The 72,089-nt window shown below is 34.0% G+C and overlaps 2 long non-coding RNA genes and 1 pseudogene across 2 annotated transcripts; 2 read left to right on the top strand and 1 right to left on the bottom strand.

Moving 5' to 3' along the window:
• Positions 1-25,110: 25,110 nt before the first annotated feature.
• On the bottom strand, positions 25,111-57,087 carry LOC126749309 (uncharacterized). Its single transcript, XR_007665003.1, has 4 exons — positions 56,822-57,087; positions 50,551-50,639; positions 40,604-41,866; positions 25,111-26,033 (listed from the first exon to the last, which is right to left on the bottom strand). It is a non-coding gene; the product is annotated as an uncharacterized LOC126749309 (long non-coding RNA).
• Positions 48,094-48,923, top strand: LOC126749307 (uncharacterized; annotated as a pseudogene).
• Positions 57,088-69,281: 12,194 nt separating the features above from the next.
• LOC126749308 (uncharacterized) lies at positions 69,282-70,832 on the top strand. The gene is made up of 2 exons (XR_007665002.1): positions 69,282-69,950; positions 70,017-70,832. It is a non-coding gene; the product is annotated as an uncharacterized LOC126749308 (long non-coding RNA).
• Positions 70,833-72,089: the final 1,257 nt, after the last annotated feature.

The following is a 72,089-nucleotide window of genomic DNA, read 5'->3' as shown; positions in this document are numbered from 1 at the left end:
TTCATTTGAACCACGTTTTCCATTGGTCTCATCCCAAATATAAGAATAACCTGTCTTGTCTTTTGTCGCATAAATAGTAACATTATATGCAGCTAATTTTCTTTTATAAAATAGCGGCTTAGCAAAAGAAAGTGGGCTATACAAAACTGCTTCCAAGTCAAAATTACAAGTAAAATAGGTTGGGTCACTTCTTGATTTCTCAGCATCTTGTTTTTTACGACATTTATGGTGTCTTTTCTTTTTATGTGCAGCTGGTATTCAGGTTCACGTGGAAGTCTGGCATTTGCAGTTTGAAGGAAAAATTCGTAGCACCAACACTGATCTTTTCTTGGGATATAAAAGGCAATCTTCTTTTCTATCAGTCTTTCCTTATATTTAGACTTAGATACTGGTTTAACCTTAAGTCCCTTGCAATATTCCAGATAAATTGTATACATTCTTTCTTTATTTAAATTACTTTCCAAATATTTTTTGGTACTGTCTTTTCTACACCAATGAGCTGGCACAACTGGAAAGGAATTAATGTGGTTATCCATTATTTGAATAGCATTATCAGGAAGTTTGATACCCGGAACATGTTTTCCCCTGTTATCTGGAGATGGAAGGTTTACATCATTGCGAAGAGATTTTTGCAATGAAGTTCGCATCATTTTTTTCAGAAATACCCAATGTAGATAAGAAAAATTGCTTGCAAACTCAAATTTCCACATTAAGGTATAAAAAGCTGTAATTATTTGTGTACTTTCTTCGAGATAATTGAACTCTGCCCGTTGTAGTTGCTTTTCTCTTCACCCTTGAAGTTATAAAATCTCTTTGTCTTGAGAGATTTTTAAGTTCCCAAAAATTATTAAAAATAATTCGTCTTCCGCGTAATTAATTTTTTCGTTACATCTCAATTTACAATTATTGCATACATTTTTTAACGTTCTTGCAGGAACTAAATTTCCTTTAGAATTAACATATTCCATGCCACTGTTTCTTTTGAGTTTTCGGACATTTTGTTTCTATGATGTAGGTTGTTTTCGTTTTTGTCGTTTAATTGGTCCTAAAACCAAAAGTACATTATCATCAACAAACAGGAATAAAAGAGTTACAAAATTATTAAGACCAATTTAACATTTAGTGCCCTTAAGTAATAATTAATAATGCTCGTGCTTTAAGGCAAGCTAATTAAAATTTTTATTTCGTAAAAAAATGCCTTTTAAAGTGACAAAACCTAATAACTATTATAATTAAAAAAAATATATATTTTTTTTTAATATTTTATTAAATTTATAAAAAAATAATAATTATTTACTTGGAAGAGAATTTATTAAGCTCATAAATATAATGAGTCGAGCCAAATCACCCCTTCTAAAAAATTTTTTTGTTTTTCCATATGATGCGTAAATTAGCTTTCCTTCCTCGCATCCATCCAAGAGATTTTTTACGCTCTAAAATTAAGTTAGGATAATCCGAATAAAATTGCTCTTGTCGAAAATACCTTTTTTATGACGATATTTTTCAAAAGATATTTTTAAAAAACTAATCTTTGGCGCTTTTTTAAAATGGTCCTAGCCACGTAAGTATTGGTTTTAGAAGAAAAATGTAAATACAAAACTTTTTGGAAATTTTATTTTTAATAATATGCCATCAAAAGATTTTTCACAAGACCTGTCATTTTTGACATATGACATAAAGTTATATTTTTTAAATGGCAACCATATTATTTTTTATTCTTATTAAATAGAGAATTTTATTTTGATTCTAATGATGTATCACTTGACAACAATTTATCTAATTGTATGAAATATTTTCGAAAATTCCACCATTAATACATTAAAGCAATGTATTAAATCTTTTCTTCAATCGTTTCGAACCTAAGTTTTTTCCATAGACATTTTACACTGTCTCCTTTATAGCTCCATATAAGTTTAGGGGATCTTAGTGGACACGATATGCATATCTACAGGAGCCTTCCTTCCTATCCAATAAAAAAAATCTTAATTATTTGTTTTAATAGTAATAGCCTAGGTAATTTTTAAGAAATTTTTAAAAGTTTTTTTAGTTTGTTGATAATATGTAGTTTAGTTATGCAATCGACTCCTTACACTTCAGAGCCGTGGGTGTATAATTTTATAAATAAACAGTCATCAGTTCAGGTAAAGTTTTATTAACAAAAACTAATTAAAGGTAATCCTTAAAACTATGAGCGTCTCAACTGTAATTCTAACACTAACCTTACGAGTCCCAAGCCATTGTTTTATCTCACTCTCACTTCCTCCAGGCTCCCAGGTTTAACTCCCAAAGAAATAGATGTGCTAAGCCAATAAAGCCAATCTCGAACCAACGACGAGTTTATATTTTAATGACGGCGACCCCTTCTATACTTCCCCCGAGTCTCAAACCAGTTCACAAGCAGGTGAACAACCAAAAACAGTCGGGCCCCTGACGCGAAACCTCTCGCAGTCAGCAGCTTTCTGCCTGTTCCCCTCCCAGCTCGTCGTCTCTCGATCGTATCTGGCTCTCCTTCCCCGAACACTCGCAACATACGGCGCAACCATGTTGCCGCTGTATCCGATAATTAGGGGACATATGTTACATAGCCCCCCTATTGAATTGCGATCCACCCTGAACCAATTCAATACCATCAATATGTCACCAAACTCTTACTCTTAAATTAAAACTTTCTTTACCCGGGTTGTTTGTTACCTAGAGGACTACACGAGAGGATACTGCGATACGCGCACTACGACACATTTTACCTTCTTACTGCACTAATCTAACTTATTCCTTAATCTACTTTATACTAGTTTAACAAGTTAACTTAATATCTAAATTTCTTCAACAATATTGTGGAAGGGCCTTAAATTAAAAACATTTTGAACAGACTTGTCTCCGAATTCATTTTCGACCTCGTAGGAGTTTGGACCCCTGATTCTTATAACTGTATAGGGCCCTTCAAACAACAAGAACATTTTCTTGATACTGCGATTTTCTGCTGAGGAAATAGGGTGAGTACTAACCAAAACACGGTCACCTACCTTAAACGTTATTATATTTTTACCCCTCTCATGTCGAATCTTCCTTTTTCTGCCTTTGTTTTTAGCCGGTTTAGAGCTAACTCTAACTTTTGTTCTCTGCTTTGGGTGATTCTGTCCGCTGAATAATCAAAAAGCTTTAAACATAAATTTTCTTTTTCCCTTCCAAAATGCAAAATATTCGGACTGTACCCGGTACTACCATGAATCACATTATTAAGATATGACTCAATTTGATCTAATACACATGCCCATTTGGTGTGCCTATCATGGCACAACAATCTCAACAACCGACCGATCTCTCTATTTACCCTTTCCGTCTGGTTTCCTTGCGGATAACACACAGACGTATAAGAAACTAGCGCTTTTAACCAGGACTTGCTCGTAAACTGTGTTCCGTTATCCGATAATAAAACCTTAGGTTTACCTATAACTTCAATATAGTTGTTCAAACAACGTAAAATGGTAAACGTAGTTGCTCTTTTTAAAGACTTTAAATAGACATGTTTACTAAAAGCGTCTACAAACGCGAGTAAAAACACGGCCCCTCCTCTAGACACAGGCAGAGGTCCCATCAAATCGACACATACAACCTCATTTATACCTTCGGGCACCACACTATGCATTTCTCCCCTCAAATGTGAGAAAATTTTTGTCTTTTGACATTTCAAACATCCTACCAATATCTTTCTAATTGTAGCTCGCATTCTGGGAAAATAGCAATATTGACTTAAATCAAGGAAACACTTTTCCGCCCCAAAATGACCATTTTCATCATGATGCCATTTTACTAAATTAATAATGTTAGTTTTCGGTATATAGATTTTAAAACCCGGGTTAATTTCAGTACCTTTTCTAAATAGGAAGTTATTATGAACTACATACCACTCTCTATATCTTGGCAATGGATCAGTCTTTCCTAACTCAGAACAGATAAACCTACAGTACTCATCATTTCTTTGAGCATCCAACAGCTTTTTCATATCTACCTGTGCAGATTTTAGTAATTCACTCCTTAGCACCCTAGCCACTTCATACTCCTTAGATTAAAACACCGGATTTTCGCGTAAATCTTTTAGCTGTGCTCTATCTATCGGATTTCTTGACAACAAGTCGGCCAACCTATTTTCTGAGCCCTTACAATATTCAACCTGGATATCATACTCTTGGACATAGAGCATCCAGCGAGTTAAACGGGAATTTACCAGTTTACATGACTTTAAAAATGACAAGGCCTTATGATCACTGATTACGGTCAACGGCCGCCCGAGAACAAACACCCGCCATTTTTTTAGACAATATACTACACCCAACATTTCCTTTTCCGACACTGAATACCTAATCTCTGGACCTCTTAAACTTCTACTACTGATGAAAGCCACAATCCCCTTTTCGCCATCATCACATAGTTGAAACAAACATCCCCCAATCGCAAAATTCGAAGCATCTGTTTGAATAAAGAACATCTTTGCCATATCTGGGTGTTTCAACATCACAACATCTAGAAATGCTCGCTTTACGTTTTCAAAAGCATCTTGGCACTTCAAACACCATTTCCACGAATATCCCTTTTTAAGAAGATTTAAAAGTGGTGTGCATAAATGTTCAAACTTATCGCAAAATCTCCTATCAAAGTTTACAACCCCTAAAAAAGATTTTAGCTGCTTAACATTCACAGGTGTAGGAAACTCCTGAATTGCAGAAATTCTTTCCGGGTCCATTTCTACTCCCGAAGACGAAATAATATGTCCTAAAAATATTACCGATTTTCTAGCAAAACTACACTTTCGAAGCTTAACTGTAACTGTAACGCCAGCGCTTTGAAACTTTTGAAAAATTATCTCTAAATGTTTTAAATGTTCAGCTGCATTCTGGAAATAAACTAACAAATCATCAACGTATGGAATAATAAAACCGTCAACCTCCGATGTTAAAACCCGCTTTATCGCCCTTATAAAACTTCCAACTGAGGTGGAAAAACCAAAAGGCAAAACCTTAAAAATATAGGTCTGACCCTCAAATGAAAATCCTGCATACTTTTGATGGTCCTTTCTTATGGGAACTTGCCAATAAGACGCAGTTAAATCAATGGTACTAAGACACTGGTTGGTTGGAAAATTATAAATTAACTCCGAAGGGTTAGGAGGCATGACATGATCCCTTGCCATCCTCCGATTTAAAAAAGTCGCATCCATGCATACCCTAATAGAATTATCTTTCTTTCTTACAACTGTTAAAGGGCTCACATATTCGGTACGCCTCTCTTCTATTACATCCCAATCCACCATTTCCTTTATTTGCCGTTTTACCTCTCCACGAAAGGCGTGGGGAATGAGGTATGGCTTTATATAAAAAGGTGAGTAGTCATTAAGAATAATTTCATGTTCATAAGTCGTCAACCTTCCTGGTTGATCAGAAAATATTTTTTTGTATTTTAAAAGCAATGAACATAACTCTTTTTTTTCCGGTTCGAGAAACACTTCTGACTTAAAGGCGGTACTATACATATCCTCTTCGGAATATTTGTTGCAATTCTTTAACTTGCTAAAATAAACATACCTCTTCCGATATTTCGCTAACAGTTAAATCAAGACTCTGGCCCTGCTCTGAAAGAAATGGAATTTCGACGACATTCCCATTAAAAGATCCCTGTATCATAGATCCGCCAAAATCTATTTTAATTGCAAAATCTTGCATCCAATCCGACCCCAGTATTAATGTTCTAGTTAAATTTGGAATAACTAGACAAGCATACTCAAATTCTAATTCCCTTATTTTAAATTTAAGAAAAACTTGCTCCCTTACTTTTACATTTTTATTTCCCCAAGCGCCAACTAAAGTAGCGCAACGTGCAGGGATTTTTGGGAGAAGTGAGTTTTCTTGAAGTAAAACTTGTAACAAACTATCTGAAATTCCCGTGACCTGGGAACCCGAATCCACCAAACCAGTTACCACATGTCCCTCAACTTCCAGACCTACTGTGGGTGACGTCACCATTTTCGGAGTATTGCTCTCTTCCTCACTCAACAAATCTTCGGACATGTCCCTGTTAAAAATTGTATTTATTGTACCGGAATGTTCATTTCGATTTTCAGGGGGCCGATTGTCTGATCGATTATTCCTACGAGACTCGGTCCTATCCTGAAAATTATTCGATCGGTATGCTGAATTTCCCGAATTTCTATTAAACCCGACTCTTTCCCCTTGGGAAACCCCGTTATTGGGTTCGTAAGTAGAATCAACCCGCCTTAAATAAATCTCTACCTCATCTATCGTCTTTAAACCCGAATTTAAAATGCCACGCCTTATTTCAGGTGAAAAATGTCCCACAATCATATCAATAATTTCTGTCTCTGTAAAAGATTGGGTTAAATATCCCGCTTCTTTAATAATTTTTAAAAAATAATCTGCCTTCGAACCCTGTTCATAAGCACCGTATTTAATCCTGGCCAACGTTTCCCTCTCTTTTTCCAACCCCCAATAACGTTGTAAAAAGGCACTCTCAAATTCACTAAAATCATTAAACTTTTTTATTTCCACCCAATCCAAGGCAGAACCCCTCACAGCATTAACAGCAAAACACAACTTTTTTTCGTGAGGAACACCGGCTTCTTGAAACAAATTATTTAATTTTTTTATAAAAACAACCGGGTGCAATGAACCACCTGGTGAAAAGAACAAATTTTGCCCCCCTAAATCTTTCCAAACCGAAATATACCCTCTGTTAAAGGAAGATTCGTGACATGTTGAGCCCTGAGAGATATTTAACTGATTCAACTCCTCTGTATTTTGCTTAGGTTCGCCCGAATCTGTTTTTAAACCTAGACTCATATTAGCAAAATTCTGATCCAAGTTTTTACAAATACTACTACTTAAATCTCGTTGAAAATCTTGGAAACAAGCCCTCAAAGCATCCGTAATACCCCTGCTTAAATTCTCTACAACATCAGACAATAATCTAGGGTTATTGCCCTCGGTATCGCCCTCATCCTCAGCTACCCCAGACAAATCTGAACGCGACATCTCTACAATACACTTTTCTATTCTAGGCATGCAAAATTAAACTATTTTTTTTTTTATAGGTATTACAGGTAGACACTTTTAGCAGCGAAAATAACTGTACAAAAAATAAATTGTATGACAACAATAACCTCAAACTGTTTATTTTGGAAAAAAACTGCCCCACGTTGGACGCCAAATGCAATCGACTCCTTACACTTCAGAGCCGCGGGTGTATAATTTTCTAAATAAACAGTCATCAGTTCAGGTAAAGTTTTATTAACGAAAACTAATTAAAGGTAATCCTTAAAACTATGAGCGTCTCAACTGTAATTCTAACACTAACCTTACGAGTCCCAAGCCATTGTTTTATCTCACTCTCACTTCCTCCAGGCTCCCAGGTTTAACTCCCAAAGAAATAGATGTGCTAAGCCAATAAAGCCAATCTCGAACCAACGACGAGTTTATATTTTAATGACGGCGACGCCTTCTATACTTCCCCCGAGTCTCAAACCAGTTCACAAGCACGTGAACAACCAAAAACAGTCGGGCCCCTGACGCGAAACCTCTCGCAGTCAGCAGCTTTCTGCCTGTTCCCCTCAGTTTTTTTCACATAATTTTTGACAGCTGTCAAATTTTGGAAAACTAAAAGTGATTTTAAGTAGTATATTACAAAACTGCAATTCTTTGTCTATTTCATTTTTCTATATATCTCTTATAGTTTCCGAGATCCCTGTACTAAACATCGAAAAAAGCTCACCCTGTATATATCGTACCTTTTCCCCTCTCTAAGGTTTTAATAATTTAGTAAAAACTTTAGTAGGTATATATCTACCTACCTATAGTTGTGAAAGTTATACTTGCTAGATTTAGTATATGTGGGCTGCGGTTCACTTTTATGAAAAGTTTGATTTAAGTTTAAACAAACCACATTTATAAAGACTTACATAAAGCATTTCAATGCAACGACAAGATTTGGTCTTTCTAAACCAAGTTAACCAAAGGACGAGAGTGTGAGAGTGGCTGCCCACAGTGAGTAGGTATATGTAGGTATAGGTGTTCAAATTTCCTTACAATACTACTACAGGACTTGAAAAGGACGGCACAGGACTGCCAGACAGTGCTATGATTAAGCAGATACCATTTTGTAATACAAATTGAAATACAAATGCAATAAATGTTACAAATTTAACCGACCTCTACATTAAAATTGGATAGGTACAAAGATAAGAAAGATGTAAAAAAAGGAAGTATACCTACTAATCTATTCTATAAGTAAAGTTATCAGTTATCACTGAGAAACTAAATAGGTACCAGCTACCTGGCTAAATACTAAAATATCCAGTAAATTCCAAAGTATACAGTAATTAAATGCAAAAAAAAAAAATGGTTCTTACCTAATTACCTACCTACAAACTGCTCCTGGAGTTGGTCCAATAAACCCCACTCCTTAAGTTTATCTTCAACGAATATATCCATCTTTTTCTTATGCAATTTTAACACTTTTAACACTTAACGAAACGAAAAAACTAAATTAGTAAAAAACCAATTAATGCCGGCCGGTTGATTGAAGGACTGAAGAATGAACAGTTGAATACCTGTGGCACTGAGAATTATAGCAATGCTGCCAAATCAAATGTATCTTAAAGTTTACACCGCCAATTGAAAAAGTTACGTTTCCTTTTTCCTTACGCGTGTTATTATCACGATATTATTTAAATAAATAAAATTAGAACTTATGCTGATTGGGCTTATTTTTAAATATCCTATTAAATCATTTTCAATTAACAACTTTAAATGGACTGCAAATTTTGATGCATACCTTTACAACTGTTTAATATTGAATCTGGCAACATTGACGCTAACAACGATCTAGCGGCAGTTCTAGCGGCAGAAGTTCTAGCGGCAAGGGCGTCGGGCGCGTCCTCCTTTATACACAATTGTGTATTATAACTACACAATACATGTTTTAAAATTCTATAATTGTGTAAGGGCTATTAGCAAGAATCTTTTTTATTCTACACAATTGTAAATAAAATCAACACATGCCAGAATAAAAAATTAATTAAAAATTGTAGGAAAAATATACTTGGTTATTAGATTTTTTACCAAACTGCATTGGATTTAAAAAAAAAAAAGTGGAATATTTATACACATTATCTTAATAATTAATATCCACTTATTTATGGTGTATTAATTTAATATGCAATAATTGTATGAAATATACACATTAAAACATATACAAAATGCCTGAGAATTTTTATACAGGACTGTGAGATATTATCTAACGATTGTGTATTAAAATTAAAATTTTTTTTTTACACAACAAAATGTGAAAAAATCCATCGGGATTTTTCTGTGTGTGAATAGTATAAAATTAAAAAATTTAATTAAAGATGTTATTAAAGAATGTCAAAAAATTAATGGATTAATGAATTAAAAGTAATGGCCACTGTTTGCGACCAAGGGTCAACCAATGAAAAGTGGATAAAATTACTTCTTGATGAAACGCGAGAAGATTGTCTTCGAAAAGGCCAAGAAAATACCCATTTTGGGTTTTAAGTAAACGGTGAAGAAGTGATTCCAATATTTGATGTACCTCACCTGTTCAAATGCATAAGGAATAATTTATTAAATAAAAACTTGCATTTTGTCGAAAATGGCAAAACAAAAATTGCAAAATGGGACCACATCAATACATTACTTGGATACAAATAATCCAAATTTGAGATTATGCAGCAAACTCACCGATCGACATGTCATTCCCGATAAAATAAATAGGATGAATGTTAAATGCTGTACTCAAGTATTTAGCATACAGTTGGAGTGCTAATGAAAAGAATCTGCAATCGGGGTATGATAACTATTAAAGAATATGTTAAATATTTTAAAAATATTTGTTTTTGTTTTCAGATATACGTGATAAGAACAATCTGCCACGCGAAGCCGTTAACGTTAAAGTGCGGTCGGCTCAAGCAAAGCCATTAAAAAGAATGATTACGTCCAAATCCAAACATGAAGAATTTTGGCGTCAAGCTTTAGTGGTAATTAATACAATGAAGTTTTTCTGCCTTAAAAACTGCCTTTGTTTCTGTGCCCACTTTAAAAAATGTACGTTTTACAATATCCGCATTTCTTTATTTGAAACAAAAACTATTAGGAATTCATAATTTAAAATTTATTTTATCTGCATCATTCAATCAAGACCCACTTAAAAATTTCTTTAGTTATATTCGCAGTCATGGTGTTAGGAACAGCAACCCTAATGTGTATCACTTCACAACATCCTTTAAAACATTAATAGTTAATAATTTCATGGCTTCACATTCTCCAGCATCAAATTGCCTTAAAGATTCATGTGAAGAAACTTTGGACAATTTAAGGTGTTTTTTGTTGGATGAAGTGGAAGCTGGAATTAAACCTATACATGAGGACACTGTTCATACTGTAATGTCTACTATTCCAAAAGAGGTTCAATTAAATAAACAAACAACGCTTAATGCAAACATAATAGTTTATATAAGTGGATATATTGCAAAACTGGTACTTAAGAGAAAAACTGATTATTGTGATATTTGCAAAAAAACTTACTAACCCGCAATCTTAGAACATTGAAAGGCTAGAATTAGTAAACAACAACTTTGTTTGAGTCCAACATGTGCACAGGGGCAAGAGGGGTGTTTTATTTACAAACATATGTGCCGATTCTCTGTTGTCAAGTCGACACAAATTTCCAACGGAGGAAATTTTTAGCTATATTTTAACAAACATTATAACGTTAATTTAACTTATTTCTGTTATATTTTATAGGAAAATTTAAAATAAAAAGTATAAATACAATTAACCTATTTTAAGAATAAATATAATATCCTTAAGCAAAAAAAAAAACAAAATTATTAACATTCTTATCCCTAAAACTGCTTCTAAAAAATTTGAAGCGACAACACCGGAGCTTAAGCGCCTAAACCATACGCGTTGTGTCATCTGTCAAACGGCTTTTTGTTTATATTCGGGATTCGTGTATTTTCTTTAATTTTTGGTTTAAAAAGGAAAAAAGGCCACGTTTTAGTGTTTTTTTAAATTGCTAGGATGGCAAAAACTTGTGTCGTTTGTGCCGCATCATGATAAAAACGTGATTCAAGCCGATCTTTTGACAAGTAAGTACCGATACTTTCATAACATCACATCATGGGGTAACCATCATCATAAACGTAGAATAGGGGATCTTATAGATATAAACCTAATAAAAATTTGAATGTGAAAGTGTGCGTAAAATACCAACATATTTATATTTTTAAATCTAAATATTTTTTTGAACATATTCATCTATTAATAGGCTATAAAAGATATAAAACTAGAATTTTGTCCCTGGTTTTATTACAGGATTTTATGTTTTTTTTGTTGTTTTGGCAGAAAAAATGCATAATACCTATGTACCTATCTATATATAGTTTGATATCTATGTATAAAGTTAATTTTGTCTTTCTTTAAAATTTGTTCCATAATTTTTTTTTGTTTTACCTTATTGCAACTTACAATAATATATATAGTAATTGGCACCACATATTAATTTATTACTGTAATTTTTTTCTGCTTTTTGATTAAATATCAAATACTTATTATAGATTGCCCAATGATTATGCCCAAAGGGAACAATGGGTTTCATTAATGGAAATCAACACATTTAAAAAGAACATATTTGTTTGTTCAGATCACATCCTTAGAAGTGATATAAGGGAGATGATATTATCAGTAGCCAGACTTTATTAAAAAAATCAGCTCTACCTCAAAGGTTATTTTTTTAAATATATTTTTCTAGTATATTTATAGGTATGAGTATATTTTACCTTAGAATTATTGATAAAGGTTTGCATGCTTTTATTTACTACATTATGTAAGCTAAAAAAACAACCTTTTAAAACTTGTGCTTGGGCTATGTTGTAAAACATACAGCTTCTTCACAAAAAGTATTAGTGTTACTCATATATGATTTATTTATACCTAATACTTATTAAATTAGGTATGTGTGTAAAACTATTTTTTTACTAGGATTTCTGATGCACTGGTTAAAAACACAGCAGCGGATAATTCAGTTAATTTACCAAGTGATTTACCCTTCAAAGCTACAGGGGTAGCTTTCCTGAAGAGTGCAAAAACTTCTTTAGCTTTCAAAATGGTATATAGTACAAACAGTGAAGCTAATATAGACACGTATGGATAATTAAAATAGATTAATATTCTTGATACACCAAATTTTGTATAATTACAGATCTGATCATTCATCATCAACAATAACTGCATCTGAGATTAAGTTACTGTGGGGTCTAGGTCAACAATTACTATTTCCCATCCAATCCGTTTTTGTTTACCTGCTACACATTCCCTGACTCTGCCAAGGAAAAGGTATAAATACACTCAAAATAGACTACTAGTTTTATGCCATGTATCATCCTATTCTATATATCTTATTTAAAAGTGATATGGTATTTTATTGTATTATATTTGTTTAATTAAATGCAATTAATCAAATGTATGACATTACAAAGATTCTCTATAATAACATACATTTTATTGATCAATTGGATTATCATAATACATTTTTTTAATTTTTTCTTTTTAATTTTGGTAATACTATATTTTTATGTATATTATTCTAGGGTAAAATCAAAATGATATCCTGAGGACCTAAGCACTGATGATTCCACCGTTTCAAGAGCTTAATCATTTGTCACCAGATTATGGAAAAAAATAAAGAACAAAAAATTAAAATTCGAAGATTGTATCAAGCAAATTTGCGCCAAAGAAATTGAATTAGATGTCTCAAGTCATTATTAAAATACTTACATGAAATAATAACATGATTTTATGGAAAAGCCCAACATACTACATATTTTATTTGACTTGTAAAAGCACTTGTTTGTATATTACTACTAATAAACTCTCTAATCTAATCTATTGTACATAGTCTTTATTCTTAGCTTTGTTTTTTAGTATAAATTAATATGATATAATATTTGGTATTAGGTATTATATAGGTCAATATTAAATGTCTCAAAACCATTATACAGGCTAAATACTCATAATAAAAATCTTATAACCTACAAAAAACCTGCAACTCCTTCACAATTTGAACATCCTTGTAGTTTTAACTTTTTCCGCTGAAGCAATACTGTCTCTTTGAAAAAGTCAGCAGCATAGAAGTATATATTATGTGATGTAAGTAAGTGATGTAAAACTGAGTTTTGTCCAATATAACAATAACAATAAAATTTTGCAAAATGTTAAAAATTTGTGTCTTAAAACATGATTTATTAAGAAATCTATAATATTATATTAATAAAATATTTAATTTCCATAAAAATGCTGCCTTTCATTAGGACCTTCCTCTAATGAAGTCCATTAAAAAAAACACATAAATAGCTCATAAATGGTAATATTACTTATACTCAAACTCTTTATTTATTAATTAATAAAAATTTATCAGGTAAATATTTGTTGACGACGTCACTGGTAGAGAGTGCTTGTATCTGTGACATAAACAATGCAATCGAGCGGCGTTGCGATGCCATTACCGTTTTCTCGTTTCTTCGTACTTTATTTTCCTTTACTTAACTTATATTGACTTCGATATAGAGTATCTTATCAAATTTATTTTTAAAAAATGCTTGATATTTTATTAAAGGGGAGCAGTAGTATTGTTTTGTGCCTTCGGAAACAACTGAAAATTTTTATGATATTATAAAGTGATTTTTGCCATTTCTCTATAAGCACTTGGCATCATTGCATCAGAGATGTTGCAAGCAAACAAACCTGCCCATAGTTCCACGGCATGCTACTTCTAGCCTTTCAATGTTCTAAGGACTAAAACCAGTTCTTTTATTTTGAATATATGACCAGAAGTACCTTGGATTGCCAGCGAGATTCATTTCCACCTTATTAATGTATTGTTGATAGCACAACTCTCTTAAGTACTCACATTGTTGTCTCAACAATACAAATTCATCATACTCCTGCTGTTGACCACTAATTTTAAACTTTTTGTGAATTTGTTTCTTTCTTATGATCAAACTGCGAAGCTCTGAAGAAAACCAAGATGGAAAAGAAGAACTTTTGTACCTCTTTAGAGGAATAAACCTTTCCATTGAGGAGTAGATCACATTATAGAAAATTGAAACTATGACATCAATAGATGTCTCTCCCAAAAACAATTGATTCCAGTCTATCCCAGCAAGACAATCGTTAATTGCTATGTAATCTCCCTTACCAAAATCATAAAAATATTCCTCATATATCATATCATCAGAATTTTCTGCACAACAAAGGTCGAAACTAATTGCTGTATGGTATAAGCTATTCTTAAAAATTTTGTCTATTGCACGTTTAACACTAATTAAATCTGAGCTACTAAACACGAGATCCAAGGCAACCCCGTTGGTATTTAGAACCCCATTTACCTGGAAAAAGTTATAGAAGCTAAAGCAGTTGGCCAGAGAAAGCACAGACTCTCTGTCACTCTCCAGACAACCACCAACCACCAAACCAAGATCATCATTCTCCCATCTAGCATGTGGTAAATTGTAGTCACCTGCCTAGACAAACAAACTACTTGAATATCTTGGAATATGTATATACTATATACATATTCCACGGATTCACAATGGCTTAAATAGGCTTGAAGCGGAGATGGAGATGGTATATAAATACAACCAACAACAAAGCTTTGATTGTCTATTGTAAAAGTCAAATAGATCTGATAAATATCCACATCAACAAGTGGGATACCAATTCTATGTGTACATAAACTCTTTTTAGCCGCAATCAATACACCACCTCCACGAGCCTTGGTAGTATTCGTACCCATTTGACGATCATATCTATATAAATCATAGTTTGATACACCAATTTCAGCATCTGAATATTCAGATGTTAACCAAGTCTCTGCAATCATAACAATATCATAGCAGCAGCAACTAAGTGCCTGCTGAAAATCTTTTATTTTAGTTCTCATACCACCTGTATTAGCATAATACACGCAAACACCTGAACCAGAAGGGCCATCCCGCACTAAACTATTGTCTGATTCATTTGATTTTGATGAAAATTTATCTTGCGTTTATTATTTAACCAAAATTTTCGCAAGATAACCCCTCTAGGCCAGTTATCCGGCCTTAAAAAATCATCCCTACAATCGCCGTTGATGCTTATCCTAAAAGAAATAGTCTCACCCTTAACTGGCAACAATTCTACTTTAAGGTCCCTAATCTGAGGGCACCGCTTTTTAATGTGCTCTTCAATAAAACCAGGGGTCACTCCCATTTTAACACGTCCCAGATAAAAATATTCCCTATTTACTGAACCTGCGAAATTTTCATCACCTCGAAAGTCCGCTTCTCCTAAAACCAGATTCCGATTACGATTTGTATTTGTACGTTTTCGATTTTGTCCCAAAGTAAATCCCTGTTGCAGATGGTCGTGTAACGTTTAGTTTTCTTAATATTTTATATGTTTTTTAGGAATTTCGAGGGAAATTAAAATCACCTATTTTTCAGTTTTCAGTGTTTATATTGGTCTTGCTGTTCTTTACCATTCTATGTACAGATTAAAAAGGGGGGGAGAGCCCCCTCATGCGCTTTTATAACTCACAATTGCCAACCAAATAAAACTAAATATTCCTATAAAAATAACTATTTACATTAAGCAAGGTTTACATTAGAATTAAAGGCGAACATGTATGAAGTTATAAGTTACAATAAATGGGGGAGGCGCTAGAAAACCTTTTACTTTACAGTCGCCCCCAACATCCGTTGTTCCAGAGTTCCCAGTCCCAGCTGATTCATTGTTTATGTTTACCTTGACATTGTCTGAGTGACGTTTCTCCGTCGTTGCTCTTTTAGGAAACAAAGAAGAAGAGGAAGTTTTAGCGGCATCTACCTGTTTCACTCTATTTTGAACAGCTGATTCAAAGATATTTCTGCTGTTGGATTGTTGTGGAAACGGTAGCGGCGGTGTCACGTTGTCAGGAACTGCCTGGGTATTAAGGTTGTCATTTTTATTCTGCAGCAAGAATCTTACTAGGTCCTTGTTACTATCGATGACATTCTTGGCCCAGTTTTCCAGTTTGTTTTGAAGGCGTTCTTCTATACCTTCCAAAGATTCATTTATAAGGCATTTAGAAGTATTAATCAAGCTATTTGTTAACTGTGTGGACACACCAGAATTACTAGGTTCTCTAGAATTCTCCAAATTGCCTTCAGAAGTAAACTTAGTGAAGTTATCTATGCAATCCTTGCATCATATTAAGACGATTCTAGTTTTAGCGATTGCGCATCTAATCTCTTGTGATGATATCTTACTACAATCCCTACAAGAAACCTTTCCGCAATTGTCACATGCACATCCAAACAAAAGTGTCTTACTTTTGTTTTTAGCACAACACAGATTGGTAGCTTCTAACATCCAGTATTTCTCTTATTTCTTATTTCTGGATCCAAATCACTCAATACGATTCCAAAACATGAGCTCACACCATGTTGTGGTGTGGTGTGGCGTCCGTTTCACGTCAACGTCACCTCATAGTCGTGATTATTCAATCATTTGTGATTATTCGGAAATGCAGGATAATAGCTTTATCGAACCTAATACACAAATTCTAAATTTGACGGTACAATCAGAAGAATTATCGAAGCCTAGCTCATCATATAATAGTCTAGTACTTTTACCTTCTGAAAATGAAAATTTCTCGACTAATGGTTGTTATACTGAGCTTACGCCGGTACCTAATGTTATTATTGAGGATTTAACAGTAATAACAGAAAATCCATTAATAAAAGGTACAAAAGAAATGCTTGTAATATCCTCTGATAAATTAAACTCTAATCAGGAAAATGCATTCAGTGATTCAGGATCTAGTTTTCGACCATCAGGTAATAAAAAAAAGCAAATTTTTTATTAATATTAAAACAAGCTAATTAAATAAACCTTACTTTTAGATATTGACGGGCATTCGGATGCATCCTCAGATGACTTACCATTGGCAAGCCTAATCAACGGTAAACCACCGAATAAGTGTGATCCTTTAAAGCCCGGTGCTAAAAGGGCGAAGAAAGGAGCCGCCGATCCACTTACATGGCAAGTAAACAAAACTAAGCATCAACGCATGAAGGGCGAAAAATACGTAACTTATAAAAAAGAAAAAGATGGTGGCAAGAGCAGAGTTGAACGGAAATCGCGACAGTTGGGAAAAAGATGTGAATCAAAAAAATGTCAAAAATCTAAAATAAAAAGGCAGTGTCATTTAATAGGCGAAGAAGAAAGTTTTTGGGCCCACATGGACTGGAAACAACGTAAAACTTATGTTAATGCAATAGTAACTCAATGTAAAACAAAGCAAAAAACTACTAAAAATAAAACTAGAAGGCAAACAACGTTCTTTTATCACTTGAAAATTGAAGAAAAGTTGCTTCCAGTCTGCAAGAAACTATTCTTGTCTACTTTAGGGCTGGGTGAGTAGAGCGTCATTAACTGGGTAAAAAATAGTAATGCTGGAATACCGAATATTACTGAAAAATATCCCAAGAAAATTAAACTGGCTAATGAGAAAAAACGTGAAGAAATCCGGAACTTCTTTGAAAAACTTCCTAAACTGCCCTCTCATTATTGTGGGGCTTCCACGAGCAAATTATACCTGGAGCCAATTTTTCGATCGTACTCTGAAGTTTACAAGAAAGAGGTTGAAAATCCTAGTGGCAAAGATGTTTTTGTGGCGGAAATGAAGAAACTAAACATTGATATCTTTCAGCCACGAAAAGATCAATGCGATCTTTGTTTTTCACACAATTTGGGTCATGTCGTTGACGATACCTATAATAAACACATAGAAGAAAAAAATAAGACAAGAAAAGAGAAGGAACAAGATAAAGAGGATGCTATTACTCAAAAGTCTGTTACTGTATTTACGGTCGATGTGCAAGCTGTACAGCTTGTGCCACAATTGCAGGCAAGCATGCTTTATTTTAAACAAAAGTTAGCATGTCACATTTTACAATTTATAACGTGGTCACAAAGGATGTAATTTGTTACATCTGGCATGAGGGCCAGGGTGGCATGGAAAGCAACTGTTTTGCTACATGCTTAATTGATTTTTTAGATAATGAATTATACAGGGTGTCTCACGACGAATAGACGCGATCGATATCTCGAAAACTAATCTTTCAAAAATTTTGAAAATTTGGCAACATAGCACAGTCGATGGGGGCCATAGAACTAAAATATTTTGACAGTTGTAACGGTTCCGAAGTAGGTGTCAACTTCGTTACTTTAAATGGAATACCCTGTATATTTTTACATTTTTGGATTCCACGTGAAATTCTAGATATATTTTGTGTATAATGTCCTATACCTAAGTGTAACCGTTTTTGACATATTTTTAATTTCATGTAAAAAATTATGTTTATATAGGGCTTATACATAATTACCGATTACTCCCTGTTAGTAGCCTTTATTTATTGGTTAGTTTTGGTTTTGTTTTAAAGGAAGGACCACTTTAAAAGACTATTTTAATATTTAGCTAAAAAAAAGATACAGGGGGGTCAAAAACTAGCATTAAAAATTAAAATGAAAAAATCATTAAAAGTCAATTTTTTTAAATGGACCCCCTATTATTATTATATTTTCATAAAGATAATTAAAAATAAGGTTAACTTTCTATAAGGTTATCTAGTCCAAAAATGGATACTTTCCGAAATATTGGCAGTTTAAATTTGGTCTAATATTAAAAGCCGTATAGTAACACGGCTCAAGGATTGTTGATTAGCTGGCCATGACGGTTGTCATAGTAACCGCTAGAAGCGACAGTAAGCCAATGGATTATAACAGAAATGTCATTGCTTGTCATTTCATAATTTTTTAAAAACTAATATGCCGGGGCGATTAAATTATACACACGAAGATTATTTAAACTTGTTTATTATCTATGGAGAATGTAACAAAGTTTTATCGAGAACATCTGGTATGTTTTTATTATATATATTTTATTGCAGATAGATTGCAGACAGATTCCCAGAAAAACAGAAACCATGTTGCGCTGTTAGGTGAATAATAGAAAATTTTAAAAATGTTGGCACTGTTAGGGCGAAAGCGCAAAAAAAGAAACCACTTGTTGACAATGAAAATATTGAAATTGCAATTTTGGGATATTTTGCAGCGTATCCTATGACGTCCTTAAGACAAGTAGCTTCACAAACTAGATTCTCCAGAGACACAATACATAGGATTTTGTTGAAACATAACTTCCATCCTTATTTAATATCTTTGGTTCAGCATCTTAGAGAAACAGATTTGCCCAAAAGAATCCAGTTTTGTGAATTTTATTTATCTTAACAATGGTACAAGAAAATCCTCAGTTTTTGGATGACGTAATTTGGACTGATGAGGCAAAATTTTCAAAAAATGGTATTTTTAACAGACATAATTCCCATGTTTGGAGTGATTCAAATCCGCATGCTGTGAGATCACAAAATTATCAAGAAGTCTGGCAATTTAATATTTTTTGTGCTGTCAGAAATGATCGGATCATTAAATTGCAGTTTTACGAAGAAAACTTAAATGGCAAGTCACTTATAAATTTAATGCATATTATGTTCAAATTTTTAATTCTGTGTCAATTTTTACAGGAGAAGGATATTTAAATATTCTAGAGGACTTGGATACAGAACATTTAATGAATTTACCATTGGCAGAACACCGAATTTATTACTTACATTTATTATTTACATTTATTACCAACATGATGGTGCACCACCACACAGAACCCTTCCTGTAATGAGATTCTTAGACGCATCATTTAATGACAAGTGGATTGCCAATAACGGACCTATTTTGTGGCCTCCTCGTTCTCCGGATTTAACTGCCCTAGATTATTTTATTTGGGGAACAATAAAAAATATTGTTTATTCCAATCCATTAACAACGCAGCAGGATTGTATGGAAAGGGTTAGACAAGCATTTGAAAGTTTATCTCCAGAGTCAATTAGAGCGGCAACTCATGACGAGCTAATTCGCAGATGTGAAAAAAGGCATATTAGTTTTTAAAAAATTACAAAATTACAAGCAATGACATTTCTGTTATAATCCATTGTCTTACTGTCGCTTCTAGCGGTTACTATGACAACCGTCATGGCCAAGTAATCAACAATCCTTGAGCCGTGTTACTATACGGCTTTTAATATTAGGCCAAATTTAAACGGCCAATATTTCGGAAACTATCAATTTTTATACTAGATAATCTTATATAAAGTTGACCTTATTTTTATGAAAAAAATATAAAAATAGGGGGTTTCCGTTTTAAAAAATTGACTTAAATAAATAAATAAAGGCTACTAAAAGGGAGTAATCGGTAATTATGTTAGGGCTTATAAACATAGTTTTTCACATGAAATTAAAAATATGTCAAAAACGGTTACACTTAGGTATAGGACATTATACATAAAATATACCTAGAATTTCATGTGCAAGCCAAAAATGTAAAAATATATATGGTGTTCTATTTAAAATAACGAAGTTGACACCTACTTCCGGATATCGATCGCGTCTATTCGTCGTGAGACACCCTGTATAAGGAAGCAAAAAATAAACCTATAATATCTATTCTCTCAACATCTATTCCCCATCCAATTATGTGCAGATTATTGAAGATTCAAGACGACATTCAAAATCAGGACCATACAAAGTAAAATACGTTGATCATACATTTTTATTAAACTTCTCTGATCTAAAATATTTCAACTCGATACGTCCTGGGAAAAGAACTGATGACCCTTGTGTTCCAGATATTAGAGCACTAAGATACACAAAGTCTGATGGCATTCAGTATAAGTTAGACTTTGAAGATAAGTGGATTCCACTTCCTTCACGAAAAATGCTGTTAAATGATAATAAAGCTCACAACAATTTATATAATAATTCCCTGCCAATTTCTCGCGATAAGTATAATAACTTACAAACTCTTAAATCAGTAATTCATAGCGATTACCATTATTTTTATAATCCATTGAGTCACGAATAGTTTTAGTTTTTTTTACGTTATTTAGCAATAACTAAAGTTAGTTTGCTTTGGGCTAGTTTGCTTTAAGTTAAAAAAGTTTATTTTTGTTGTATAATTTTTCTTTGCAAGCAAAGCAAATTATTTTGCTTTTAAGAATATCAATCCCATTATTTAAACAATGTAGAATAATCAACATTCAACCAAATAAAACAATATTTAAAAATTAGTGACACGCATCTCATTTAATCCATCAACATTTATTTTAAAATCCTTGTATCTCAACTTTATTTTAAATTATTTCCATTGTAAAAAAAAATATGCGGGTCTTATCATCTTAAGTACAGGGTGGCCAGATAAGAATGCAAAGTGCTGTATTTTGGAAACTATTCGTCGTAGAGACTTGCGGTAAAAAATTTTATAAATAAAGTGGTAAAAATAATACCGTGGAAAATATTTTTAGATTTCCAAGATGGTCGCCAGGGGGCGTAATCGTCATCTTAAACTTTTTAAGTGATTTTTCACTGAAATCTACCCAGTAAATATACGCTTTTTAAAGCTCAGCTCTACTCAAATAATTTTTGTTTAACACTTTGTGACGTATTTATTAAAATAAAGTGGTGGGGGGTAATTCAATGTTTTTTAAAAAACAGGCTGTAACTCCTAAACGACTGAACGGATTTTAATAAACTTGGGCTCGTTGGAAAAAACATTTATTGCTACATCAAATCCGTCTTATCTGTGATATATTTAGTGCTTAGTAATGCCGCTAGAGCGCGTTTTTTGATCTATTAACAGAAAATTGCAAAATTCTCTAAAAAATTAAATGCGATAATATGACTTTTTTTTCATAAAAATGTAGTGAAATGACAGCTTAATAGGCCAGTGAAAACCACATCTCGATATCTTATTCGTAACCTGAAATATCAAAGAAAGAATATTTAGTTATCATATAATTTTAATAAGACGCTATTACACCGATATTTATTGTTATTTATTTGTCTTTTTTCAAGGTTCAATGATAAAATGTCTTCATTTAATAATTTTTAAATAATTAAAATATTAGTTTGGAGAATGGTGTCCATGTTCTGGGATGTATTTTTATAGGTATTTGCTAGCAAACACAGTAGAAATTAAAGGTCTTATTTCACCAGAAATTCCTTTTATTATGACGACCGGTTTCGCGATTACAATATCATCGCATCATCAGGTCGAGGACTAAAAGTAAAAGACACAATTTACATAGATACTATGCTTATCAAAAATTGGTAAAATGCTGAATAAAATCGAATTTTAAAGCGTACTTACATTGTTAAAAACGAGATTTGTCAAAACAAAACAAAAGCACATATAGAACGGTACAGCTAAAATTAAGCAAGTAAATCTTATCGTAAGATAACAAATAATACACTTAGGTTTAAAACAATAACATCTAAAAAGCACCGTTACAACACAATAGACAAAACGATCTAAAAACTATGATAACCGCCATTCAAACTAATCTGACCAACAGAGTCATCTATATCTAGTTTTCATAATTAAGAAAGAACGTTACAAAGAAATCTATATTTTATATCCTATAACCGAATGGGTACTAGATAGCGGTACCCACAGTAACTTTAAAATATTTTAAAACTGTTAAACAGATGTCTCTACCAGTTTATATTAAGAAAACAACGGGGTTTTTATTAAAATAAATTAACCGGAAAGGGAGGGAAGAGTTATTCAAATAAAATATTAATTAAATTAGTTTCAGGAATGTTAATCTGAATATTAAGAGATTTATCATATTCTTTTTTGAGAGATCTTTTAATCTCGAGTAATTCAAGATTATTTAGATTTATGTTGTCCTGAACTCTATTTAAGATCTTGTAATTATCTAGTAGATTCGATGGGTGACCGGTCTCCATAATATGCTAAGCATTAAGCATTTTGTTTTGTTTTGACAAATCTCGTTTTTAACAATGTAAGTACGCTTTAAAATTCGATTTTATTCAGCATTTTACCAATTTTTGATAAGCATAGTATCTATGTAAATTGTGTCTTTTACTTTTAGTCCTCGACCTGATGATGCGATGATATTGTAATCGCGAAACCGGTCGTCATAATAAAAGGAATTTCTGGTGAAATAAGACCTTTAATTTCTACTGTGTTTGCTAGCAAATACCTATAATAATAATTAAAATATTCTTTGTTCAAAACATTTAAAAAAAAAACGCGTAGGGGCATAATAATCAATGCATATAAAATGCAAGTGCAAGGTAGGCAGAATATTGAAGAGGAGACCATGAAGGAAAAAAGAAATGCCTAAAATTAACTTGTCCATAAATATTAAAATTAGGCAGTCCAATTTGTGTTCGTTGCACACATAAGTAAAGCGTTAAAACTATTAAAATGCCTTTTACTAATGATGAAGCTGTCGATATGATTGCGGTATATTTTGAATGTCTTCAAAATGCGGCATTGGCTCAAAGGGTATACAGAGCTCAATATCCAAATCGGCGTTTACGCGATGCGGGAATTTTTCCGCGTTTAGTGTGAAATTTGCGTAATACTGGCAGCTTTCGACCTCAGTTGCGAAGACACTCGGCTGGAACAAGGGAAGACAATATTATTAATGTCTTAGCATACGTGGAATTCAATCCCCACGTTAGTATCAGAGCCATGTCTCATTCACTCTATTCTAAACATTTTAAAGGATCACAACTAAATTTTTATGTCACAAAAAATACTACTTTACATATTTCGCAATGTGTTTTTTCAAATTTTTAGACTGCGCCCATATCATATGGTTTTACATCAAGCCTTGAATCATGGAGACTCTGACCGACGGTTAGATTAGTGTCATTGGATGTTGGGCAGCATTAGGGAAAGTAAAGAATTTTTGATGAGGTCACTTTTAGGAGTGATGGAAACATTAATTTACATAATATGCATTATTGGTGTGACAACAATCCTGACTGGTTGCGGAAGTCCAACATCAAGGCCATTGGAGTCTCAATGTGTGGTGTGACATTCTGGACGAAACTAGGTCCCTATTTCTTTGATCAACCACTAAATGGTGCCGTATTTCTTGATTTTCTGGTGAACCATTTGCCTCTTTTATTAGAAGATATACCCCTGCAATTACGACATAATATGTTTTTGCAACTAGACGGTTGTCCAGCACATTTATCAAGAAATGTGCAATAACATGTAGATTTAAGATTTCAACAAAGGTGGATTGGCCGAGAAAGTCTATTTCCTTTCCAGACCTCACCTGTTTGGAATTATACCTACGGGGTCGGTTGAAAGATATTGTTTACGAAATTCAACCAACAACTAGAGACGACATGAAAATAGGAATATAAGAAGCCATTTACAGCCTGTCAAGAGCGGAAATTTAAGCTGCTGTAATGTGCACGCATAAGCGGCTCCAACAATGCATTAAGTTTGATGAAAGACACTTCGAGCATTTAAGGAGGCATTACTTTTATTTCAAAATCAGTCATTTTTGTTATTATGCCCATACGCGTTTTTTTAAAAACTTTTTGAACAAAGAATATTTAAAAATTATTAAATTAAAACATTTTATCATTGAACCTTGAAAAAAGACAAATAAATAACAATAAATATCGGTGTAATAGCGTCTTATTAAAATTATACAATAACTAGATATTCTTTTTTCGATATTTCAGGCTACGAATAAGATATCGAGATACGGTTTTCACTGGCCTATTAAGCTGTCATTTCACTACATTTTTATGAAAAAAAGTCATATTATGGCATTTAATTTTTTAGAGAATTTGGCAATTTTCTGTTAATAGATCAAAAAACGCGCTCTAGCGACATTACTAAGCACTAGATGTATCACAGATAAGACGAATTTGATGTAGCAATAAATGTTTTTTTTTTAACGAGACCAAGTTTGTTAAAATGCGTTCAGTCGTTTAGGAGTTACAGCTGTTTATTTTAAAAAACATTGAATCACCCCCCACCACTTTATTTTAATAGATACGTCACAAAGTGTTAAACAAAAATTATTTGAGTAGAGCTGAGCTTTAAAAAGCATATATTTTCCTAGCATTTACTGGGTAGATTTCAGTGAAAAATCACTTAAAAAGTTTAAGATGGCGGTTACGCCCCCTGGCGACCATCTTGGAAATCTGAAAATATTTTCCACGATATTCTTTTGGCCACTTTAGCAATAAAGTTTTTTACCGCAAGTCTCTACGACGAATAATTTCCAAAATACAGCACTTTGCATTCTTATCTGGCCACCCTGTACATTTCGCAAGTAACATTAAACTAATTGGCAAAATTTTAAATCAAACAAAAAATCGGTAAACATGTGATAAGTTTTTTCATTTTCTGAAAATTATGGTTTTTTGAGATACAAGGTTTTAACATCTGGACGACGATATTTCGAATTCAAATATTAGTTTTGTTCTGTAGTGAATTTCAAATACAAATTTTGTATTGTTCAGACCTACTGTAAGACCCTAACTATTTGATAGTTAAAACTGGTATTCATAGCATCACTGTATGTTATTAAAAAAAAATTGAGTTTACTTTCATAAATTTTCATTTTTATTCCTTCTGTATAATAAAAACTGCTAGGTTCTAGGAGGAATTCAGGTTAAGTAAGAGTATTGGCGCGACTTTTAAAATTGAATAGACGTTTAAATAAATATTTCTACTAGTCTTAAGTTATAGTGTTCAGTGTGTACGTGTAAAATAAATCGGTTAACTATTTTTGTGCATCGAGTGTTTTAATTTATACTATATTGGTAAAAACGCTACAATTTGAAAACATACCTGACCTCACTACAACAGATTTTTAAAGTTGCAAAATCAAGGTCTGAGGGTTTTTCTGCAGTTTCTGCTGCCACAGGGTAGTAATTTGAGGCCGTTGCTCTTTTTAATTCCTATTGGTAGCCATCCAAGGGTGGTAAAACACTGGGAAAGTCTCCTTTTTGTTGATGACTTAATAAGATCTAGAAGTTGCAAGAAGATATAAACTTTGTAGACAACTGCTTTAAGCAAAATCGATATAAAATTTACTTATTTCATAAATAATAAACCATTAATTAACAAAACAGGAGTAAAGGATCGTGAAGTTGTTTTTCAAAGTAATATAAAATTCAATAGTCATTTTGAGAATATTACTAATAAAGTCTATTGTGCAGTTGGTATTATAAGGAATACAAGAAATTTCACATATATTAATGCTACAATAACTGTATATAATGCACTAGTAAGATGTGATACAACAGAAAAAATTCAGAAAAAAATATTAAGTGATCTTTATGTTAACATAGATAATGTTTACTTGTACATAGTATCATATTATTATGAAAATGTAAATACGTTAATTATTCTCCTAGTTTTTGTACAATTTTATTAGTATTCTGTAGTTAAAGTTGATTCGTAGGGCTTCTTTAGGGTTCTACTTACGTTTGGTTTATTATTTTCATCTATAGTGTTTAGTTTTTAAGTAGTTCATCTTGTTCGAGAGCCCCATTTTGGCCCCAATTTAGGTTATTTAGGTTATATTATTGTAAATCCCTGTAGTTCTAATTTTCTAGAATTTGTATACTTGCTTGCTTTGACTGTCAGTATTCTCCCAAAATTATTGGTCTCTTTGGGCAAAAACAATGAAGATAATTCTAAATATTTCGAAACTGTTCCATCGGGTTTTAAAAAGGACGCGCTTCGTGACAATTCATTCAGTTTTAATTGTTTAGTCAGTTTTTACCTTGGAAACAATTAAACGACAGTCAAGGCGAGTTAGGTTAGATTAGGTGCTTTTGACGTTGACAATAAAAGTGTGTTCCCGAATTTGTTACGATATAAAACCATGCTAAAGAACTTTATTCAAACTTAAGAAATAAGGAGAAGAAACTAAATTTTTCAGAGTCAAATAGAGGCCTACCAGATAAGAACCGTCATCTTATACATACATCTGCTTGTCAAAGACCCACTTGCTGTAACTGCACTAAAAAAATCCAATAAAACTGATAATTTGAATATTTGGAAATATGTTTCTTTATATTCACTTATAAATAAAAAATAATTGTAGCTTGAGGTGCTACATCTATAAATGCTTATTCTGCTCGACATGTTAGATAAAAATATGTATAAGTAAAATCTGTACTGTTGTGACGAATTCATGATGAGTTACCTATGTTGTTGGGTATTACGTCAGTAATACAGTAAAAATTAATTTATTAATTAAAATTGCAAGATCAAACGAACTTACCTGAAGTGAAGTTCGATCTTGATTTTATGAAGCGTATTTCCCTCATAAATCACAATAAACGTAGTACTTGAACCTGATATATTGGTGAAAGCACCATATTCAAAGAAATCTGTAAAAAAAAAAATTTTCCCACCATACCGCGCCGCGCGCAGCCATCCTTGGCGTCCATTTTCATTTACTTAGAAGCAATTTTTTATAACAAATATTTTGGGTAGGGTATAATACATAAACGAATTAACATTTTTCCACTATTAGAGAGAAATGGGAGGAAAAGTGATTTACTTCGGGAAATACGCTTCATAAAATCAAGATCGAACTTCACTTCAGGCAAGTTCGTTTGATCTTGTAACTTTATTTCAGCGTATTTCCCTCATAAATCACAATAAACGTAGAGTTTTAAAGTATGTGTTAATATTTGTTGTAAAATACCTTTTAGAGCACAAATTTATAACCGAAATAACACTCATTGAATAAGAACATGTTTTTTAATATTGCCAAAAGAATAAATCTATAATGTAATATATATCTAATATAATTACACTTAACAAAATCTTATAAATTATATATTTTTATATGTATATTCCTTTACACTAACCAATCTAAGAAGTATTGTCCTTTCTTACTAGAGGCTTATTGTAATACCTAGAGAATGTGGTAGACTGGGTGCTATGAGCCGTAAAAATATCCGTATTGACCCCGCTAATTTTTAAAACAGCTTTTATCCAACGACTTAAGGTCTGCGGGGATGCCGCTCCAAAAGGTTTTTTAAAACAGATGAACAGTCTTTTATTTGATGCCCTTATAACGCTAGTTTTCTCTAGGTAGCTTGATAAGGTTAAATACGGACATCTTTTCGGGTCATCATGTCTGTCAACCCTTAACAGAGGCTGTAATTTGTTTTTTCCCGACGTCTTTATCCTATCGGGAATTTTAATTTGAAAACCATTTTCACTTCTTTTAATATTTCGAACATCAATCAGAGATAATGTTTGTACTCTATGCGCAGTAGCAAGGGCTAATAAAGTTATTGTCTTATAGGTTAAATCTCTTAAGTAGAGGTCATTATTTGGGTAAAGAGTTGCTAAATATGAAAAGACAATTTCTGGATCCCATGTTTCATCATACTTTGGTCTAGAGGGTCTTAAGTTCTGAATACCCTTAAAAAATCTTTTAATTATTACATCATTAACAATACTGGGATTCAAAATAATACTTATAGCTGCTCTGAAAGTATTTAAGGTTCCAAAGCTTTTCCCTTGATTAAAATTTTCCGTAAAAAAATTCAATAGAAAGGGAACTGAACATGTTGTAAATGGTACCTGCTTCCCTTTACAAAATTCCCACCATACCTTCAGCGCCACGTTGATTCAGTGACTGAAGCTCTCATCACAGTCAGAGCGTCGGAAGGAATGTCCTTAATTATGAAGGCTTGTTCGACAGTACTCCTGCTGCCAGGGAAAGCGTCTTCCACAGGGGATGAGAATCTCTAGAAGGCGAAAAAAGAAGTTCTTTTGCTGGCGGAATAATCAGTAGTTCCGAAACTAATAAACTCTTAAATTCAGGATACCATGCCTGGCTGGGCCAATAAGGAACTACTACTATTCCCTTGGCTTTATCTGCCTTAATCTTATTTAAAACTCTAGGAATTAATGAAAAGGGAGGAAAAGCATAAAAATAATATGTCTCTCAAGAAAGAGTAAAAGCATTAACTAAAAAGGCATCGGGATCTCTGAACCAGGAAATAAATTTGTTGCATTTTTTATTAATCCTACTGGCAAACAAATCTATCTCGGGTACCCCTAATTTAGATATAACATCATCAAATATTTCTTGGGAGAGCTCCCATTCTGTATTTTCTTTTTGGTTCCGAGATGCAAAATCTGCCTCAAAATTTTCCCGAGAGCTTATGTATGAGGCATATATAAAAATTTTTCTACTCTCACACCACTGCCATATCCTACGAGTAATTTTGTTTAAACTAGGATATAGAACCCCTCCCATTCGATTAATGTAAGATATCGCAGTGGTGTTATCAATCCTCAGTAAAATCTCACAATTATGGGATTCTGAGGCAAAACAACTAAGGCCCATAAAAGCTGCTGATAATTCAAATTTATGCTCATATCGCTCTCTACAGAGCTCCAAACTCCCCTTGCTCGATCCTTTCCACATACCGCACCCCATCCAGACATGCTTGCATCTGAATAAATCTCCAAAACAAAATTAAAAGAAGCTAATTTACAAAATGGATATTTTAAACTGTCCTGCCACCACTGAAAATCTGCATACAATTTTTGCGAAACGAGCATATGAGCGTCATAATTATCATTATTTCTTCGCAAGGCAAGAAATTTTTCCCTTTCAAATTCTTTTGTATATAGCCAACTGTATGGGATGGCAGGACAAACGGATACAAGAACCCCACAAAATTTAGCAAAATCCCTTATTGTGCGGTTCTTAATTTTCTGGAACTTATCAAACTAGAAGTTCTAATAATTTTGTCCACAGGTAGGCCCAAGCCTAATCTTTTAGAATCAAAATTGAACCCTAAAAATTTACAAACTGTATGGGGAGCGAGGCAACTTTTTTCAAAATTGATGATAAAACCTAAATCTTGTAAAGTTCTTAATGTTATCTGTATGTTTGCTTTGCATTTTTCTATATCATCTCCAAAGATCAAAAAATCATCTAAATAGTTCACCGACATGTAACCCAGAGACCGAAAATGACTCAAAACAGGTCTTAATAATTTTATGAAGACCCATGGAGCTACACTCAAACCAAAAGGCATACAATTAAACTCGTACAGTTTTGAGTCAAAATAAAATCTTAGGTATTTTTTATACTCGGAGGAAATTGGGATTAAAAAATAAGCCACCTTAAGGTCCAAAGTGGCCATGTAACAATTTTTTGACATCACCCTCACCCTCTCACCCTCTGTTTGGGTACCCTGCTGTCTACCTTCCCCCTCCACTGCCCGTCTCCCCTCTTTGATGGTTGGTAGGGAGACGGGCCCCTGGAGTTTAAAGGACCTGTATACCTGGTCCTCTGCTTGCTTCCTGAAGGGATATTGAACGCTCGTGTCTCCATTAGCCCTTCGCTATTTTTATATAGGGTTCTATTTTTCTTGACAACCTCGGCTAAATTGTTGCCAAACAAAAACTGGTCCACCTCAGAAGCCATTAGGATCTTTTTATAATTTTCTTTTAATTTCTTTTTAAACCCCATATTCAATAGCAAAGCCTTTCTGCTAGTTGATTCACCAAATTGGGCATCAGCCAATAAACGCCCCCCATCGCTCAACCTCTCTACCAAAACGAGTCTGTCTTCATCTGAAATGGTCCTTGGGTCCGGCAACCTCGTGACAGCCTTTCCGATGCCTGAGAGTGCTGCCCCCAACTGGTTTTGAAGATTTCTGAAGATCTGCTTTTCTGGCATCTCTCTTTTCGGCCACTGGATTTATGTTAATCCTAATCTCCGGGTTTAATTTCGGAGCATTCACTGTAAAACAGTTTTTAGGAGGATATTTGGTAATTAAGGTCTGCCTTGTCTCTTTTAACAGCCCTTTCCCAATAATCTTGGACCATGTATCCGCCAAACTTTGATGGATCCTCTCTCTCGAATCGTCCACGGGTTCTTCAAGTCCAAGGAGCGCTACAAATCACTCTCACGAGATGTGATCCTGATTTTCTACATCTGAATGTCCTGAAAACAAATTGAGCGATACTAATCGTTCAAAATTTTACATCTCAAGCCCCCAAATCAAAGAAAAACAGTTTTTCCCTTATTTGGTGAAAGCGCCGCCATTACGAGTTATTTACCATGTGCTATCATAGATGGCGTGATTACACCATGTCCGCCAAATTGAAGAGCTTAACGGTCGGAAGTTCGGACACCTTCCAGTAGGTGGCGCGTACAGCGTATAAACGCCGCAAGTCAATTTCAAAATGGAGGTGGTCCTCCATTTTAAATTTTTAATAAATGAGCAATGGGGCATGGCTTTGACTTGACTTCGGCGTTTGAGAATAAATTTCCAAGTGAAAAATCGGACTTTTGCATTACACAAGAAAGAGAAAATTGTGACGAGACTTACTGTTTTCCTCCACCAAATCCTCCTGTAAAAACCAATCCTCATTTGGCCAATTTATGTAAGAGGGGTGACTGGTGTCTGCCCCAAAGTTCGCTGAGGTTGAGGGGGCCATCCGGCGGTGGTAATGGCGGAGGCGGAGGTGGAGGAATAGAGCCAATAAGCCCTATATGATCGGCGACCTGGTGGTCACTCAATCCTGGGAACCAAGCCTTGGTAGGCTTGGGTTCCACTCGGCGTCTCTTTGTATTTTTCAAAATGCGAAGTTTCGCCTGCAGCGAACGCATTTTCGGCTTCCATATCGGCTTCCTCCTCCGAAGACAACGAAGAAACTATCACTAATAATTCTTTTGGCCATAATTTTCCCCAAAAAAAAACACAAAAACTCGAGAAACTATACTCGCACCAACAACCAGAATCAAGAATGAAAATGAAAATGGACGCCACCGAAGCCCAGGATAGCTGCGCGCGGCGCGGTATGGTGGGGAAAAAAATTTTTTTTACAGATTTCTTTGAATATGGTGCTTTCACCAATATACCAGGTTCAAGTACTACGTTTATTGTGATTTATGAGGGAAATACGCTGAAATAAAATACTATGTCATACACTCAAATATTGGAAAGATGAAAACAACTTAGTTTTGTATTTATAAGATATATATAACTTAAATTTTTGATGAAACCTTTCGTTCAAACCTTTAATTCAATGTAAGTTCAATAAGTCTTAAATACAAAATTTACTTGAGGTATGTTTGATTCTTTTTATATACACAGGAGCTGAGGATTGACCTATTCATCTCTGAGCTTCTTTCTTCTTTTCAATATACTACCTCATTTTATTATAGATATTGAAAACGATGAGAAAACCTTAATTTTAAAAATTTTAAATTTAAAAATTCCTTAGGTTGCTGTTAATACGTGCTTTTTTTATTAAATTTAATTAATTTAGTGATTGTCAGCAGTAGTATTTTTAAGTAATTTTGGGTATACATTTTCTTTAAAAAAATTATACTTAAAAATAAAAAAGTTACAGCCTATGAAGTTGATACTGGAACACCCGGTATAAGTCGAGTTTCCTATAAAGAAAATACATATTAAAATAATTATTATTGAGTCTTAATTTCTTTGAAATGTCTTTTTTGTTCTTGAATGGCTGAAGAGCTTCTATCTTCAAGATTCATTGTATTTAGGTCCAACGTAGGGAGATTCAATATTTTCCTTTTATCATAAAAGTGAAAACTTAAATTTAATTTTGACAGTGATATGTCATTCATTGTTAATTTTGCTCGGTTTATAAGTCCTTGAGATGAATGACTTGATTTGGATAATGGATTCATTGATAGCTTCTATCAAATAAGAACTATGAAGTAAAGACATTGTCTTTGAAAATTGGGCATGACACTGGAGCATTCAATTGGCCTGGAATGGATATCAACCATTTTCCATCCATAATTCTATTAACTTGAAAATCTTGGAGTTCTATGCTATGCTAACAGTTGTAGACAGGTTGTAGCATTATGCAGACAGTATGAGCATTTTTACCTTAAAACATTGAATACACTAGATGACTATAATAAACATTGGCTGCTTTGGATTGAGCGCAACATCTACACAGGGGGCATAGGGATTTTGTTGATAAACATGCTTAGTATTCCATGTTGCCAGTGATTACTCAATTTTAACAGAAGAACATAAAGTGATATAATAAATTATTATAATTAGCAGAAAGTGAGTTGCATCCTTTATTTTAAAGCAAATGAAAATGTCCACACACAGCGGCAACGTCAATTTTGCCCAGAAATATTCTCGCGATAAAGGAATTTGGCAACTGCGCTAGTTGTTTACTTTTGAATGGCGCACCTTTCGTACAGTATTAGTATTAAAAGGATGTTTTGAGTGGTTTTAGTGCGTTTTTTAAATTAATATTAAGACTAAAAACTCCCTTTTTGCTGAAAAATGATAAAGAAGTCTGAAGTGGGTCACATATATTCGAAAAAAAAAAGGAAATTCAAATCGTTCTTTTCACGGGCGAGTTAGGTGTCATCCTTCTAAATTATAATATTATAAAAGACGGCATATTTGTAAAATATCTATTAATGTATTGGATACCAAAATATTAATAAAAATGTGTAATATTAAGTAGTAGTAGTCAGGGTGGGGGAGCTAGAGCTCGGCAAGTAGGCCTGAGCAGTCCCTTTTCGCCAACCCCAGAATCACCCACCCCCACGCCTCCACTCCCAATGCGCGGTCTTCACTGAGTCGGTCCGTCCTTTTAATAAAGGCTTGCACGTTGTCCCAGTCCAGATATTTAATATCTTCCCGCTGGAGTGTCGTTGCTCCGAAAATTTTCCTTCTCAGGCGACTCCAACTATCACAGATACCGAGTATGTGGTATGAATGTGTGGTTTCCTCCCCTGTACCGCAATTTGGACAGAGTGGGCTTTGTCTTATACCAAGAAGGTGTAGACTGTTTAGACTGTTGTGCCCGGTCAGGAATCCCAAGTCTTTGATACTTTGTCGGGTCTTTGTTAGCAGTCGGCTTGCTTTAGAGCCGTCTGGTCTGGTATCATTTCCTTGGCCTGTCTACATCCTTCTGTCCTTCTCCAATTCTTTCTTGTTTTTTTCTAGGCCCAATTATTAAGTGCCTGGGAGATTTGTTTTTACTAAGACCGAGACAAGGTTTGGGGCCTACGAAGGGGTTAACGAAACCTTGTCTTGACAGTTCGTCAGCCCACTCGTTGCCCTCGACACCTTGGTGTCCTGGGACCCACCTCAGTCTCACTTCCTTGTGTGCTGCAAGCCTATCCAATGCGTCACTGCATTCCTGGACTAGCGCTGAGCTGGCCTTGGGTTTCTGAATCGCCTTAAGGGGAGCTTGACTATCGGAGTAGATGCAAATCCTCCTGTTACCTTCCAATGCCTCTCGTTTGTTTGCTACTTCGAGTATAGCACACATCTCTGCTTGGAAAACTGTGGTGTTTTTTTCCCTAGCGGGAAGGATTGCCCTATGTTCGTTTCCATCCTGTACTCTCCGACTGAATTAGTGCTTTTCATCCATGATTCATCTGTGTACCAGGCCTGAAAACCACTTGGCTCTTTAATTTGGTTCGCCGACCATTCTTCCCTTGTCAGGATTTCGACTCCAAACCTTTTCTTTAACTTTAGTTTGTCACGTTCTTTAGTGCATCTGGATGTCACAATTGGTATGTTCTTACACATCCTGAGAGTAATCGTCATATGGCCTTGTCCTAAGTGAACATTTCGCCACCCTCCGCTATCTCTCATCCTCTTATACGTCGCCATGGCCTCCCTCTCAATCCAGACTGGGAGGTCAAGAAGAATATTTAATGGTGCCGCAGGTGTTGTTCTCAAAGCTCCAGTCTTTGCAGTCTGGTCAGCTTTTGGGCGTTGGTAACCTTCTATACGGCTGGCCACCATACCACGGATCCGTACGAGATCCTCGGTCATATGACTGCGGTATAAAGCCACTGGAGAACGTGGGGTTTTAGACCCCATCTTGTACCTATTGTTCGCCGTAATTGCCATATTAGGGCCGTTGCCTTATTTACTGCTTGCTCTACGTGAGTTTTAAACGTGAGCTTGCTGTCTAAAATGACTCCCAAGTATTTAACCTGCTGCCTCAAAGTTAGGCAAGCCTGATACATAATGGGAGGTTTAAAGCCTGTCAAATTCCGCCTCTTAGTAAAGAGAATGAGCTCGGTCTTTTCAGGGTTGACCGACAGCCCTGTCTTCCGACACCACTGTTCCACTATCTTGCACGCGACTTTCATTCGCTCACAGACTGTGTTAACGAATTTACCGGTGACCATCACTAGTCCGTCGACGGCGTATGCCTGTGCATAGAATCCTTCAAGTTATAGCTCCCTGAGGAGACACTGATCTTCCGGTCTTCTAGCGCCGTTTTCACCCACGTGACAAGATGAGCCGGAGTGCCCCTAGTCAGGAGGGCTTGGCAGATAGTGTCTGTTTTTGCCTTATCAAATGCTCCTTCCACGTCAAAGAAAAGAGCAAGTGCTATTTCCTTGTTTACTATGGCTTTTTCAGCTTTGCTCACTACAGAGTGAAGTGCCGTTTCCGTCGACTTCCCTTTCATGTAGGCATGCTGATTCCTATGTAGTGGCGATTCTATTAAAATCTCCTCTGTTATATACCTGTCTCTATAGTCTTTAGTAGAAATGAAGTCAGGCTTATTGCCCTAAAGGACTTTGGTTGACGGTAGTCTTTCTTGCCCGGTTTTTAAATAAAGACCACATTTGCCGCCCTCCATGTTAGTGGAACATACTCCATTACAATGCTGGCCTCAAAAACTCTCTTTAAGTAAGGCGTTGTGGTTTCGAGGCCTACTTGCAACATCATGGCTATGATTCCATCAGGTCCCGCAGCCTTATATGGACTAAACCCACCCACTGCCCAAGCTATGGCTTCATTTGTTACTATGTTTTTGGCGAGGTTCCAGACCGGCTCCGGATCTGGTTCCTCGCCCCAAGGTGCAGCGTTTCCTTCTCCAGGAAAGTGAGTTTTAAGGAGAAGCTTGATGGTCTCTTCTTTGTTTGAGGTCCATAATAGTTCACCTTTCTTCAGGCATCCTATCTCGGTTTTCCTGTCAGAGCCCAGTAGCTTCAGAAGACAATTTATTATCAAGACAATACTGTGTCTGAGAGAAATTCCATCTCTCCACAGAACTTGCGCCAGCAGTCTCTTTTGCATCGTCGGAGTTCGTTTTTGAATTTCCTTCTAGCTGTTAAGTGTAAATCCCAGTTCTCTTGAAATCCCCCCATGAGAGCGCGGTGGTGCGACCTTCTTACGTCTTTTTTGAGACGGTCCAAAATGTCATTCCGCCAGGGCAATCTCTTGTTGCCAACTCTCCTGGGAGGGCATGTGGCCTGGTAAGAACTGATGAGTATACTGTTTAGCCGTACTACCTCTGTATCTAGTTCCTCTCTGGAGGATATGTCTCCACCTAGAGTACCCATGGACTGAACAATAGGGTGGGTCAAAAAAATTTTTTTTTGTTTATTTCCTAATAGCAAAATTATGTTGTATTATCATTTCAAGAGCAACCATTTAAAATATTATTGAAATATTTAAACTCTAAGAGCCCGCGCAAGGCCGCCGCATTATCGTCAAATTTGTAAAATAAGGTAATACCTTGCAAGACACTGCAAGTCTTCCTATATTCTAATTTAAGACGTTTGCTTTACAGTTAATTTATTTTATTCTTTTACAGACCTTTCATGACCTTGAATCTATTTTTAATACGCAATGCATGCTGTTTAGTCACTGCAGCCAATCGCGCCGCGGTCACTATAATGCTACATTTAGTGTGAATTAATCTCTGAACGCGTACGGTCGTGGTTATCTGTTTTGTTTATCAGAGCTTTACTTCGCGCTTACCAATTTTCTTACCAAATAGTATGGAAAGTAAAAGAATAAAGTACAAGTGTCCCATATTTGGAACTATTGGTGAACTAAAAGAAAATGTGTTACCAACTTTCCAAGATGTAATGAAGTCTTACGAATGGACGAGAATACAACTTAAAATTCAACAAGGAAGTAACAAAGAACCGTCTTTTTCTCAAATCGCAGACATAGTGGCTCCAAAAATTAAAGATATTTGGCAAAAATCATCTATTCCTATGGTCTCACACACACGAACTATTCAGATTTTTAAAAACGTATCACGGAAAGTGAAAAAATCACATTAAATCTCTAAAAAGGTTGACAGAAGAAAAGAAAGCCTTGTTTTTGCGCCAAAGTGAAGTTTTGTTTGATATTTGTTCCTGTAAATGTAAGGATCTTCTTCATCTCTGTAAATGCTCGCGTGAGTCGAAGGTACCCAAAGAAGAACACGCATTTTTGCTTGACCAGAGGGGCGAAAGAAAAATGCTTATCGGTGGAGTAGATCTTGTGCGCACTTTAGAACTGAAAAAAAAATTGGAGAGAAAACGTAAGAGTTTAACGCCTTTTAATAAACTCATTTCTAGTTGTGGTCAACCACAAAAAGAAGTGTCTGCCTCTGCTTTTACGGATTTTGAGGAACGTTATGTATCGCCCGTAAAACACAACGTAGAAGATTTGCCATCCACTTCACAAACCTCCAAAAAGGAATCTGTGAAACGTAAACGTTTTCTGACGCTATCGAAAACCGCTGACCGTTATGGTGTTTCTGATAGAGCGGCGGCTGCAATTGCTTCGGCGGTATTACATGACATATCTTCTGATGTAGAGGTAATAGATAAATCTAAATTAAGAAGGGAAAGACAAAAATTACGGGATACGCTTTTGCAAGAACAAACCAATTTGCAGCTTCCCGCGTTGTACTTTGATGGGCGCAAGGACAAAACTTTAAAAGTCATGGTAAAAGCAGGCAAAAAATACAGAAAGGTGGTAGTTGAAGAACACATTTCTGTCCTGAAAGAACCCGGTTCTTTGTATGTAGGTTATACTACACCATTACATGGTACTGCCAGAAGTATTGAAAGGTCTATTAGTGCACTTCTACAATCAAAACGTATTTGTTCTGACGAATTGGTCTACCAATAGCCGGTTGCGATGGGACAGCAACTAATACTGGAAAGAACGCAGGTGTAATTAGACTGTTTGAGAAGAAGCTTCAGCGACCACTACAATGGATAATTTGCATGCTTCACTTAAATGAGTTGCCTCTGAGGCATTTGTTCAACAAGCTGAGATGGTAAAACAACTGGTCCACATTCGTATAATGGTCCTATTGGAAAACAGTTGGAAAAATGTGAAATAAAACCCGTTATTGAGTACGAAATAATACCAAGTCAGCTACCAGTAATTAAAACAGAAGATTTAAGCATGGACCAAAAGTATTTGTACGCGATAACCACAGCCGTAATAACTGGAAACTGCCCCACCGACTTAGCCCATAAATCGCCAGGAAAAAATTCCCATGCTCGCTGGTTGACTACAGCCAATATAGTACAGTCAATCCGTAATTAAAAAAGACCAGAACTTTTAAAAACTATCCAAGTCGCTAATTTTTTGAGGGTCGATTGTATTCCCGAAGAAAAGCTTAAGTCCTCGGAATTGAGAGTCAACCCCCCCCCCCCTTTTTCGAAAACTCAAAAAGTTTTTCAAACCGATTTTGCGGCTAAACAGTGAGTCATGCAGAAAAACTTATTGAACATAAAATGTAGAGCTTTTTGTGCTCTACAATTCATCTCATGGGCCCAAAGCTGTAGAACCAAAATTCAAAAAGTTAGAGGGCGCCAAAGTCACCAAAAATGATTTTTTTCATCTTTTCACTGAGAAACAATTTTTTTTTACCATCGCAAGGATTGCAAAAATGTAGAGGACAAAAATACCTACAAAATGCATGTTTTACTTTTTTTTTTCGATTTACCATTTTTGAGATATAATGCATTTAATAACGAAATGTTTACTTTCGTGTATGTAGCCTGCCTCAGATGTTTGGCGAAAGCTGTGTTTCGTCGCCTAACGTTTGCGCATCATGAAATTAAAGTAGAACCTGAACAAAATTTCCTTTACCCTTCTTGACAAATTGAAAAAAGCCATGCAGATGGCGCCGTAATTTTGGTTCTACAGCTTTGGGCCCATGAGATGAATTGTAGAGCATAAAAAGCTCTACATTTTATGTTCAATAAGTTTTTCTGTATGACTCGCTGTTTAGCTGGAAAATCGAGTTGAAAAACTTTTTGAGTTTCCCAAAAAAAATAGGGGGGGGGGGGATGAGACTCTCAATTCCGAGGACTTAAGCTTTTCTTCGGAAATAGAATCGACCCTCAAAAAATTAGCGACTTGGATAGTTTTAAGAAAGAAAATTACAGATTGACTGTACTAATAGAATATTTAAACTTTATGTTGCTACAATACATCCACCTAGTGGTCTTAAGTCACCTAGCGAAATTTATCGTCAAAGTATATGCCCCTGTATGGTTTCAGATAAAAACACATCCTTCTTGTAAAGATGGGTGCCGCAATTTATGGAAATTGATACAAAATTCTCGATATCTATCAAAAGAGCTAAGAGACGTAATAGATCCAGTCATTCAACGAAATGCATATTTTTTCCATCCAGAGAATTTACTCTTAGCCATGTTAACACATGAGCAAAAGAATATTAGGGAATTAGCTGCCAGAAGAATATTAAAGGCACGAGATTCATTGGCACTAAGAAGGCAACTACGTATATTTGAAGTACCGGCAGTAAATTTTAATGCTTCGTCTTATATTGATGTAATAGACTGGCAAGAAAATAACAACTGTGATCCTCCAATCCTCCGAAGCTTCTCAAATGATGACTTAAAAAAAATTGTTGCATCAAATGGTGACGAAGATTTAATTTTCATTAGACTACCATGTCACACACAAGCGGTAAAGCGGACGGTCAAATTAGTGACAGAAGCATCAATGTCTCTGTGTGACAAGAAGTCAAGGGTAGGCCTGATTCATGCTAAACTCTCATCTAGGAAAACAATGCCCAAATTTGAAAGTAAGCAAGATTTTCATGCATAATGGCATGTTATTAACAAGACTTTAGTTGTAATTTTGTGTGTTTTTTTTATATTTAGCATTAACGATATGTTTCTACCATTAAATTCCTAATGTTTATAAAACTTATTATAATTCTGGATTCACTATCGTCATGCCCTGAAACTATTTTGTCTTTTTTATCAAAATTTCAAAATTCATGCGCGTGCTAAAGATAAAAGTTAAATTAACTTTTTTTTTTCTTTTGTAACTTGTTTTTGTGCAAAAAGTGACCCACCCTACTGAACAAGACCCTCTTTAAATTTGGTCCTGTCGGTAGCCCTCGGGTTTCTCTTGAGGGGCTGTTCCTCCTTATCTATGATCGGACATTGTTACGTCCTGTGATACCCTCCAGTTTTCAACCCTTTCCGCAGTGTTATGTCCGTGTTACCAGCGTTATGTCGATAACCTCTTGTCTAACTCTATTGACAAAAGTCGGTTCCGCATTTACGTTTGTTACCTCAAGGTTTTCCGCTACTACATATTCTAATAATGTCGTACCCCTCGCGTTGGTATCCGTACTTCCCCATACAATGTTGTGCGCGTTTGCGTCACCCCACGATTAATGGAAAAGCACTATCCCTACTGTATTTTATTACCCTTTTTAGATCTTCCGTCGGGGGAAGTTGTCCAAGATATAAACTGCATATTATTAACTTATATTTTGTGCCACTTACCGTGTACTCCAGCAGAGCTGCCGTAGCATCCTTGGAGCTTACGTGAAGGAAGAGTGTCCACCTGGCCTCCTCGAGTCGAGCAGCAACCTCCCTGCTCACCATGGATGAAGGGTAAACCTTCCAGACTAGCCTTCCGTCGTCAGGTGTTGCCAGCTGGGGACGCTTAAGGCCCTATTCTGTATGTCAAGGATTTCCCTGACATACTCTAAGTCTGGCCGCTCCAGTGTCCTCAGAGTGAAGACTATCCTCACTGGCCATGGGGCGTCGGATGACATCACCGCGGTGAAGGTGTGACCCCCTTGGTCAGTGGTTGACAGGAGCTCAAAAGCCAGTCTCTGTTCGTCCTCCGTGGTGACCAGAAACCAGCTCGTCTCTGTGAGTCCGGAGTTTCGAGAGTGGAGCTCAGTCTTGGTCCTCCTCATTTCAGAGATGAGATGGAGCCTGAGGCGGTCCGCCTCCTCTTTGGTCACCATTCCACCTTCTCTGTCTGACCTAAAAACGACCTGATTTGCCCTGTTGACTGCCCCGCTATAGGAGCCGGAACTGGGTTGGTCATTTGTCCCTCGTGGATGCCCTGACTGGGTATCTCTCCTTAGAAGAGGAGACGCGCCCGTCTGCACATCTTTTTGAGGGATGGACCTGCCCGTTGCCTAGGCTTCTTATGTTGGCGGTCGGGTGGGGTGTCCTTTTTGATTTGCCTCTTTTTGCTAGAGGCGCCGGTGCTGGGTGTCCCCTTCCCTGACAGCGGCGGGTGCCGTGGGCAGGATGATTGGCTTCAGCTTATCTACCTCTCGCCTTACATCTTTTGTCCTTGGTCCACGCCCTTTTACTAGCTGGCGACTCCTCGGGTGTTGCATGCTGTTCGAGGCTTTGGTGGTGCCCTTAGAGTTGCCTCCTACAAGAGGATTTGTAGAAGCAGAAGCTGGTCCTGGACGAACTGTTGATCCCTCCTGGTTGGCTTCTCGCTCCTCCTTCTTCCTCTGTTTTTCCTCTTTCCGCCTCTTTGTGCGGTTGCGGTTCTTTGCCTGCTTCTTTTTTTTCATGAGTCGCAGCAATTTTTCGGCTTCGGTAGCGTTCTCCCCGCCTGGTCAAAACCTTTCGGTTCTGCCCTGGTCGAGGAGTTTTCGCTTACTTCAGCTTCTGAGTTGCTGGCGGCTGGTGACCTTAGCAGCTCCTCCGCCTGGATGGATGAAAAGTCCATGCTGGCTTTGGGGGTAGGATTCCCTGTCTTGTTTGTGAGCTCTTTTTCTCCGACGTCCCTTTCTTGTAAGTTTATAATAAGTTAATTGTTTGGGTTGGTGAGAATATTAAGTAAGTATATTATTAAAATCTAGCAAATTTATTGCTTATTCGAACCCGAAATGCCGCAAAATTAATGTGTGCAAAAATGAAGGTTGCTAGCAACATATTTATAGTCGGCGCCCATAATTTAATCAATATAATCCCCGTATGCATATTTGGAAACACAGGACGTCAGGAGCATACGGTTAAAACAAGTGCTTTATCATTGGTCAGGTGACTTATGGGCGTTGCGTTCGTTTTAAATATTCTAGAAGAAGAAGAAGAAGAAGACATAATCTAACCTCAAATTCAATGATTGTTGATTTTGGCGTTTGATGGAAGTTTGATCGTTATTCGTTTGATTATTTGATTATTATTGCTAGTCGTTTGATCGTTTCGTTGTTGTTGGGTTGTCTTTGAGATGGATAAATTAAAATTTAGTGAGAAAAATGGCTATGAATGTCGTGTACAAGCTGAAAATGAAGAAAAGAAGGAAATAATTATGCGTATTAACTTAACCACTCCACAAGATGCTGATAAATATCTATCAGCATACAAATTGTATTCAGGGATAAACCGGATTCGAAATGGGGAGTTAAAAGATCCGCAAAGGTAGGGATTTTAACAATTTTTAGGTAAATGTTCGTTATAGCGATTTAACGAACATTTAACTATTTTTATTATAAAATAAGTTTTTATTTGGGGTTTTCCTTAGAGTTGTGTATCATAAATATTATGTGTGCCAACATAGTTCAATAAATAAGAAAAGAAGTTGTACCAAGACTGAAATGAATACAGGATGTGTTGCAACAATAGATGTTAAAATTTAAAAAATTACAACTAAAACAAAAAGAAATGATGAATACCTAAAGTTAGATATTCCTTTATGTGGTATTATAAATTTTAACTTAAATCATAACCATAATCTTGGCAGAAGTGGTAGTTTGAAATTTATTAACTTTCTGAAGAGGTAGGCAGCAAAGTTTAATATAATTATGTATAACCCATAAATAGTTGTTTTTCTTTTCGTTATTCAAGCTGGTTCTTTTAAATTTTAGACTAAAAAGATGTTTGAAGGATATTTTGAGAATGGAATGAGCCCTGCCGAAGCAAGAAGATACCATGAAAGTTTGTTATTATTGGATGAAAAAGGTTGGAAAAAAATGGCAGATGCCTCTCTAAATCCTACTAAAAATGCACTTTAGTACCTTCATAAAAAACAGGTATTTGAGCCAATACCAAAACTTCAAGAAAAAAAAAGTTTTATCATCAATCAGGTAATTAAACATTTTTAAATGCCCACTTTTATGTGTACGTGTCAATTTTTGTGGTTTTCTTTTTACAATCAAGTACCTAACTATGTATGTAAAAACACCCATTATTTTTTTAAATCTTTTCATTTACCTACATTATTTACTGCATTTCTTTGTAAATTTAAGCTGATTTGTTTTTAACAAAATTATTATTTAAAATATTTTTATTTTTTACAGGAATAAATATTGAAATTGCAACAGACCCATGGCCAGTATTGGTAGTTACGCCAACTAAGAAAAGAGCACAGGAACTGCAGTCCTCCAAAGAACTGATATTTTGTGACAGTACATCAAGTTGCGACACCAGCGAGACCACAGTTACTGTGTTACTAACAGCTACAAAAGCTGGTGCCATTCCCATTGCGATACTTTTGCATGATGGGCAAACTACTGAAAGTTATGAACAAGCCTATGGATTGCTAAAGCAGACATTTCCAAACTCTTTTGGAGGGAATTTTGTAAGTAAATTATTAAATAGTAATTTAACTATTTCTAATAGTATTTTAAATTTTTTAATTTGGTTTCTATGACATTTTAACCTTTTAAAATTAAAAACTACAAAGATATACCTACATACATTTTATTTTACGCTTACTGAATTAAATCAAATTTAAATGTAAATTGTCCATAATAATGATAAAATAATATAGGCAGGGAATCTCTCTTAACACATGTATGTACACCTTTTTTATGAATGGCTGTACCACCCATAATACTCTAAAAGAATAATTAGAAACTAGGCAAAATGTAATTGTATTTAAATAGAATATTTTTAAATACACTATGTGATAATGATAATATTATAAACATATATTTATTTTTAGCTAATTATTTCCACTAAAAAAAACAACACAAATGAATCTTTTGTAAGTACATTGTATGTTGATTTATTCATATGGGGTTATGGTTTAATATTTTGGTGTATTAGTTTTTTTTAATTAATTATTATATTGGTGGTTATGGTTTTATGTTGTTTCTTCTAGGTATTGGTTAATAATTTTAAAATATTACTAATGTAATCCAAACATTTTTCAAGAGCCTATATGCTTTATGACAGACGACTCCAAAGCTGAAAAGACAGCTCTTAAAAATACATTTCCAAATTCTACTCAGCTACTGTGTTTTTTCACGTGCTTCAAAAAGAATGGCGATGGCTTTGTGAAAACAAAAATAAGATTTCCATGGAAAAGCGTCAAATCTTAATGCATTCGTTTCGTAAGGTATAATTTAAGATTATTACATAATGTAAATAAATTATGTTAATACATTAATTTTGTAATGCTTACGATATAGTGCTCATTTTTTAACTATTTTTATTTATTTTTAACTTTACTTAATTACTTAATTTTATTTATTGTTAATAAGAAATTTACATATTTCTATAATTCTATTAATTGTTTACGTATATTTAAATATATTAGGCATAAATGGCAATAAAAAGCATTAAGTATATTAAGAAACATTATAAAAAGTCCGAAATATAAATGGAATGCACATTGATATAGTGTTGCTTTTTTTTTTAGATTATGTATTCTGAAAGTAATGAAGATCTAAATGAACACATGTTAAAGCTGCAGCAAGAAGCGGAGGATTGTCCAAATTTTTGGGCAAGATTTGAAATTTATTTTTCTAGAGGACAAGAGTGGTTGTATCTTCACAGGAAACATTTGGTCATAAGAGGGAATAATACAAACAATTACGCAGAAGTAACCATCAGAAAACTTAAGGACATTATTCTTCATCGTACAAAAGGTTACAATTGTGTGGCATTAGTTGATTTCACTGCTTTTGTCTGGGAGGAGTATTTTAAATGCAAGTTATTAGATTTTGCCCATGGAAGAAGAAACGAAATAAAAAATAATTACTTAAAGCTATGTTCAAAAGTAAATGATTTTAAACCGGAAGATATTGTAACTTTGGGAGATGGATTGTATCAAATTAGTAGTAGTTCTAATATCTTTTTAAAATACAATATTGACGTGCCAATTGGTGTATGCAGTTGTCTTGCAGGCATAAATGGGTCATTTTATAAGCACCAAGCTTACCTACATAAAAATTTAAATATTCCATTTTTGAATGCCCCTGCTATTAATTTTCAAGAAAGAGCATCACTTGGGCAGCTAGCTCTTGGCGAGAAATGCCCCGAATCCAAATGGTTTTTGGCCCTAAATGAGTTTTCAGAAAATGCAGATAATATACAAGATTGTGGTTATCAAGAAAACCATCTGGAAACTAGAATCGATGCACCATCTTCATTATTTGACGAGACAAGAATGGAGATTGATGACACGTTGGAAGAAGACAACAAAAAGGAAGATGTAATTGAAGAAATTAAAGAAGAATGTAAAAAATTTGATAAAATGCTTAAGGAAATACCTTTAAAAGCATTAAAAAGACTTGCAAATAAACTAAAAAGAATAAAAACTGCGCCGCAGCTTAAGTAAAGAAGACGGCCTGGAGCCACTCGTGGAAGTTCAAGAATCCCTTCAGGAAGACCACCTTGTGGCAAACGTAGTAGCCAAAGTGCTGTCAAAGGTAGTGGTAAAAGTAGTGGAAAACGAAAACATAACAAAAGTTTAAATATATCTTTAAATCAACGAAACGCAATTAATTATTCATGGTCCCGCGCATTAAATACATAATATGTACAAAAGTAATAACAAATATTGTTTAGATTTTTTATTAAATTTTTATTTTTAATCTGTAGTTATGTAACACATATATTCGTTACAAGTGGTTCCAATAAAGTTTATGCAGTTTACTATTTTAATAAGTAAATTATTTTTGCATATCCATAAACAAACACTATAAAAAAAACCATCTGTTTTATTTTATTTGCGAATTAACAAATTTAAGCATGTTTAAAATACATGTAATTGCTCTCCCCTAAATATTTCAGAAAAAAATATATAAATATTTATCTATAAAATTTAATAATCACAAAAAATCCACGTAAATTAATGAACTATAATTCAAACCGCCCGCCACGTTAATCTAACCAATCACACGGCACTTTTATCCCATATGCCCCTAGCGTCCTGTGTTTCAAAATATGCTCCCCGTATCTCCTGGAATTCCAAAAGAATTTTAATAATTTTATGTCTAGATTTTAACAATGGATAACTTAATCGGTTTATAGTGGGTATAAACCGCGACAAACTAAGGTTTTTTTTTATAAAAATTAATTAAAAGGTTAACTTCCAAAGGATTTGAATTAAACTTGAACTTTTTTTTATAATATATAAATATCTAAACGGATTTGAGCTGGTTGCAAACCTCTAAAAACGAAAGAGTTATTGAGTTAGATGTTATAAACGGCTATAACTACCAAAGGATATGGATTTAGAAAACTTTGCCTTATAGCCGTAAGGAGTTACACAGCACTTTATATTTTTTAACATCTAACAATTGAATAATTTTTTACCCAAAAACTTTCGTTTGTAGAGGTTTGCAACCATCTCAATGATTCAGATATTTATTATAGAAAAAAGATTATTTCAAATCCTTTAAGAGCTTTTTTCATTTCTTTAACATTTAACTTCAACTTTTTAAAGTAAAGTAATTAAAGTAATTTTCACAAAAAAACTTTAGTTTGTAGAGGTTTATAACCACTATAAATCGATTTAGTTATTAATTATTAAAATCTGGACAAAAAAATATTAAAATTCCTTGGGCATTTCAGGAGATACGGACACTATATCGATTAAAGAACAGCGGGCGCAGACTATAAATAGGTTGCTGGAAACGACATACGCTGCGTTCTAAATTTTGGTTATTGGATATCGATTGGGCGCTAGCTTCACAAATACGAAAAAAATATCTACAAAAACAACACAAAGTGGCAATATCGGATACGTGCATTGTAAATATAGAGGTATTCTACGTTGCCAAGTTGCTTTTTTTCTTTAATTTTTTTGTCAGGGATCTTGTTTTATTCTGAAAAATTTGTTTATTACTCTCAAAGTAGCCGGCCCCGGCAGCGCGGTGCCTAGCAGTCGTGTGGCCCTGGGTTCGAGTCCCAGACTTGGCATGGTCGTTTGTGATGTCCGATTTACTTTAAATACTAAAAAAATTATATAGAGGCTTTTCGTGACTAAATGTGCTCAGCACAAGGTCAATAAATGAATTTTAAAAAAAACTCTCAAAGTATATATTAATGGTTTTTGAGGTAGGTTTAAGAAAAATGGATTTTGGCAATCAAGAATACGTATAATTGATACTAGTGATGTAGACAGGGTGTCCGCTAATTAATGGTACATGGAAAAACCACAGACTCCTGATGTAAAAATATTACGATATTACTGTAACTATATTTACCTATATCCAAAATTTGATATTAACTAAGATACAGGGTGTTAAACTAAAAAACTTTTTTTTTGTTTTTCCCCAATAACTTTAACAAAAGTTAACTTTTTTTCACAAAAATTTGTAGTTAAGTGGTTTTTTAGGTCGAGAAATTCATTTTTTTAGCAAATTGAGTGTACAATGTAGGGGGCGCTGTCTGCGACATCTTTTTCTCTTTCATAAGGTCATAACTTTTTTGTGCTTAACTGTATTTAAGTTTTTATTGAAAATAATGCTTTTCTCATATTTTTTACGTAAAAAAGGTATACAAAGTTGAAGTCGCTCAGAGTTACCGTTTTGGAGATATTTGTATTTAAATTATTTAGTGCACCATGCACTCGACCCCGGCTGAATAATTAATATAATCAGGAAATAATTCGTTTTTTTAAAGTAAGCTATGAGAAAGCAAATGAACTTTAGAGACGCAGTTGTTAGGAAACCGCCATGTTGTTGTTGTTTGTTGATTAGTTTAAAATTGTCAGAAAATATTTAATTAGTGTTTTCTGTGATTTTGCATCCAGTTTACTGTTTTGTTGAATTTTTAAATTTTTCGTAAGTTGAGAAACAATGCCGAGGCACAATCTTTTTTCAAATGCCGAAATGAGGGATATGTTGTGTGTATGAGCGCAGGCAAATTTTAATGGACGCGAAGCCTATAGACGATATTCAGAACTCTATCAAAATCGAAGACAACCTGATTTCAAGATCTTCAAACATCTTTACGATCGATTAGGAGAAATAGGTACATTTCGTCCTAAATGGAATTCCGCAGGGCGCCCGAAGGTTATAACTCCAGAACAAGAAGAAGAAATTCTGGTCCGCGTGGCTGAAAATTCGGAAATAAGTGCAAGACATGCTGCTGCGGCAACTGGAGTAGGCAAGTCATCCATTTGTAAAATATTTCACGAAGAGGGTCTTTATCCGTATCATTTCACTCCTGTGCAAAATTTATTAGAAAATGATTTTGCGCCCAGGATAGAATTTGCCCGTTTTTGCCGTGCCCAAATAAATGCCGACCCCATGTTTCTGAATAAGATACTATTTACTGATGAAGCAACGTTTACACGTAGAGGCATTTTCAATTTTAGAAATAAACACACATGGGCATTACAAAATCCACATTCAGTACACGAGCGTCATTTCCAACATGAATTCAAAATTAATGTATGGTGTGGTATAATCGATAATCATTTATTGGGCCCTTTCGAACTACCGCCCAATTTAAACGGGGAACTCCACCTTGAGTTCATAGAAACACATTTACCAGATTTTCTCGATGATATTCCGCTGGACATAAGGTAACATATGTATTTCATGCAAGACGGAGCGCCAGCACACTTCTCTAGAGCTGTCAGAGAGTACCTGAACAACCGTTTTCCTAATCGCTGGATAGGTCGTGGGAGCCAGAGGCCATCGCCTGCGCGAAGTCCCGATTTTAACCCGCTGGATTTTTGTGTATGGGGCTATATGGGGCTATATGAAGTGGCTCGTTTACGAAGAAATAGTGAATTCCAGAAAAGAACTATGGCAGAGAATTTTATATGCTGCACAAAAGCTACGAAACGAACAATTTTTTTTTTTAAATTAGGAGATCTTTCAGCAAAAGAACTGTTAAATGTATTGAAGTGAATGGTAGACATTTTGAACAGTTTTTGTCAAAAGCAGATCAATTTACAGTCAGTCATAGTTTCAAAATGGAAAAGTTATCAGTCGTATAGTTAACTTTGTTTTCGTTAATGTTATTTTCGTTCAATAGATTTTCTAGTGTCATAGTTATTTTAAATAAAGTTAATTAAATAACCCAATTTTTGTCTGCATTATTCTCAATGACTTATACTAAAACATTATTTATGATGTAAAAAATGATTGGTAAAGAGTAACAAGACATTATTGCTTGCTTGAGCTGCTGTACTAAATAATTTGAAGGCAGATATCTCGAAAACGGCGACTCTGAGCGACCCGAAAGTAGTATACCTTTTTTACGTAAAAAATATAAAAAAAGTATTATTTTCAATAAAAACTTAAATACAGTTAAGCACAAAAAAGTTATGACCTTATGAAAGAGAAAAAGATGTCGCAGACAGCGCCCCCTACATTGTACACTCAATATGCTAAAAAAATGAATTTCTCGACCTAAAAAACCCCTAACTACAAGTTTTTGTGAAAAAAAGTTAACTTTTGTTAAAGTTATTGGGGAAAAACAAAAAAAAAGTTTTTTAGTTTAACACCCTGTATCTCAGTTAATATCAACTTTTGGATATAGGTAAATATAGTTAAATCGTAATATTTTTACATCAGGAGTCTGTGGTTTTTCCATGCACCATTAATTAGCGGACACCCTGTATATCTGATTCGACCAATGGTAATAATGGCACCATTTGGGTCAAATTAAATTTAATTTCAATATTCTAAAAATTTAAAATGTTTTAGATATTAACTGGTATTGGCAAACTATCAATTGTTAATCGATTTTTTACCATATTTATTTGTTTTATTAATCCAGTTAGATCAATTATTGAATTATGTAATGGGTTTAACTTAGCAAAAGATATAGCTACTTGTTTTTTTCAATTATATTATAAATGATTTAATTGATGATTTAATTGATGTTTGATGAATTATAAAATGTAGTTCAAGATATTGAAAACCATTTGATTGATTGAGTGATACTTGATTAATTGTCGTTTTTAATTGTGATATGCGACTTTTTAGAATATATTGATTTGCAGAAACATTTGATCGCATCATTTGGATTAATATTTCCAGCAATTACTTTTATTAAGGAGCCAAGAGGTTTTAAAATATCTCGTTTTTGTTTTTCAAAATGTATATTTGGGTTTATTTGTCTAATACTATGTTCAATTCGTTTTTCATAAGCAAATAACGCTTGGTAACAAGGTGTTTTCACATTCTCTCATATAAATAAAATCAGTATATAAAGCGTTAATAAAGATTTTCGCATAATTTTTGAAAGTATAAAATTCTTTTATAATAAGAGTAAAATCTTACCTAATTTGTACGGTAGTATTCCAGGATTATTATTTAGATCATGGAATTTTACTCCATTCCCATTGGTATAGATAATGTCGATCATCAATCTGCAACAAGTGGTATTATTTTAGCTTCATTTACATGAATTATTTCTTTTTTATTGTTCATATATTCATTTTGATTTTGAATCTCTGAAATTTTATTATCTTCTAATATCTGTGTTCATAAAGAGGATCTTGATTTAAGTTTACCAAGCCTTTTGTTTTGTTTCTTATATACTTGATATTCTCATTGTAGATTTCCAGATTTTCGATTTTTGTTGTTTTTCAATAATTTGTTCTTTTAACTTAATAGTAACATTTTAAATTTGTTGGTATAATGCCTCGGTTTTAATTCAATACAAATTTATATATTCCAGATAAATATGAGCAGCCATTAATTTCATGGGATCTTATGTATCCATAAGTAGATTAGTTTAAAGGATGTAAAATTTGTACTGGAATGTATAGTATTAGAAGCAATAAATGCATATGGCATTATACATACAATGTCTTCATTTTAATTTTTTTCTTTGAAGTCTAATATGTTCAATTAAAGTTGAATTTAATCTTTTATTAGGGCTGTTTGATTCGGCCTGTTGTGGGGTTGTAAAATGAATGAAAAATACTATACCAGAGTTTAAACTACTGATATTAGTGTACCAAAATAGGGTAATACTTCATCAAATTCTGAAAAAATTATCAATTAAGACAAGGAATATTTGATTTCAAAAGATGATAAAAAAGTTACTTTTGTGTTTGACAGCTAGTCAAAAGTAGGCATTTATAGCAGGTGACTTTAATATTGAACTTTTAAAACCTAATAGAAATAAACAAGAACTCATTTAATTTCTATCCAACAATTACAGAAAAAAAGACTAGGTTAAATATATTTACCAATATTGATTGTGACTTGTGTGCTACGCATGACTGCAAACTCACATTTCAAATCATAAAGGGCAAAAAATATTCTTGGAAAATAAAAACCAGTATATATACCGAAAACAATATAAAAGATTTTTTCCTCAAACAAACCTTTTTTATTCAATAGCTAAAAGAAGAGAACTGGGCTGACGTTTTTGGTCAGAATGATTGTGATGTAAATAGCTAATGGGGTGCTTTTACAAATATATTTGAACCAATTTATAATCCAAGTTTTCCAAAAAAACTAATATGTAAGAAAAATAAAAAAGATCTCTATAAATATAATAGGGAAGTAAAGTATCAATTAGATGTTTATTTGATGACTTTTTTCGATGTATGCAAATAGATACAAAATTGTAAAAACAGAGTGAGATGACCTGTTGATAAAAGGCACATAAACATAGCAGCTAACTATAGAAGCTTCTTGTTAAGGCCTATAAAGCCCAAACGAACTTTTAAGTATTCCTAAAAAAGTAAAAGATAAATTGAGCTACCAAAATGATCCGAATGATATATCAGGGAGTATTATCAAAATATGCATTTCCAACAACATCTGAAGTTTTCTGCCACATGTTGCACATTTCATTAAAGCATGGCCCGCATCCTAATGCATTTGACAACTATACAGTGTGTCTCAAAATAAGCGAATTTATACGTAAAAATTACAAAAAAATTCGTAGTTGAAATTTAACCATTTGGCTGGCATCCAGCCCTGCTTGATTAAAAAATAAAATTTAGCATATTTTTATTTTTTTTAAATCAAGCATGTCTTGATGCGAGCTTGTTTTAAATTTTATGAGTAGGTAAAGTAGTATTCCTAGGCAAGATATAAAAAAGTTTATAACAAAAAGTTGTTTAGAACCCAAAATTATGCCCGAATACCGAATTTCACAACCATAAGCCTACTTTGAGTTTTACTTTTGTGTACCGATTAATTTTTTTATTCATATTTAATTATTAGAGAAAAACTAACTAATTTATTTATCTAATAGTTAAATCACTGATCTAAGAGTTACAAACCATCCCCAAAAATATGTTTGTAATAAAATGTATATAGTACATCTAATTTAACAAGAAAATTTATTTTATTTACTTATTTTAAATTTATTCAATGCAGCTATCTCAAAAAATTTTTCAATCGAATTATCGAAATATTTTCCAATACCTTTCCTAAACTTTTTTAAATGAATTTCTAACTTGTTCAATGGAAATTGAATTACAAGCATCTCTAATTCTTTGTTTTTAGTAATTCCTTGTCATTTGCTAATGGATCGGAATAAACAATTTGCTTGACCCCGTAAATCGGAATCAGAAATTGTTAAATCAGGTGACCTTGGCGGCCACCCAATTGGGCCGCGTCTTCCAATCCATTGATTCGGAAAAGTTGTATTCAACCATTCTGCTACTTGAATAGTGGAGTGCGCTGGACAGCCGTCGTGTTGAAAATAAAGATTTATTCTTTGATCAACTGGTAAAGGTTCTAAGTATGCTTCAAAAAATCTTTTCAAAATTTGAAGATATTTTTCTTGATTGAGAGATCCTTTAATAAACTATGGTCCAATAATACCTAAATGGTAAGATATGGCGCACCATACGTTGACTTTTTTAAAATATTGCCTTTTGCCATGGATTACCTCAAGTTTGGCGTTTAATTGGACCAAAACCGACAATTTTGGGATGAAATTGCACCATTTGTCGTGAAAGTAGATTCGTCCGAGAATATTATTGCCTAACCAAGCAAAAAATAATAAACGGTGCTATTCAAAACGTAGGTTAACGACATATTATTTCCACTACCATACGATTGCACAATGAAAATTTTCTGCTCCAAATTTAACATTTTTCTGTAAATTCCGATATTATTAATAACTTTATACATTTTTAAATTACTAACTTTACAATAAAATAATGATATAAGTTTTTTGTACATAACTTTGACAGTGACAATGTTTTATAGTAGCTGCTACATTTAATTGAGAATGTTTACATTTTAAAAAGTTCAACAAAAACTCGTAAGTGCAGCAAGAAAGAACCCAATAAAATAAGCGGCATGCATTCCACGAGCCGAAAAAATTCCTACCGATGGTAAAGGAAATAGTCCAGGGGCAATAATTTTAAAATAATTTTCACTATTTTAAATATTATTATTAAAAAGTGAGAATAAATAATTAAATAAATAAATAATCTATCTATACTTTACCATGCTTGATTTAAAAAAAATTAAAATAGGCAAAAATTTTATTTTTTAATTACACAAGGCTGGATGCCAAACTGTGAAATTTCAACCCTAAAATTTTTTGTCATTTTTACATATAAATTCACTTATCCTGGGAGGCACTGTAGACTGATCAGCCTACTTCCAAGTTTTTCAAAGCTGTTAATTGTTTGCAATCAGCTTCTCAGTTTTTTAAAAGAGTGCAATATTTTGTCTGATAATCAATATGTCTGATATCTTGAGAGTAAATCTACAGAAACTGCAATTTTTCAGTTCACTTGTGTAGTCTTGAGGAGTTTGGAGAGGCAAAAGCTTTCATTGGGAATATTTTTAGATCTTTCTAAGGCATATGATTGATTAGATAGAAATTTATTAATAAAGAAATTACAGTAATATGGGGTGGGAAATAATTCCTTAAAATGGTTCACTTCTTATCTCAACAATAGAGTCCAACAAGTAATGTTAACAAGCAAATCTAGATTATCACAAATTTAGATTATTTAATTAATGGTGTTCATAAATGACTTGCTTTTTGAAATTATTGACAATATTCAAACAGTATGAATATTTGCAGATGATGACAAATTTATTAGTGGCGTTTCCAGACATACTAAGCTATGCTAGAATGAAGATCTACTGTTTCAAAAAAGCAAAGATTGGTTTAGTAAAAACAAGTTTATACTGAATGAGCAAAAAACAACCGTTTGATTTTTAAAGCAAAACAAAACAAGGAAGTGACCCCAAAAAAAGTAAACCTCAACAATTACAAGGTTAAAGTGTGTGTACATATTGATGAATTTTTAGACTTTTCAGATCACATTTAACATTTACAAGTTAAATTAAATAAAACTTATTTTTGTTTCTGTACAGTGCTAAAATATAGAAATGAATGGGCATTATTTTCTGGGCAGCCAACTCTAAGATAAAACATATATTTGACATTCAAAAAAAGGTAATTAGAATAATATTTAAGATGCAGTAGTTAGAATCTTGTAAAGGTATTTTTAGATCTAAGGGAATTTCAACTGTGTAACTTGTTTATATTTAAAGCAGTGATGTTTTTATTTAAGAATAGATATAAGTTTCCTACTTCTGTTGATCATGGGTTTAATACTCGCATATGTAATATTAACTACCCTATATAGAGGCTTTCACTCTTTGAACAGAGTCCCTACTATATGTGCATAAAGTTATTTAATAAACTTCCACATAAAATATAAACTATAGGAAATCAAATGAAACAGGTTTAAACAGAAGGTGAAACTGAAAGGTGATTACCTAAGCATGTAAACTTATATGTAGTAATGTCAGGGAGATGTTTTTTTTTTTACTAAATAGGCCTTTTTTAGTGATATTATTTTATTTTATATAAGTTTTCATATATAATGTTACTTCATAGTACTAAATAAAGAAATATATTATTATTATTTCCTAATATAAGTGTATCTATATAAATAATTTCAACTGGTTTCAAATGTTTTTACAGATTTTACAATTATCAATATATTTTATAATAACATTTTTCATTGATTTCCAATAATAGCTTAATTTTATTAGAGTAAAAGTTTCTTGAATTCTGCAATGAATAGTTTTTCCTTTATGAGAAAATTAAATTATTTGATTTTTTTCTTCAGGTTTAACATTATTTATTACTCGGTAAAATTAAATTAAAGTCAATTCTTTAAAATGGTTACTTAAAACTTGTTGGAAAACTGGACATAAATCTTGTGAGAAAAAGCTAATGAAATTTTTTTTTCTAAAAAGAAAATCCTAAAGTGATTATAGGAAATACTCTTTCAAAGACGCTCATACGGAGACTATTAAACACCCCCAAATCCCTCAAGCAACTTTTGCAACAAAATATTGATGCTACATCAAAAGCCTTCTTCAGATCAATGGACACTGCCACAACCACTTGTTTTTTATCCAAAGCTCATTAAACATAATCTATGAAATTAATTATTAGATAATAAAACATAATCTAAGTTTGTTTAAATAAATGATTTTCAAAAAGAAATTTAAACAGAAATGAAGGAGACAAAATAAGGGACCAGTATTCCAGAATATGTCAAACCAAAGATAAATATTAGATATCTTACAAGTAGATATAGAACACAGCCCTATATGTGACTGATATAATCTGATTATTATGACTGGACTGAAAAGTGTGATTTTAAAATCAACAACCCTAAGATAAGAAATCTCAGATTTAATATGGTCTTTTTGCATTTTAATTGTATAATTTTATAACTCTTGGTTATTCAAAGTAGATATATTCTCCACACACCCCTCAAAAAAAGAATATAAATCTTGACAGTCCTAATCTCTATAAAAAATGTCACATCAACTGCAAATATCGATCAAACTGAACAAAATATCAAAAGCCACAGAGAGAGCCCCCAATCTTTACTTGTGATCTCCCAATAATGGATGATAAAGAAAGCATCCAGTTTACATTAAGTATCACATGATTGACCTGGTCAAAGAAATGCCCTTTTCCATACACTGTCACAGATTTACAGAATAGTAGAACAGTATTCTGTAAATCTGTGACACTATAACAAGTGCTTTGTTTACAAAATAAGTCTTTTAAGTAATCTTACCACAGCAATCTCACCATTTTAAGAATATAAGAATATTAAAAAATTAAAGGATACAGTCCATCTGATTGCTGCTTCCTTTGATCTTTTATGTGCTAGCTTTTTGGTAATTATTAACATTGCAAAGCTCTTAACTAAATGAGTTGGCAAAGACAGATATACAGTATCTTCTAGTGAATTAAAAATTAGTTTTTGTTATAGGGTTAATACTTGGTATCTGTTTGCTAATACTATTCCAGGCGTTTTACTAATTTCATTATTGTTCCATAAGTTTTATAATGATAGAAGTAATAAATGGTAGAAGCTGATTTGATATAATAAATAATATGACTTAGAATAGGGCAACAAAAAGCAAATACCTATACTCTCAAAAATGTTATAAACTATATAATTAAATTTCTAATTACCTACGAGAAACAGGGATATACATTTCTTAGACAGATAAGTGATTGCTCCCTTACCCGATTTATTCAGCAAGTGTCAAACATTAAATCAGAAATATTTTAACTTACGCTATTTTAAATTAAATACATGGGTCCTCCTTGCATTGATCCCCTTCGCCATTGCTGCCTCTTATTCAGGAAGAGAGTTAACATCTTATCTACCAGCCCTATGCATGCCACTTTCTATCTTGCCGTCTTCCATGAGTGCGTACACGATAACCTGGAATTGTACAAGGGTCTTTTTTGGAATTTCACACTTATTTTCTGACCATTGCCTACAACGTAAAAGAAAAACAATAGAATTAAAATTAATGGTTAGTATACAAGAGGTTTGCCGCCTTCTCACATTTAACACTGTTGTTACTGACAGCTGCCAATGTTGTCTGTCAATATCAAGTGTCAAACGAAAAGAAAATAAACTAATGCTTCATCCAGATGTTACAAATATCGACGCTACCTAATAGCTAGACATATTGGGAATTATGCGTAAATACTAAAACCGTTGGTAGTTATGCAAAATAACGGCGCGTATCAGAAATTATCGATAACTACTAAAATCAGTTAGATTCAATTAGAAATTAAATATTTTATAATTATTAAAGATTTCTTAATAAGTTTTTATTATTGTACGTTTATGGCCACGGTTGCTCCTGATTTGATGTTATGACATAGTATATGAGCAGGCTATATATTATATGAGTGAACTTGTGAAAAGATCGGCTTAAAACGCCTTGCTTCACAAATGCCGTGTTACCATTTCAAATTTTTTTGAAGCGGCTTTAGGAATAAGAGTGTTAATAACTTTTTTGCTTTGAAGACCTTATTTTTGAGTTTAGAATAACATATATCTTGTTCCACTTTTTATTTTTAATCCAAAATCTAACATCAATAAGCTAAATTAATACTATTAATTTTTCAATTTATCTCTTTCTTTGAAGAATTTTTTGTTTTGTTTATTACAGGTCGCAGAGCCAGACTCAAAGACAGCAGAGATTGATTTGAAACAGGATTGCTTTACGCATCGACAATTCTATGTAGCCTGTTCTAGAACAAGTTCACCAAAAAAATCATCAATTCTGGCACAAGAAGGCAAAACAAAAAAAGTTGTTTACAAAGAAGTTCTTCAGTAGAACTTTTCTTTTATTTTCAAATTTCACGCGAGCAACGCCGCGGGCATTTAGCTAGTTCATAAAGCGTTTGTTGACATTTAGTAGAATTATTTATTTTTATTATTTTTTGGTTTTGCTTTAGGTCTCTTTGGGATGCAATTCTACTAGTAATTTCAAGTATGTCGAAAGGTTCTGTCATGTCGCACAGATCTGGGTATCTGTGTCTATAGGTATCTTGTATGGACTTCTCCATTTTCGGGTCTTCTGGCACTGTGATTACCACTTTGAGTACACTGTTCTCTGTTGCAAGAGGGCTACCTACTTTTATAGCTGTGTGTACTGTGTTGGCCCATTTTAAGGCCTGCTATTTTCTCAAAATTATCAACTTTACGTAGTAATAATGTCTTTGTTCGGGACAGTATTATTTTCCCCTAATTTCATAATTAGTTTAAGTGTAGTAGCAACAGCGCTCATCTTTCAATCTATTTATAATTACGCGCTGTTATTTCCCCGCTCCCCGGACAATAAGTTTAGTGATGGGCATAATCGGATGATCTCGATAATCGATTATTCGGTATCCGAGTATTTTAATAATCGGATGATAATACGAACTATTCCGAATGTTTAAAATCAACCAAAATTCAACGAACAGCAAAGAAACTAAGAACCGTTTGAATTATTGGTGACCGGCGCGGGTGACGACGTTGGCGACAGGCACAGTCATGTCAGTGGTATAAACATAATAGTGCTTGGTGTAGTATAAAAGTAAAAAGTGCACTTTGATTTCGTGTTTTAGTTGTTAGATTAAATAGATCGGGGCAGTTTAAGACAGTTTTTTTATTAGGTGATTGAAAATGCCTGCAGGTAGTAAAAAATCTATTGTTTGGGACTATTTTAAAAAAACTGACAACAAAACTGCAACATGTAGCCTCTGTAAAAGGGTTTTAAAGTATTTTGTAAGCACTACTAATTTAATGCAACATTTAATTAGAATCCACCCTATTCAAATGCAAAATGAAAATAATCCCACGAATGAACCCAAAAATGTAGAAGTCGCAAAAAAATCGAGAAATGACGCTCCTTCAACTTCCAAAGACACATCGGTAAATAGGGGGATCGAAGCAGACACTGGACCAGGTATTGACAATAAAAACAAACCTGTAATTCAAAAAAGGCCAAGTAAACAAATGAAAATCTATGGAGCTACTGACGAGCTTTCGGAACCAAAAATTGCTCAAATTAACGAAAAGTTATTAAAAATGGTAGTTTTTGATTTTCAGCCAATATCTATAGTAGAAAATATTGGATTTATAGAATATTCCAAGCAGTTAAATCCATTATATAAGCCACCCAACAGAAAAAAATTTGCCTACGAAATTCTACAAAAAGCATATACTGACTCAGCTTCAAATCTTAAAATGGTGCTAAATAAAATTAAATACATGTCAATTACAACGGATATGTGGACTTCCGATAATAACATAGGATATATAACAATCACCTGTCATTTTATAAACGATGACAAATTATTTTCTCGGATTTTAGCTACTAAAGATGCAGCATTACTTACAGCATCAGGTTCGCATACAGCTGAGCACTTAAGTAAGGCAATAACAACTATTTTAAATGAGTGGAGTATTTATGACAAAATTAAAACCGTGGTATCTGATAACGGGGCCAACATAAAGTGTGCTGTAAAAGATTTCCTTAAAATGCATCACCATCCATGTGTTGCACACACATTAAATCTCAGTGTGAATGAGGCTTTAAAAGGAAATCAAATATTAGTTAATATTTAAAAAAAATGCAGGGGCCTGATAGGACATTTCAAACATAGCGTCCTAGCCGCCGAAAAGCTAAAATCTACACAACAACAAATGAACACCCCAATATTAAAAGTCAAGCAAGACGTTGCCACTAGGTGGAATTCCTGTTTTTTTATGCTGGAGAGGCTTTTAAAAATTAAGGACAGCTTGTGTATTGCAATAGCAAGTCTTCCAAATGCTCCAGAAATTTTAACTGCCAACGAATGGAAGATAATAGAGGACTGTGTTCAAGTACTGAAGTCGGCAGAAAATATGTCAACTATTTTATCAGCCGAAAAATACCCTACTTTATCAATGGTCATTCCATTATTTCGTGGCTTTCAACATTTACTGAAGAACATAATACCAGAAACCGAAATAGGCAAATGGCTTAAAGACATACTTTTCGAAGTAGTTACTAGAAGACTTGGGGCATATGAAAGTAGCAAAATTGCAACTAAAGCTACCTTTGTTGATCCGAGATTTAAGAAATTTGCATTCGGTTCTGAAGATAATGCCACTAATGCTCAGAAATGGTTAACTGAAGAATTAACTCAACTTTTGGCTTCGAAAAATTTAAAAATAGCCAGTTCAGAGACTACCGAGAATGAAACATTGACAATTGCTACTTCAACAAACCTAGAACCTCCTCCGGATATTTGGGCACATTTTGACACGAAAATTTCCAATATCAAGACATATTCAACGCCAACAAGTGTGGTTATTTTGATAATAAGGCAATATTTGGAGATGCCCCCACTTGATAGAAAGAAAGATCCATTAGACTGGTGGGCAAAATGTAAAAATGTTTTGCCTGAAATGTATGAGCTAGCAACCAAATATTTGAGCATCCCAGCAACGTCGGTGCCTTCAGAAAGAGTGTTTTCCAAAGCAGGGGAATTGACCAGTTTGAGGAGAAACCGAACATCCTCGAATAATGTAGATAAAATTATTTTTCTAAATTCGCATTTTTCACAATAATTACTAATTAGCTAGTTTTTTTATTCAAGAATTTCATTTTTGTTAAGTCATTTTTTAAATTCTTATCACTGTTTTCTTTTGGAAGATTTCCTTTGTTTTTGAAGTTTACATTTTTGTTATTTTACATATACAAATATGTACATTGGTATATTAGTAGTTCTTGATGTTTTTTTTAGAATACTGTTTTCCTTTAGTATTTGTCTGAAACACTTGAATTTTATTTAGAAAACTAAACTATGTTCATTTCTAGTTTTAATTTTTGTTTTCTTACTTTGATAAATATTATATTTTTTCTCTAGAAATTTTCATTTAAATTTGTTACTAATTATTTCTATGCCTTTATTAAAAGCTAAAATTTAGATTTTCTTTTTTTTTTAATATAAATAAGATTATTATACTCGCTATAATTGAAAATATGCTATCTGAATTTAATCTATTTAAAATACCTAATTCTCCAGAAAAAAATTAATAGTGTCCATATTTTATTATTAACTTTATATCATTATTAATATTATTATCAAAAGAATTTGATAGGCGACGCCATAATTTAAAATTTAAACGACTGAGTGAAAAACGAATACATCGTTTCCATTTCGATTTTTTTCGCATTCGAATCGAAATCCAGTCTCCGAGCTCCGATAATTCGAGTTCGAATCCTTGCGCATGCAGTCAAGGCACGTCATTTTACCGATTATTTACTATCCGATTATTTGGCAGTCATAATCGGAACATTCCGAATATTTCGATAATCGGATGACCGATTATTTTTCATCCGAATGATCCCATCACTAAATAAGTTAATCGTCTATTGTCATCCATTCGGTAACGATTAGGTAACGTGGTGCGGCCGCCGTGTTTTGGCCCTCTGTAATCATGCGGTAACTCGTGTAAATTTTAAGTTTAATGTTTGTTAAATACTCCCGATAACTGTGTAAAAAGTGTTTATTTGTTTTCTTTATCATTTGTAACTCAAGTATGAATAAATTACGTTCTGAGTTCGAGGAATTCGTAGTTTATCATTTGCCCTGTATCCGAGTATTTTAAGTGGATAAAGCAGCTAAGACGGGTAGTTTTAGCTGGTCCCCACAGTCTTCTTCTCCCGTTTGTGTTTTCGCATCTGTAGATTCCTTAGCTACTAAATTATTTAATCTTTTTTCATATTTTGCGATCTTAACGTTTTGTTCCTTTTTTGTCTGATGTCTTTCGTATTTGTCACTTTTATATTCTGCAACCGTTTAGTTTTGTTGAGCCTATTTGCTTTGCTAAAGTTTTAATATTTTTGTGTACATTTTGCGTTTGGTCACAAAACTTCATTAGTTCGTCAACCCTAGTTTTCAGTACTTCAAGGTTTCTCGATATGATCCAAAATATATTCTGTGCTTCTGGAGTAGCGTTTCGTTTCCTTTTTTTGTTTTTGTTGCATACTGCGTCTTCCTCTTCACTTGTCTGGTGTTCCTTTACCTCCTACGATATGGTCCCCTTTGCAAATGGGGGTGTCCTGGATATACTGTTTCTCGCTGGGAAGAATCCATCTCTAATAATTCCTTTCTCAGTTACTTAGGACTGTTCCCAGGCCTGGTTCCCTGTCAATGGAAATGGGCAGTTTTTTGGCTGACGGTCGGGCGGGACCTGCTCGCTCACCAGCGTCACCGACCGGAATTGGGGATCCGTGCCCCTGCTCCGTAAAGTTTTCTCCTGTAGTTTTACCCTCCTATTATTTATTTATAGTTCTTGTCCATAGCCGAGTCATTATCATGTTATCAATTTATTTTATTTTAATTTTTTTATGTTTTATTTATTTTTTTTTTAAATGTAGAAGGATCCTTAGCTCTCGAAAACCTAATAGCGCCGGGATCGGAAATATCAAGGGTTGACCAAGAGCGGTCGAAATAGAAAGACAAAAAGAGTCTCGCCCCAAGTTTAGAGGAAAGAAGGCGAGGATGAAGGAAGGAAAGTGAGTATGAAGGTAAGTACCTGAGCCGCCCTTTGCAGACAGTGATCCAATCTCGCCGGAGAAGCATTCGAGATTGGATAACTGGGAAACAACTCGTTTATTACTTCCGACACTCTATCATCTGTCAATTTTATTGGTTCTGTACCGCCTTTTATGTTTTTCCTGACAATGTGACAATGTGATTGCCAAGTCAAATTTTGTTTGTATGAGACCTTTGTCTTGCCCTGCGACTTCTTTGGCAGCTCTTTCTTAGTGTCTCTATTTTTTACTCCACCAGTATGGGTTCTTTGTCTGTTTGGTCCATGATGTTTATCTGTAGAATCGTTCAGAATCTTTCTGACCATATTTGTCAGATTGTAGTGATTTTCTGGTTTTTCTCTCGGTTAATTCATTCATCTTCTCGCGTAGCCTTTCTCTGTTGATTATGGTTTTATTTTTGAATATCATGCTTGATATAATTTTGAACGAGAATTTCAACAGCTATATGTACATGTAGTGATAAGGGCTCGTGATCCAAAACCCTCCACTCTCTAATTTTTTTAGCAATTCCTTGCGTAGATAGAGTTAAGTCTATATGAGATCTCGTATTTCTCCTTACGAATGTGGGGGTTCCGTCATTATGAACTGCTAGTCCAAGTCTTGCCCCGGCCTCCAAGATATATTGTTCTTTTCTATCAGTTTCCGGCGAACCCCATTCTTCTGCTTTCGTATTGAAATCACCAGCTATTACTGCCTCTCGTCCTGTAGTCTCTACCATATCTAGCAGTGTATCAATGTAAGGTTTATGTTGTTGCAGCAGAATATTTGGAGATGCCTAAAACCCATAGATTTTCTAGCTGAAGTCGCAGCACTCCATTCTCTTTCATAACCCTCTTGACATTAATGTTTGTGTTTAAGAGTTTAACCAGACCACCCAGCTTGCCCTGTCTGTACTCCAGAGTGACTTTTTTGTTAATTTTGTATTTGGCTCACTCACTACTAAAATATCTGTAGATTCTTTTGCTGCCACTTTCACTGCCATATCGTGGGGACCAGCGGAGCGGTCGGCGTTTATTTGGAGCATCTTCAACATATTTAATTGGTTTTAATAAATAAGTAAAATATGTAAAATTAATTAGGAACTAGTACTAGAAGGAATATATCACAGTCTTTTTACAGTCGGTCGAAGTTCATATCACAGTTTTATCACATATTAGGTTTCTCTTTATGACAGTCGTATTTTCTCTACTTCTTGGCTTGCGAAATGGCTCTCTTAAAAGCAGTTCATCGGCCTGTTCCCAATTTGTGTCCCTTATTACAGATGAAGCAGTTTGCCTGCTCAACACAATCTTTAGAAAGGTGACCGTCCTTACCACAATATTGCGGAGGGTTGTTAGGTGGGGTCAGAAATAAAACAGAAACCTGTTTACCTAAATGTCGACGTTTCGACTTATATTAAGTCATCCTCAGGACACTGAAATGGATTCAAGTAATTACAGAGATAAAACAAAGTAATTTCAAGTACATAAAAAACACTATTAAAATAAATATTCTTTAAGTTACAAAAATTAAAACAACAAAAAACAAAAACCACGACACAGTTAAAATTACATTCAGGTACAATCCGTTAAAAAAAAAATTTATAAAAAAAAAAACAGTATAAAATTAATTTTTTTTTTATATATATTACACCTCTTACCTAAGTCTAGGTTTATTAAGTTATAATTAAAACACATTTATAATAGGAGCGTAGAATTAATTATAACTTAAGAAACCTAGACTTAGGTAAGAGGTGTAATGTATAAAAAAAAAAAAAAAAAAAATTAATTTTATACTGTTTTTTTTTTTATAAAATTTTTTTTAACGGATTGTACCTGAATGTAATTTTAACTGTGTCGTGGTTTTTGTTTTTTGTTGTTTTAATTTTTGTAACTTAAAGAACATTTATTTTAATAGTGTTTTTTATGTACTTGAAATTACTTTGTTTTATCTCTGTAATTACTTGAATCCATTTCAGTGTCCTGAAACGTCGACATTTAGGTAAACAGGTTTCTGTTTTATTTCTGACCCCACCCAACAACCCTCCGCAATATTGAAGATATTGGGTCACAAACACGAAATTGAAAATAGTCCTTACCACAATTTATGCATAGACTACGTTTTTATGTTTTCCATAGTTCCTTCTATTTTTTGCTTAAGGAATTTCACTGCTTGATCGTTTTTATCCGTAACCAAGAGAACACTGCCACTTTTTGCCTCTTGCATTTTCTGAATTATCTTTTTACTGTGCCTCTTAATTTGGCTTTCAGTTCTTTTGCAATCTCTTCAAAGGGGTTGTTGCCCTTCTCGAGGATTATGACAGTTGTGCCTCTCTGCCATCTCCTTCTGTCGGTTTCTTTTATTTTTTCTTCTTTCTTCTGCAGGTCTTTCTCATTGTTTGTATAGATGGTTACGTATGTATTTTGTCCATAAAAAAATGGCCTCAACCATTTTTTTAAGCCTGTGAATTTCCATTCCTTCTATTTTATGGATTGTCACTTTATCATCATCTATAGTTGCCTGTCGCAGTTCTATTAAACGATCCCAAAGTTCCTTCTCACTAGTTCCCTGGTTTATTCTAATGATCTTTTGATTTGTGATTTCTTGTGATCTTCACTGCTGTGCGGTTGTACACCTCAAAATTGGCTTCCGTGTCGATGATTTCTCGATATCGCTCTTTAAACAGCGCCTCGATGCTCGTAGACACTTCTAATTCGTTTGCACATACTAAAATGACTTTAACCGTTGCCTCTTTTGTTTTGAGGGGGTTACCTACTTTTATTTCCGTGTTCAGATAAACACTGTCCTTCCAGTCCTTTTGAGGTTCCGTGTTCCATACATCGTAAGATATTAGTTTTCCTGTGTCAAGTAGATATCTTTCACCTTGCTGAGTCCATACTGAAGTTTGTGTACCTTCATCTACCTTCTCCCTTTTTTTATTAGGAAACTATTAAAGTTCTTGTAGAGTTCCCTTTCCACTTTACTGCCCGCTTGACTGATAGACTGTGCTAGCCCTTTTACTTGTTTGTAGACATTTTTATTTGCTCGTCCGAACTCTACTAATTCGTTTATGTTTTGCAATAATTCTGTAATATTTTATTGCATCCTTTGTTGTGCTTCCATCTTGTGGCATTCTCTTTCGGGTTCTGGAGATGTTTCTGTAAGCGATACATCCGTACTTTTGCTCTTATCAATTATTCTTGTAAAAAAACGACTCGCCGATGCGTTTGAACCTCTCGTTACAACATCAGGTGAATTAAATGTTCTTCTTATTGATCTTCTGCGTTATTCAAGGTCTTCAAGTCTTAGTAGTAGTTCACGTTAATCTTCGTCAATACTTTGGCTATATAGTTCGGTGTTAGTGCTACTTAGTTTCTTGGATTCTGTGTTCCGTAATGGTAGATTGTCGGGGTGGTTATTGGAGTGGGATTCCCCAGTATAGCACATACCGTTGTGTTACACCGTTACTCGTACGCCACCATACGCCCCCGGACTATAAGCAATCAAATGACCTCGGTTCGTCGCGCTGTTTCTCGTGCTCACGCGTACTTCGGAGAAAATCTGGCTCTCCGAAGTTTCTTAGGAATTCGAGATGATTCGATGGTTGCTGGTATAATATAAAGGAGGATTGTTTGGCGCGGAGAATTTATAAATCAAGCAACGTACCGCAAAATTTACTCACACTGCGCACAGTATTTTATGTTTGCTTGTCTTGTTGTTGTTCGTAGTGGTTTTAAAATCTTGTATTTCGTGCATCAAAAGATACTATTTGTTATAAAATTGACCAAATCAAATTAGTGTTAAAGAAGAATGGAGTGCTGGATTAAAGGTGTTGCAAAAAATGTGATTCGCTTGGATGATGCGTCAAATCAAGGTGATATGACGGCGTCAAGTTCTAGTTTTATGGTTTCAAGTTCAAGTAGTAAAATATCTAATAACAGACTGAAGGTGAAAAAACGAAAGTATGACGAATCATACATTAATCTCGGATTTGTTGATTCTAACGGCTCACCTCTTTGTATGTTGTGCAGCAAACTCCTTCTTAATAGTTCGATGGTACCTGCTAAGATGCGCCGACATTTAGGAACTGTACATCCCGTCTTCAAAAACAAAAGTAAAGAATTTTTTCTACGTAAAAAAGAACAATTTGTATGTAAGTATTTGGTTAGTTACCGCAGTGCCCAAGCAGGAGAAGCGCACACTATCGCTGAAAAGCTAATAAAACCATGTGTGGTAGACATAACAAAATGTATGCTCGACGAAAAATCTGTAAAGCATCTTTCTACAGTGCCGCTTTCGAACGATACAGGTACGCGCCGAATTGGAGATATCTCAGCAAACATAAAACAAGAACTGGTTTCAAAATAACAAATTCGTCTTGCAAATGGATGACTCAACTGATGTTGCTGGACTGGTCATCTGCTAGTAATTGTGCGATATCCATATAAACATTCACTCGAAGAAGACTTGCTTATGTGCTCATCGCTGCCTACTAACATAACCGGAGAAGACATTTTTAACACAATTAACATATTTTTTGAAGAAATCCAACTCGATTGGAATGATTGCATTAATATTTGTACCGATGGAGCCAAGGCAATGACAGGTAGAACAGCAGGAGCAATATCACGAATAAAAATGAAAGCGCCAATTTGTAATTCCAGCCACTGCATCCTGCGTAGAGAACCTCTCGCTGTTAAGAAAATGCCACCAAATCTAAAATTGGTTCTTGATGAGTTAGTGAAAATAATAAATTTTGTCAAGTCACGTCCACTACAATCCCGATTGTTCTCAATATTATGTGAAGATTATGGTAGCGATCATAAAACATTATTGCTCCATACTGAAGTGAGATGGTTGTCTCGGGGTAAAACTTTAACAAGGCTTTTTAAACTAAGAACAGAATTACAAACTTTTCTTACAGATGTTTTAATTTAAAAGACCGTTTGTCCGATAAAAGCTGGTTATTTAGACTAGCATTTTTAGCAAACATCTTTGTAAAACTTAACCAATTAAACCTGTCACTACAAGGAAAACAGACAACAGTTTTCAATGTGAACAACAAAATAACTGCCTTTAAAAGAAAATTAGATTTTTGGATTACTTGTTTTGGTAAGAGAGAAATCGAAAGCTTTTCATTGCAAAGTGAGTTCCTTAGTCACCATAGTCTTAGTGATACAGAAATATTTCAAAATGAAATATTTGTTGGATTGGTGCAATATCTCAATGATCTGCAAGAGACTTTTGAATCTTACTTTGCTGAAGAACAGAATACAAAACTGAAAATAAACTCATGGATTCAAAACCCTTTTTCATCTAAATTACAAAAGCCTGAAAATATATCTAATCAGATCTATGAATCATTTCTAGAAATGACATCGGATACAAGCATAGAATCATTGTTCAAAACAATTTTACTAAATGATTTTTGGTGCAGGGTTCGTGATGAAAATCCACAACTTGCTACAGAAGCTTTGAATGTTCTTCTGCCGTTCCCAACAACGTATTTATGTGAAACCGGATTTTCAGCATATACAGTTACAAAAACAAAATACCGCAATAGACTGGATGCCGAACCAGACATGAGAATTCAACTTTCTTCTATCAAGCCTGACATTACCCAGTTGATGAGGAATAAAAAACAATTATATGCTTCGCATTTAATGAAATTAGTGTTATCATTTGCTTACTAACTCACTACTTACTGAATCTATCTTTTTTTGTATGATTATTAATAAACAATTCACATATAACTACTTTTGCTTTTAATTTAGAGTTTAGGGTGCCGTTAAAAATTTAGTTTTTTAAAACGGTTCCGTCACGAAAAAAGTTTGAGTAACATTATTCTATTGAATAGCAATACCACGAAGAATGTTTTAGCTGGAAAGGAAAGGCAGTGAGAGCAAGTATGAGACAAGGACGAAAATAGAGTCGAGAGTCAGTATATCCTACGTATTTCGAGAGCAGGAATATTTCAATATATAAGCGGGATCGTGAGGCAGAGCAAGGCAATTCAATTCGACGAGACGACGAGACAACCAATACAATTCAATTCAGTTCGGAGCTTAATACAAGCCAATATTTCATGCGTCATAGTATTTTAGAGTTTAGTTGCGCCGACACGAATTTACGTTTACTGCGGAACAATTTGATACTGAAAATAAAACTTTGTCAAATGGATATCAGGAAATTCTTTGAAAGAGATGAGTCAAAACAAAACAAAACCTAATATAACTATTTGATTTCTTTATTCAAACCACAAAGTTAACAAATTTTGAATATCGCAATATTACTTTAACTGATAAGTCCGAAGTAAATGATATTTCAATGTAATGTTGTTACAGGTTAAAATTGGCATTTTATACTCTTTATTAAAAGCACTGATTACAGTTATATTTTCAAAATAGATATTTTACAAATATTAATGATTGATACTAGTAATGCCCTCTCTGTAATAGCCTCCCAAGTAACTCATAGTTCTGTTCTTTAGCCATTTCAAATTACAGTATTCTTTTTTTTAATGACACATTTAGTCTTGTACATTTCAGCTTCATATTGTACTGGTTGTTAATGAAATTTTATTTATACTCTTATAAAACCCTGTTCTGGACTAAAGAAATATTTTAGAATTTAAATTATGTCCCATATTGATTATTCCATACTTTATTTAATTATTTTATAACGAATAATGATTAATTGGGCATGTACAATTATTGTGTATGTTGTACTGTTCATAGTACAATATCTGATTTTGGCTTGACCATACCAGATATGCTGGTTGATTTTACTCGGACTGACCTATCTAATTTTTGTCTCTTTTTATCTAATGTAAATATTAGTTTTCTTGGAAGATAGCAAGAAGTTGCTGGTCTAGGCAAAATCGAAATTGATTGTCATAGTGACACATATTTTCATTGCCAACTTCCTTGGGCCACAAATTTTGTTATTTATTTTTTATAAAAGGTTTTATGGTACTTATAAAAAAAGTTAAGTTATTTTGTTATATATTTCGATTGGCAATACACTTTGTGCCTGATTGCGTAAATACGGGTTTGACCTCTGCGGTCGTTCCTTTTCCCAGACCGCCGTCATGAAGTGAAGAGTGCTTTAGTTCTTTTTGAAATTCGTGTGAATTTTACCCATATGGGGATATAATTGACTAAATGTGGTGATAGTAAATCAACTTTTTGGGCGTAATGCTGTAATTTGTTGTTTTGTTGAATTTACTGGCCTTTATGGCGATTTAAAACCTAATAATTTTTCACGTGCCCTCGAACATCGGCAAAATAGCGGTTCTGATTGGCATTGGCAGGGGACAATTTAATTAGCAAGTAGGTATTCTTGAATTTATCGTTTATACTGATAGTATAGGTTTTTTCTTTTCTTTTGGCTACTAGAGCTACATAACATGGATTTTGGACGGATTTTTTTTGTACGGACTTGATTTCTTCATGCCACATGGTACTTTCGTTTTGGGGTTATGTACTCTACTGGCTCTAATCTAGAAGGAGATTTTAAGCAACTGTGAGCTAACGTCTAACCTAGACCACTACCAGAGCTTGTGAAGTGGAAGAGGTGAAGCTTGGAAGCCTGCAGTTTTTCTTTGACTGGGAATTGGATGTCTGGGAGAGTCTCGAATCTGAAGTAGTCTGCTGTGTGTGGAGCTAGGTGACACAACATAACATTTTTTTTTATTCACTTATTTTATTTTTATTATCACAACTTTTATCTTTTGAGCTGAGATACATACATAAGCTTATTTAAAATTTTATTGACATTATTTAATCGATGCTATTTTATTATTGAATATTACTGATATGAGTACATATATATGTGACAAGTGACTCCTGTGAGGTAAGACGCAGCCGGCTTCGTAGTACTACGAGTATATACTTGGGTTATATTATTTATTTTCAGACTACTCCTAAGATGTCAAATTTTCTCAGATTAGCTAGTAAATATTAGAGTAAACTAATAAAAGGGTAATTTTAAGTGGGGAAGCTTCAACAGTTAGGGTTGTTATTTTTTTTTTTTGCTTAGGTCAATGTCCGTGGCGGGATATACCGGGCCATGTAAATTATTAGTTTAAATTGAATTGATGCTTCATTCCCCAAAAGGTTTGGGTGTAACATAGTTTGTTTTATTTCGACAACCACACTTTGATTGTGTATTTTTTGTGTGATGTTGTGGTTCCGTATTACCAACTTAAATAATTATTCCTCTTAACGATAAATAACATAACATAATTCTCTGTGATAACAAGACTTAAATAAATTGTTATTTTCTGTTGTTAATTTGTTTTTCACTTGAGTTGAGTAGGTTGGAATATCATAGGTAATTTGGAAACAATAGTGTATACTGATTTGACTTTGATTTTGTTTTCCAAGTTTCGTTTTGAACTTGCCTAAATAAATTTTGATAAATATTGGGCGTCCTTTGGGATTATATAAAATCCAAAACTTGGTGGCGCCATACTGATTTTGACATTTAGTTGGGTAACTCTTGGGTAGTTACTACCTAAGAAATTTTGGTTCATTTGGTTGAGAAAGAAGCTAGAACCCACATCGGCTTGAGCTAGCAGCATTGTGAAGGATTCCTTCTCTGGGCGTTTCAGGTAAGAGGGGTTAAGTTCCTCCGGGCATCAAACAACTTTTGGAGACCCTCTTAAGGCCATAAACCTTTCACTATTTTTAGTACTTCCTTTTCTTGTGATTAACTTGGCATTCATCGCTTCACCACCATCATTCCATTTTATTGCACTTTAGAAAAAAAAATTTAACAATGTTATTATATTTATTTTAATCTTTATTTTCTGTATTTTCATGCTATGCCTAAACACCGTAATAGTAATTTTGTGTATCCATTTTTTAGGGACAACACGCGAAAAAGAGAAAAATGTCGGAAAAGTAGCAGTGGAAGTGATGAAAATGACAACTATGATAAAACTACTCATGTAATGTCAAGATCATTAACATTGCTATGCTAACATGCTAACATTGGACAAGCGTCACATTCTCCAGAAGCTGTTATATATCTGTTGCCGACTATTCTTCTCCATCGACGTCCCAACAAACTTATGACATCTACGTCGATCCTGAAATTATAGTGGACGATGGCTATTATGGAAATAATCTGAGTCGTTATAATGGGTTGGCTACTCAACTATCGACAGAAAAGAAGAGGGAGTTGTTAAAAAATCGTTAAATCTCGCCCAGAAATTACGATATTAAAAATGATTTGAAAAAAAAAGCAATTTGCAAGCCATTTGAAAAAAAAAAATTAATCATGCTTGCATCATGCCCAATCCAACCCAACCCAACCTTCATTTAACAGCGACAAATGCTGCAAAAAAATTTCTTGAAAATGTTCCTGTAGACATCTAACTGCAAAGTGGACACCAAAAAGCAATCGATGAAAACAGACAAATATTGTTATCAATTATTTTTTGTATAGTATTTTGCGGTAGACAT

The sequence above is a fragment of the Anthonomus grandis genome, chromosome 24 (genome assembly GCF_022605725.1).
Source record: "Anthonomus grandis grandis chromosome 24, icAntGran1.3, whole genome shotgun sequence".
In the NCBI taxonomy this organism is placed as follows: Eukaryota; Metazoa; Arthropoda; class Insecta; order Coleoptera; family Curculionidae; genus Anthonomus; species Anthonomus grandis.
The sequence above is the reverse complement of the archived record's forward strand: the minus strand, read 5'-3'. Positions and strand labels throughout refer to the sequence as shown.